The sequence below is a fragment of the Podarcis erhardii genome (genome assembly GCF_964252035.2).
Source record: "Podarcis erhardii genome assembly, chromosome: 4".
Taxonomy (NCBI): Eukaryota; Metazoa; Chordata; class Lepidosauria; order Squamata; family Lacertidae; genus Podarcis; species Podarcis erhardii.
The window spans coordinates 36,155,435-36,227,523 of NC_138508.1; the positions used below are offsets into that span (position 1 = coordinate 36,155,435).

Consider the following 72,089-nt stretch of genomic DNA (forward strand, 5'->3'; position numbering starts at 1 on the left):
TGGTTTGGAAAGGAAAAGCAAAATGCATTCAAAAGTGTGGAATAAATGAAAGATTAATGGGGACATATATGAACAGCCCACAAGCAAGTCAGCATGCTTGAGCATAATAAATGCTAATTGTTATACAACTTCCCAGAAGACATATCAGAATGAATAGTCAATCACAACCATATTCAATCAAACCTTGTGCAAGCATGTGATCAATGCTCAATAAACAGATCCCCTGGAAGAGCCCTTAACTGGTTTGGAACTGCCCAACTGGACACATTGTGTTCTGCTCTCAGAATTTGATTCACAGTCCCCCAACACATATTCTTCCCAGTCACTGTATTGATTAATACTCAATGGGTAGTCATTTTAGATCCTTCCTGGCTCATAAGAATGTCAGGAGATCCTGCTGATCAGGCCAATGGTCCGTCTAGTCCAGCATCCTGTTCTCACAGTGGCCAACCAGAAGCCGATGGAAAGCTCACAAGCAGGACATGAGCACAAGAGCCCTATCCTCTCCTGTGGTTTCTAGCAACTGGTATTCAGAAGCATTGATGCCTCTTACCATGGATCCAGTTACAGATAGGTAGCCGTGTTGGTCTGCCATAGTCAAAACAAAACAAATTCCTTCCAGTGATTATCACCCATTCCCACCACCCTTCTGAGTAATACCCCTCCCCACCTTCTCACTATATAGAAGGGTCTGGAAACTTCTGTTTCAGTGTATCTGAAGAAGTGTGCATGCACACGAAAGCTCATACCAAGAACTGACTTAGTTGGTCTTTAAGGTGCTACTGGAAGGAATTTGTTTTGTCTTACCATGGAGGCAGCCATCGTGGCAAATAGTCATTGATAGTCTTATCCTTCCTGAATTGGTCTAATCCCCCTTTAAAGCCATCCAAATTGGTGGCCATAGCAAACACACTTATTTCAGGATCTGCCTTTAACATGAGTAATGTACTCTTGTAGTCTAATCCTTTCTGTATTTCCTTTACTGAGCTCAAAGCATACTCCCACAATAACGTGTGCAGGATTGTCTTGAACATTTTAATCCTGTGTAGTGCAAGGCATCCCTAAGGCAGTTGACTTCAGTGGACAGGCACACCTAGCTGCATAGGACTGGACTGCAAATGATGAAATGTATCTACTCCTTGGAACAAGTAGCTTAAAGCGATTAAAGCCGGCGGTGTTGTGCATCGACACAATCCGATGATGTAATTATATACCATCTCTCGAGAGAACGGGAAGGCTTCACCCACTCAGCGTTTCCTGGCTACATGGAAAGTTTCAAAACGATCATCTTTGCGAAGGGGTAGCAGCAATCTTGGGCATCTTTCCGCTTACTCAGACAGGAGAGGGCAGAGGTTCACACACGCTTGCTTCATGCCCACAGTATCTGCTGTAGGCAGTGCTGAGGCAGGAGGCGGAGGGAAGTCCCGGGGAAGAGGCTCCACAATGAATTCATGCATCTGCCTCTGGCATCTGGCGTTGCCGCTCGTTCTGCAAAAACAGGCTCAGGAGATGTATGCAAGCCTGTGTAGATGCTAGTAGGCTGTAAAATTCTGTGGCTGCTTTCTCAAGCTGGTATGGTACACCCTGACATAAGTGTGATTATGCACACGTATACCCCAGTTGCCATGAGCATTTTATCCAGTATGCTTTGAAAACCATGTTGCTGGAAATCTTCATACTTTTAACTCTAGCTTTAATGTATACTGATTGAAGATTTCAGTCACTGGCAAGTGCTTGGTTGTGCGAGTCTAATATGCCAATCCTTTCCTCATCACTGACTACTGCTTAAACCCATCTTGAAACGACATAGGATGGATAAGGTGAGATATAAATATACCATACTTAATAAATAAAATTAAATGAGTGTACAGTGGTACCTCAGGTTGCATATGCTTCAGGTTACATACAGGTCAGGTTACAGACTCCGCTAACCCAGAAATAGTGCTTCAGGTTAAGAACTTTGCTTCAGGGTGAGAACAGAAATCGTGCTCCGGTGGCGCAGCGGCAGCAGGAGGCCCCATTAGCTAAAGTGGTGCTTCAGGTTAAGAAGAGTTTCAGGTTAAGAACAGACCTCCAGAACGAATTAAGTACTTAACCCGAGGTACCACTGTATCAATTTCCCCAGCTCTCAAGCACACACATCAGACATTTTCATCCATTCAAACCTACTGGCTCCAATCCAGCGCTCATGAATATCTTCCCAGAGGTACAGAACTGCTGATGGAAATGTAGGCAGACTTGGCCTCCCTGGGGCAGAACATCCTGCTTGGTAACTGCTCTGGAATCTAGAGAGCTAAGTTGGAGATAGATTTGCGATATCCACCAACTCAAAATGAGTCAGATCCCCTAAGCCATGCAGGTGCCTTCAACGGCTGAACTTTTAAGAAAGGGCTCATGTTTCTTGTGCGGTTTATCTGAGCCCTGTGACGTGGAATGCCTTTATGGTTGCCTGCATGTCACTGTCCGGTTGAGAGAAGGGAACAAAGCACCCCAGGACATCATTGCTGCCGTACTGAGATTGGGAATGACCGTCAGTCCTCTCAGTCAGCGGGCGACTAGGGCTGGGCCTGAGTCTTGTGGTACAGGAACTGGGCCCATCCACACCTGTCCCTCTTCCTGTTTTGGTGGTAACTTCAGAGTGCACTGGTCTTTCCCGCCATGCTCTGAGGGAACTGGTTCCATTATTTCTCCTGCCACATCCTCATCCCCAGTCCTGGCTGGCTATCTGTCAGCTTCTGTACAAGGCTTCTCAGTGTTATGAACCCTTAAAGGAGAGAGGGGGACTACTTAGATGAAAAGCCCAGTGGGTCGTAGAGATGTGCTGAATTTTATACAGAAGTGTAAAGTTATGAATGAGAGAGTACCATATATCGCAAAGTACTCCAAAGCAATACTTGACCACACTACACGTAGGTGGCTTTAGATCAGTGTTTCCCAACCTTGAGTCTCTAGCTGCTTTTGGACTACAGTTCTCATCATCCCTGACCACTGGTCTTGCTAGCTAGGCGTGATGGGAGTTGTGGTCCAAAAACAGCTGGAAACCCAAGGTTGGGAAACACTGCTTTAGATAGATAAGACAGCTAGATAGAGGCAATTGCCCTGAAGAAAATGATCATAACTTTCTTTTATCTCCTGTTGGGCCAGGTTTTGTCACTGCCAAGGTCAGAGTTACTTTATTTTAGTTTCAAAAATCAAACAGAATATTTACAGGATACCACTTCTTGCTCTGGAAGCATTTTCTCAAAACCAGTAAATGCACTCGCTTCTCCTTTTTTTTGCTCACTCTGACCAGCCTATTGACCATGTTGACAACCTTGGCTGGAGAGGAGAGACTAAACATTCCTAAAGACCCAGTGGATCCTTGCTGGCACACACACACACACACACACACACACACACGCCCGGCCTAGGAAAGTTACCATTCCCACAGAAAGCAAAAGTCCATCCAAAATGGAAAGCGAAAGGACTCCGGTTTTCATAAAGAACTTCGTGCAGGTCTCTAAAAACAAACAGATCTTTTGACTGCCCTTAACGAACGGTGTGCAGCGCTATTTGCATTGAGGACAACAACAAAAGCAGCCCTGGAGCCTTGACTACCAGTCCTCTCCGTCGTCAGGGCACCGGTCCGGGTTTTCCGGCAACTCAGCGGGGTGGGGAACGTCCCGGTGACCGGCTCGCCCAGCGAGGGAATTTCCTCCATGCCGAAAAAGTCCGAGCTGCAACTCTCGTCCCTCCACCCCGACTTCCTCTCTCACGTCACGACATTCCCCTTTCACCCCTCCCCCTTTTAACCATTGCAACACCAACCAGGCAACGCAGGACTGAATCACAGGCGATAATGATATCGGGGCGTGCGGGGGGTGGGGTGGGGGTGGGGGTGGGGGAGCAAAGAATCCCCGGAGACCTCCAGCTTCGTTGTGAAACTTTCCCTTTTGGCTGGAGAGGCAGCGCGTGGCGGTGACGGGTTTGGGGCGGGGGGAGCTTCTGCCGGCAGAAATTTTAAGCCTCCGAGGGAAATGTTCGCTTTGCCATAGAGACGGAGCGCATAAGCCGCTGAGGACCCGTTAAGCAGCCGGGAAAACCATCTAGCTCGTTCCCTGAAACCTAGCTTCACTCCCGAGACATGAAGGTATATAAATATATATGTTTCCTTATCCTTTAAAAAGGCGAAACCGTGTGCTTTTCACACAAAAGCCATTTCTATTGGGATGTGGGAGAGAGAGGAAGAGGCTTCCTTACAGCTGCATGGCAGACAGACTTGGCATGGAGGTTTTCACCAGCTGAATTTCTGTCTAAAACACTTTTATTGTCCATTCCGGGTCGCCCAACCACTATCATAGTGTCCTTTCTCTTGGCAGATCAAGATGAGCAGGTGACAGCAAAGGTTGCAAAGTTTTTAGCTGGGGCAATCAGAATAAGATCCACTATTTGTCTATTGATTCAGAACCCTAAAATGTATTTTATATAATTGACTTTTTATTTCTATTCTTTGTATATCGTATTGTTGTTTTTTTGCTATGGCCGATGGCTGACGCAAATAAAGATTCATTCATTTGTTCGTTCTGTTAAAAACACAGAGGTTCTGTCAACAAACAAACAGCAAGCCTGGTGTAAGTTTTGGAAACTTATTTCATGTTGTTATTGTTATTCCTGTTGGACCAGATGGCCCTCGGGGTCCCTTCCAACTCTGCAACTCCATTATTCTTTTATTTGCACGTGGGAAATCTGAGGTTTGTGGGGCAGGGAGGGGAAAGGGGGTTTGTTGCCTCTCTGGTTATTGAAAGCCAACTTTTAAGGAAACACACACACACACACAGAGAGAGAGAGAGACAGAGAGAGAGAGAGAGATGTGGCTGGCTGCACATGCACACCTGCTGGCTCCAAATAGAATTAGTTGTGCTTAACTGCCAGTAAAAATCATTAGATGAGTTGGTCCTGACTGACAAGTCGTCTTGAACTGACAGGAACTTCAGTGTCAGTCAATGGAGCCGGATTAGGGTGTCTAAGTATGAATGGGAATGATGGAGAGTTGAGATGGCAAGGTAGTGTGGACGAGCAGCTATTTCTGGCTTACAGCAAACCCAACATGGAGTGTGGTACTTTTAAAGCAAACATGTTTATTGTGGCACAAGCTTTTGTATTCTAGAGTCCATATTATCAGATCAGACTCAGGAAGTGTTATCCTAAACTGGCAGGTGTGTGTGTGTTTGAAATAAATCTCTATCTGTAAATAAACACACACACACACACACACACACACACACACAAAAGAAGTGAGGTCAGGAGGAAATGAATGCAACAAACAAGGCTCTGATAATCATGTGTAAAGCTTAAATGTATGTAAAATGTAAATGATTACAGTGACCACCCTAAATCTACGTTGATAACACAAACATCCATGTAATAACCCACCAGCTAATTTACAGGGCTCAGAAGACACTTTCTGTATGAACTTGTTTGCTACCTTGGAGCCTCTGTTTCAGAGAATTCTGGGAACTGTTCTGCTGGCTCTTCAGGAAGCTGGTACCCTCCAGATGTTTTGTACTGCAGCTTCCATCAGGCTAGCAAAGGCTGTGCCGCACCATAACTCTACTAGCACCCAAGGATAGCAACAGGGGAGAAAAGTCTATCTACTGCACATGGGCAAGCCCACCACTGGACCAGTTAATGGGTTGAGGGCCCGCTTCCATCTCTGGGTTCCTCTGAGCCATCCTTAATGGAGAGAGATACTGGAGCTTGGGGAAGTAGGTGCTATTTTCCTCCTGCATCCTAGTCCAGACAATGCTTAATGCTGAGAGGGTCCTGGAGAAAGATGACTTTGCTTCTGCTGACACCAACATAACCAACTTGCCATTCCTGTTTTGCTTGGAGAGAGACAAACCAGGAAGCTTGAGCTCATACTTGCTTCCCTGTAGTAAGAATCAGTATGGCGTGGGGTGGAGTGGCAAAATCAGAGAGTTCTGAGTTTTGTTGCAGCTGCAGAGCTGGCCTCGGCACCATGGGGTGAGTTATAGAGCTGATAGAAATTTGGACAGAATATAGATAGAGCTGATAGAAATTTGGTGGCCTCAGTTGCCATCAGCAAGTTGACATGCTTTGCTGTCTCTCTAAAGAAAGGGTCTGTTTTTCTGTGTGCTTTCTTTTATATATGTCTTATGAATATGAATGAGAGGGTTACTCTATGTCTTTCGCTTTCAATTTCTTTTTTGCTTCTCCTTCTTTTACCAAACCAATAAACATATTCAGAACACGAAAAATCCTCTTTACTGTACAAAGGGAGACAGCAGGCTTTCATTGAAATCAACTTAATATGTCAGAAGTTTTGAGAAATATTAACAAAGTTAAAATTTTCCAGTTTTGAAAACTACTTTGTGTTTAACTTTAGTTATTCCAGAAGAAAATAATTAACTGTTTATGGGCTTTTGTATTACCATTCTGACCAGCACTATATTCAACAAAGCATTATTGAATGTTTGAACACAGGTAAAATGCATAGTTGATTTTATTCTCAGCTTTATATTACTTCAGCAGAAATGATGTGCTGCATTTCCTGCTGAGATTCATTTCATTCCTCTGATCCTAGATTTTAAACTGAGTATTCCCACTGCATTTTTGTGGGGTTTAAAAAGAGCAGTGCATTAACTACAGTGTAGGTTTATCCAGGAACAAAGTCGAACAATGCAATCCTATACCTGCTTAGAAAAAAGCCCAACTGAGTTCAATGGGACTTACTCCCAGGTAAATGTATATAGGATTGCTACCTAACTTATTTTCTGCTGTTTGATGAGTTCAGTTCAGTTTTAAGAAATGAATTCAAGATAATAGTTCAGTTTCAAGAAATGAATTCCTGATTACATTTAATTCTCGAACTTCTTTGCCGCACGCTTTAGAATCAAGAAAAGTGAAAATCAGTATTGAAAATCATAATGTGCCTGCTTTATTTCATACACATTTTCTTGTCTTTAGCTAATTTTTTGAAATTGGAGATATCATATGTCATGTCACCAGCTAGTCAATGCTTTGTTTGGAAAAATGGCCAGCTAAACCTTTGGAAACCTTAGAAACTGAGGACACGTCAACAGTGTTTTTGTGTTGTTTTCCCCTCCATCATCTTGTACTGAGAGAAAGATTGCAGGGGAAAGGGTATATGTTATGTATGGTTTTGTTTTGTTTAATTTTTTACATTTATATCCAGTCTTTCTTCCAAAGAGCTCAAGGTCGTTGACATGGTGTCTCACTCCCCACCACACACCACTATACTGTACCACACTGGTTGTAGTAGGGAAGTAGGGAAAAAGTGAGTGATTATCTTATCCATTGTTTGTGTTTGTGTGGGTCCTTTGGTTGTACCAGCCCTATATTTGTGATTGACAATTGAGTTATTTGTTCCGCATGCTGGTTATGTCCTGCTTTTAGATTGTAGCAGAATTGTGGTGTTGGTTGTGTTGCACTATGTGGGGATGTGCCTGATATCAAGCATATTGTTATGAGGTTGTGGGGTTTTTTGGAGTGGGGTCAGACTCCCCTAAATCTCTGGATTCAGTAAAGCATTAGAATTTAAGCATACCTCTGAATTCTTGGTGTCAAAAATAACACAGACCAGCTTCTTCATGAGGTCATTACTTAGTAATGGCCAAGTTGCTGACCTAACAAATGGCAGGATGATGGGCCATTAAGCTAGATGGCTCTTGGGAGCAGCTCCTGCCTGAGCTCAGAGGGAGATAGTTGGCCGAGACAAGGAGAGTTTTGTTTTAGGACTGAAGTTTGCCTGATGTGGGCTGGAGGAAAATTGTTTTGGTCTGTTAAACACAGCAGGATGGAGAACTGGGAGGGGTGGGAATAGTCACAACACAATGTGGGCTGACAGTTCGACTCCAACATGGCAGCCATGCGACAAACAGGACCCACGCAGAGTGTAATGATAGGAACCTCTCTGTACTAGGCTCAGGTTATATATGTGTGTGTGTGTGTGTGTGTGTGTGTGTGTGTGTAAATAAACCCTATATCATAAAGATACCACAGTCTCCACTGTGCCTCATTTCCAAGGAAAGCATGAATCCTGGGTAAGTGCCTGGACCCCTGAAATCTTGCACCGCTTGGAGATTTGGATGGCATGTAACAATGCAATCCATGGACAGAATCATTTTCAAACAGAAACGAAGGGTTGCCATTAGTGGCTTAAAATGCAGCAAAGTGATCCCGTCCCCCTGCATTGCAGGTTACATTTGCATGGAGTCGTTTCACATCAGAGAGGGGACAGGGATTTCTCCACCTGATGCACAGGACATTTTTGTTTCCCCACCTCTGCAACCCCACAAACTTCTACTCATTAAACTGGACTCTGTGCCTGTGTGATGGCTGCTGGGTATGTTCACTTTGCTGCTTACACTGCAGCCAAGTTTTCTAATCAGAGTGAACCTGGTTTGAGGGGAACAACAGCAGTATTTGTCAAGAAACTGCAGGATCAGTATGGATTGTGGCTAACATTGTGTGAATGAGGCTTTAAGCATTAGCTGTAGGAGGGCACTGGATGTGGAGCCAGCAATAATTTGAAAGCCACTCATTTAAATTTAGGGGCAGGCAATCCAGACAACTGCCTAGGGTGCTGAGCAGACGGGGTGCTTGTCATGGGCCTATCCGCTCAATAGATGAAACAATAATACAGACAGTTCATGATCACTGTTATAAAGCTGACAACACAAACCTGCACGGTCATGATTTCATTACAACTCTTTTTTATTTCAATCCATGAGAAATGTGCATCTATGCCCATTAAAAAAAAAACCTGTGTGAGTCATCTGTGATCAGATCCTTTCCTGCAAATTTATTGTCAATGATAAATGATGTCTACAAATGGTGCATCAAATTTATTAAACAGGCAACAAATGCATTGAAAGAAGGTATTCAGAAAGGCACGCCAAATCTGTTTCTTTACCAGGGTACCTTTTAGTCTAGGACTGGCCCAGTCTGCGGATGGAATGGCTTGGTGGCAGTAAACTTGCAAAAACCACAAATACTAGCTCAAAAGGGTGCAAAGAACTTTTGCCCTTAAGCAGAATGAGGTGGTAGTGTTCACTAGATATGTCCTTTGAGTCTCAGGGTCTGAGCTGCAGATGACCTGGCAATCCTAAGGCATGAATGTTTTTCAGAAGAACTTAAGAACTCCTAATTAGCCTCCTTGGAGTGTAATTTAACAGCCACTAGTTTAAACTTCACTGTGTGATCTGCATGGGGATATTATTACAACTGAATTACATGGTGTACTTAGGGAGATTTTCCTCCCACTGTCACCTTCCTTGCACTGAGAGGAGAAGAAAGAGGAGGAAGTTTTGTTTTTTATCATTACATGTAAATGCGAGGTTTCATTTCATTGCAGTAGATGAATGAGCTGTGAGGTAATGATGTTACAGTGTATTGCACACAGACTAAAATAAACCCATAGTCTTAAAGGAAAACCTGGCATGGATTTTGAGAAGAGCTGGCATTTGACATGGCATGCTTGAGCAGTCTTGTCTATTACCACCCAGGAGATTAAATCAATGTCTTTTCCTGTTTTGTTTTGTTTTTTGCTTCTAATGAACATATGTTAGTTCATGCACATTAGGCTCTTGAGTAATTCTATGCACATGAAATAATAAAAAGTAAAGTATTGATTTCTTGTTGAATAAAATGTTATTTTGAATAGGATAAAATGGCCTGGCATTTTGATAGTTTTAAAAATGTGTGTCATGTGGATATGATAAGTCAAGATGGAGTTAAAAGATTTTAACTTAATTTGGTATGTAGGAGAAGGAAAAGCAACTTCATTTTTGGCAGAAAAGACACAGTGGGAAAAGGTGGTGGTGGTGTTTATTAAGATAATTTTGGTAGGGATTTTTTTTTTTTGGGGGGTAAATTTCTTGGAAACTAATGCTCTGATAGTCCCCATAGCTCAATGATGTGTCTCAAACACTTGGTAAGTTAGGGTCTTCCTCTGCATGCAAAGACAGGCTCCAGCAGGTTGAGCAGACGAGACCAATTGTGGGTCCAATGGTCAAGAAGGCGGTTTCTGCATGTGCTATACAGGGAAAGTGAGGGCAGATAGGGTTCTCCAACTTGGGAAAGTAGCCCATCTAAGAGAAGGAAAACTCTGATCCTAAACCTCTGCTGCCTTGTGGGATATCTTCAGGAGAAGAAAAGGCTAAGGAGTAAATCCTACACAAATCTGGACGGTTAGATGGAGACTTGTTTGCCTCCTTCTGGCAATTCCTGCAGCCAAGCTGGTGCCAGACATATTGCTCTGCTTTCCTTTGGACCACATCAGGGAGTCGTAGAGGGGGGACTTGTTGTCTGGGCAGCCCAGGACCTCCATAGACAACACCCAGGCTTGCACCCCCGGGAGGTCACTTTGGTGTTGCTAACACAGCTGTTTGACCTCACCCCTGGAGGCACACTCCATTGTCTCTTGAGACAGATGGATACCAATAATGCTCTGATTGAGGTGAAATATCATGCACAGTATGATGTGCCGTACAAAGCTCTGTAAAGATGAAATAAATCAACTGTTCTGCTATGGCGTTGTACTGTTTGCATCAAAATGCTGTAATTGACAAGGAAACTTCTTGATTTCCCAAAACAAGAAAGAGAAACAAAGATCCAGTCATTGCATTGTTTAGGGAAGTGTTGGTGTTGCCATGGGGAAACTAGCTTTTTAACTGGGAAATTATTTTAATTTCTTAAACGGTAAGCCTGGAGTATCATAAAAAGTTTTCCAAGCAAATATACAATAGTTCAATACATCACAAAATCTCCATTATAAATGCAGTTTTATCAACATAAACAACAGAGACTCTTGTGGCACCTAGAAGACTGATGACTAATGTTGTATGGCATAAGTTTTTGTGGACTACAGTCCATTTCTACAGTTGCACGAACCCCTGATGTTGTGGGTGATATTAGGTCCTGTAACAGTGTTGCCAGAATAGACATGGAGACAGAATTGGCCTGCTCTTCCTGATGAGTAGCCATTTTAGTTTGGAGGGCCAAGGGGGCTATCTGTAAATGTCTGCCAGTGCAATCCTATGTTTATTCAGAAGCAAGTCCCACTGAGTCCTGGGAGACTTAGTCCTTAGTGCATATTGTTATGCTCACTCTCTTTCACCAACAAGAAATTTCTGGGGTGCAGTACTCATCCAGGATTATTTTTTAGGGGGAGGAGCTCCCTGGAGGCTTATAGTGTTGTATAATATTTGAGTTTATTTTCAAATATACATATTGAGTAGATTAAATATTCCAGCGAACAGCCAAATCCACTGCCTCATATCAGATTTCTGGTGGAAGGTAGCCAGTACCCCAAAATGCTGCTGGCTTAAAGAGCCAGGAAAAAAAAAATCTGCTTTCTCTCTTAGTCTGTGTCACACTTGGAATCTGCAGAAAATTGGCCAGCTTTCCTCCTTGCCCTGATTAAAGGGAACAAGGATAAGTCATCTTCTTCAATATTTTCTTAGCCTTCTTAGGCCATTTATCAGTCAACAGTCAGTTCCCATAGAGACATACATCGCCTGTAATTTCCTGAACAAAAAATGTGCCTGACAACTTTCCCAGAACTTTTAAGGGAGTAGCCAGCAGTATCTTCTGCTCCATTAACTATATTCTGTACAAACTTCCAGTCTTACACCAATTCAATATATTTGTGTGACACGCCTTGAGGTCAACTCAGAAGGCTGGTAGATGGCACAAAGATGGGCCCGCCATTTTGTCTAGAACAGCACAGTAGGTCATTTTTTTGCCCATATTCCACAATCCCTTTATGCCCCAGAGGATGTCTTCTTCCATGCAGGTTAGATACCAGAACTTAAAGTTGAAGCTGTGTCATCAGGCCTAGACATTAGAGACTCACCATGGTTATTTAATGGTGAGGGAAATTCATCATGTCCCTGCCCAAAGGTCTTCTGTGTTGGTCCTACTTCACATCTTGCAGGATAGAAAGTGGCACCGGAAAAAGCCCCAGAGCCAAGCCATGGTTCAAATGAAACACTGCTGTCATGACAGAACAGTCCCTTAGTCCCTTCACAATCACTGCCCCCCCCCCCGGTGACACTTGTGCAAAATCACAGCCAGCTTTATGATGGCCTAATGCCATATGCCTCTGAATACCACAAGAAGAGCCCTGATGGATTAGGCTAAAAGCCATCTGCTCCACCATTCTGTTCTCACAGTGGCCAGCCAGATGTCTATGGGAAACCCACAAGCTGTATTTAAGTCCAGCAGCACTCACCCCTCTTGCACCGGTATTTGGAGACATACTCCCCCAGTACTGGAGGTAATTCACAGCCATCATGGCTAGTAGCCATAGACAGACTTATACTCCATGAATGTCTAAACCTTTTAAAAACCGTTTAGGTTTGTGGCTTATAATTTCCTGGGTTCCTTTTTTAAAAAATTGGTTTTACATTAGCCCCTTTCTAATTCTTAGGCATGGAGGACAACTGTAGGGATAAGTTCCATATCAGTCATTTCACATTAGAACACTTGGGTAGATGCCATGTAGACCCGGCAATGTTAGTTTATCATTGGTAGCACATTACACATAGGTGAATGCCCTCAAAGCCTCTCCATTCTTTCCCCAGACATGCTGTGAATCATGTGGGTGTTGATTTGTTGCTTATCATTTACTGATTCGATTCTCCTTCCTAGAAGGAAGCCTGCTGTTGGCATGAATCTGTTCCGGTTGTTGCAACAGTTTTGGCTGCCCTAGACAGGTGGCTTGAGGCAGATGTGACCATTAACATGTATTACAGTGTTTGCTAGGGCAACTGGTGGCTTCCCTCAAACTGAATTGGAATTCATTTTAAAAGCTGGTCTTCTTCCTCCACCACCACCACCACCTCCTCCTCCTCCTCCTCCCCCTCCTCCTCCTCCTCCTCCTCCTCCTCCTCTTCTTCTTCTTCTTCTTCTTCTTCTTCTTCTTCTTCTTCTTCTTCTTCTTCTTCAAATATAGCAATGGATTTGATGTGGGGTTACTTACTTGCTCCTACAGTAGGGATGAACTGAAGGAGATATGCTAGGTCTCCTTGGAGCCTCTTGCTTGCAACTGTTGCTGTGCTCTTCCCTTGGAAAGCATCCTTAAACTGTCCTCTAGAAATGCCACCTACAAAACTGCAGTTTGATATATGGCGCCATCATTGTAAAATCAAGCTGAACAGAAAAAGGATCACTATCATATTCATATTTCAAAGTTCCACAGAGTAGTAGTATTGATGACGACAAAAATCCCAAAAAGCATCTTGGGACACTATAAAGTCTAATAGTTTTATCGCCAACACACCTGAGAAGACTTGAGACAATAAAGATGAGTAACAGGTTACCGGTATATTTATTAAAATATAACAACGAAAGAATCTCCCAATCAGGACAATTAAACCAAAATTAACCAAAACTGATGAGGTCTGGGTGGTTAGGTGGACTGATGGGATGATTTCAACTATCCCATCTCCTAAGCCAACTGCCAGCCACACATGAGATTATGCAGCAAGGCTTGAAGAAACTCCTTCCTCTTCAATGTGTGCTGTTTGGGTATATGAACCTGACATGTACACTGTGGTTCCTTTGGCCAACATTAACCTCAATGAGAAGAGGGGAGAGGGTGGGGTGGAGTGGGCTTAAATAGCCTGTTCTCCCTGATATGGCAAAATGCCCCCATATTGTTGCCCATGTTACCTCTGTGGGAGAGTCCCATCTATTCTCCTCTTGCATTGGGTTTTGTAGCTCAAGTCCATGAGAACTTGTGACAGAACAAAAATTAGTATTTGATGTGCAAAAAGGGACTTTTTGCACTTCATACTGGCAATCTCACTAGCCAATGGATGCTAATTCCAATAAAGAAAGTATCCTCACTTTTTTGGAAGACAGATGAAAAGAGCACTAGGCCCTATAAGTTATAGAAGGTTCTATCCTCTTTCCCATGTTATTTGATATCTACATGAAACCTCTGGGAGGTGTCATTTGGTAATTTGAAGTGTGGCATTACCAGTATGTGTATTACGCTCAACTCTCTTGCGCCACACTGTCCGATTCAGGAGAGCCTGTGCAAGTCCTCAGCTGCTGTCTGGAGGCAGTGATTGGCAGGATCAAGGTCATTAAACAGAAGCTGAATCCTAATAAAGGTAGCAGCTTTGTGGGTTAGTGATTCCCAGGTCTTAGAATTTGATATATGACATATTAATAACAGGGAGGCAGTTTCCCTTGGAGAACAGGTGCATAGTCTAGGAATACTCCTAGATTTCAAATTGTCACAGGTAGTGCATGTGGCCTCAGTGGCAAGAAGTTTATATCCAGCTTCTGCTGGTTCATCTGCTAAAACCAGTCTTGGACTGGGATAACTTGGTTGCAGTAGTGTATGCTCTGATAACTTCCTGATTGGATTATTGCAATGCACTCTATGGGGAACTTTCTTTGAATACTGTCTGGAAGCAGCAGCAGTACAGAAAGCTGCTGCCCAATTTCTGAATAGGTCATCTAAATGGAATCCCAGAACACCAGTCCTGAAAGCAATGCACTGGCTGCCAGCGAGCTACCAGGCCCAATTCAAGATGTTGGTACTGATCTACAAGGCTGCAAATGGCTCAGGAGGACCCAATTACCTGAAGGAGTGCCTTCCCCAGTACCAACAAACTTGGATTTTAAGAAGTGTAGTTGACACCCGGTCAACACAGCATGGGAGCTGCTATACAAGGCAAGGCCTTCTTAATGGTGGCACCCTGACTTTGGAAATCCCTCCCTGTTGAGATCACGGACACGTTCCTCCACATAATTTTCACTCATGCAACACCTTAAGATTCATTTGTTCCAGCAAGCCTTTTGATCATAAAGGGAGAGTCAACATGCATAATTTAAAGTTGGCTCTTATATTTTACCTTATACTGTATGGTGTTTTGTGCTGTGGTTTCATGTGTGTGTGTGAATTTTTCATGTTAGCCGCCTTAAGTTCTCAAAGGAGGAAAGGCAAAGAACGGAAACAACAAAATCAACATCACTTTTATTATTGGTCGGCACTAATAAGTGATAAGGATAGGGCAGCTGCTTTTGTGTAAATTAACCTGGACTTCTACAGTGTTACTTTATTCTTGTTTGTGGAGCAGGGGAGAGCGGATTGACATCAGTGGCAATCACTTTGGTACAGCAAATATTTGTGTAGATAATGCAATGTTTGCTAATTATAAACTGTCTACTTTCAGAATATTCTTGCAACCAGCTTCCTGTATGGTGTCAATAAAAGAGTCTTATCAGTTAATTTATTTAACTGTTTTTCTGTTAGTTCAGTGATAAGTCATCTTCAAATATCTAAAAGGCTGTCACATGGAAGATGGAGCAAGTTTGTTTTCTCCTGCTTCAAAGGGTAGGACCCGAACCAATGGCTTCCAACCAAGCCAAAGAAACCAAGGGGCATTCTGACTAAACATCTGGAAGAACTTTCTGACACTAAGAGCTTTTCAACAGTGGAACAGACTTCTTTAGAAGGTGATGGATTCTTCTTCATTGGAATTTTTAAAGCAGAGGTTGGATGACCACCTGTCATGGATGCTTCAGTTGAAATTATTGCATTGCAGGGGGTTGGACTAGATGGCCCTTGGGGTCTCTTCCAAATCAGTTCTTTGATTCTATGACAACCTTCATTGAGGAGAGGAAATGTAGCACATGCTGTTCAAAGGGGCAGACTGAGTAAAGTTAACTTTTATACTTCTGCTGGGCCTCTTGGACACCAAGGTTGCAATCCGATGCAGCTACTTGTGTTGCAGCTAGATGTGATGTTAGTCACCTGGATGCAGTTAACGTACACATATTTTTGGGAGTCACATGAGCAACAACCTGAGCAATCTCCATAGTGAGTGGTAAGGAGAGGCAGTTGTTCCTCTATTTTTCTCTCTGCCAGGTTCTTGAGGAAAAACCCCCCTCTTCAAGGCTATCTGCATTTCAAATGAAGCCTCCACTGGCACCAATGGGAGCTTCCCTTGAAATGAAAACAATAACTGGGAACCCGACAAAGAGAGAAATAGTTGAACTTTGCCTCTCCACCCACATTCTTTGGGATCCTGCCATATCAGCATCTTCTTCTTCATCACCATCCATTCTATGTACATGACCAAGTCAGCGTAATAATCGCTGGAGACATGCTGGGAATGTGGGCTTGGACGATCACATCTTTGAGAGTGTCTTGATGCAGGACATACGGAAGGCATTGAGGTGTTGTTCCTGGCAGGTGTAAGTTGCCTCTGTCTCACTTCCATAAAGCAGCATGCTCAGCACGCAAGCTGAGCATCCTATCTTGTTGAGCAGTGTGAAGAGTCTATTTCTGCTGACGAGTTCAAGGTCTATGAAGGGGCATTTCTGCTCTCGACATTCCTTCTGCAGCAGGCACAGAGAGAAAATCCTGTTGACACCTGAGCTATAAACAGTCCCCATAGAAACATAAGTTTGTAGTTTTCTGGACTGAACATTATCATTCGCTGTTCAGCTAATGGCTGTTATCCAATGCATCTTTGCCCAAATTAGACTTATGTGCCAGTTACACCCATTCCTGAAAACTGCAGATTTGGCTGTGATGACACGCTTTAGTTACATCCTGTCTGGATGTAACCACACACAATTGTTTTATTAAATAAAAACAAATCCGATCAGGCTGCTCAGCTGCTTCTGCATGGACACTTTTCTAAGAACCTAAACCCTAGGGTCCACACAGCATTACTGTTTCACAGTTACTGGTCCCTTCCCCATTTACATATCAAACAATGGTTTAGCATGAACAGCATCACCTGCACAACTGTCTCAAGGTCTCTTTCTCTTCTGTGCTCTCCCACACACCTGGTCGAGCACTTAAGTGTACAGTGGTGAGCATGGGAACCTCCTATGCTGTACTGCTCACAGAATTGAAAAGGTACCGTTTTTTATTGGACAAATGTGTATTGCAAGCATGGCCATTTTTGTGATGCTCCCATTTCAGTAAGACTTAAAATTTGCAGGCAAATGTCCTTTTAAGTTATGGCCTTGATTAATCATTAATCATTTCCACAAACAACTGTCACCTTTGATTCCTTGCTGCGTTATGTACGGTGATCTATTAATGCCAAGTTTTTCCGCTCTGGAAATTTTCTCCTGGCCTTAGAGAATCTATAAAATGTTGATGGTCAAAAAATGTTTAATTGGCACTTTTAAAAGTTATTTTGTAATACAAGAAATGAATGGTTAACTTGGCTGGCACAGCTATAGTGATTTTAAGTTTCACTTTCTCTTGTGCAGATGATTTCTTTTCTTTACCAGTTTTTGTGGATATCTGCTTGTATCAATGGTGGTTTTGTGCTTTGTATGCATACGGGGCTGGGGACCTGGCTTTCATTTATCCTCCCCCATCCATTGCAACCCCCTGATGGTTGGGAGACCCTCCAAAACAGTATGTGCAGAAGGCTGTAGCAGGGGCTAGGATTGGTAAAAATGGGATGCTCCACCTTGCACAAGCGCAAGTACTTTCTGCTTCCAAAGCCACCACTGGATACAACCCTAAGCTACTCTTCCATTAAGAAGAGCCCTGCTGGATCACACCAAGTCCTCATCTACTCCAGTATCCTATTTTCAGAGTGGCTAACCAGATGTTTATGGGTTCCTGATAAGCAGGGCATGAAAGCAACAATACTCTCCCCATTCATGCTAATGGGCTGCATTTGTGATATGAGCAGCATAGTTACGACACTTTCATAGGACCCACAGGCACATAACTGCGCACAATATGACAGCCTTTGTTTTCTAGGTCTTAGTTGGTCATAGTTATTCCTTTTTAAACAAGAATGATTAGTGACTGCTCTATGTTTTCTGCCAGCCGCATTTATAGCTAGTGAAATGTGCAAAAAGCTCCGAGGACTGATGTGAACAAAAATCTGTTTATATTGTTTTCCTTTATTGAAGAAGTTTTGTGTGACATAAACATCATACCTCTGCCCTATTTGGCAGGTTGGGGCTGAAAGACAGGGACTGGCCTGTTGTCATCTGGGAACTTCCTTGCTAAGTATGGATTTAAACCCAGCAGTTCTCCCTGGGCAAAGCCCCACTGCTCTATCCACTACAACACTTTGGCTCAATGTGTGGCTTTAATTAATTCCTCTTTAGCAAACTAGCATATAGAGCTGGACTGATTATCAGCTAAGGTCTCACCAGGCATTCTGTTAATGCCTTAAGAGGGGTTTGTGGGTAGATGAGTGTGCTCCCTCTTCTTCACCATTTAAGCCACCCAGTTCATGGCGGGGGACCTACTGAAGTGTGGGGGGGTCCTCCTGTACTCACAGAGGCTTTCTGCACATGAGAACCACATCGGGGTTCTAAAATCAGAATCTGGGGGTGAGTGGAATAGTTATACTACTGTGCTTGTCCCTGTGGCTCCTCTCACATGATGACATGCTATTTGGCTGCCTGAAGAAGGCTTTGATTAAAAAACAACAGCAACAACCCTGGCCAGAGAGACCCCCCCACCACCACCTCATAACCAGCACATGCAATGCTGTTTGGATATTTTCAGGACACTCAATGAAATAATCTCACTCAGTTCCTTTAGATAACAATGTCTGGTATTTATACATAACTTTTTCTAGAAGCTACATGTGTTTCATATATATTATCTGAGTATTCCTCACAGCAACCTTGCTATAGTGGCCAGGATCATTAACTCATGTCCATAGTACAGATGGCAGAGGTAAAGGTAAAGGTAAGGTAAAGGTCTCCTGGATGGTTAAGTCCAGTCAAAGGTGACTATGGGGTTGCAGCGCTTGTCTCGCTTTCAGGCCAAGGGAGCCGGCGTTTGTCCAGACAGCTTTCCAGGTCATGCGGCCAGCATGACTAAACGGCTTCTGGCACAATAGAACACCACGACAGAAGCCATAGCACATGGAAACGCCATTTAACTTCCTGCCGCAGCGGTACCTATTTATCTACTTGTGCTATCTATTTATCTAGTTTCAAACTGCTAGGTTGGCAGGAGCTGGGACCGAGCAGCGGGAGCTCACCCCAGATTCGAACTGCCGACCTTCTGATCGGCAAGCCCAAGAAACTCAGTGGTTTAGACCACAGCGCCACCCGTTTACCTTGATGGCAAAATGAAGTGTTAAGGCTGGGAAACTGGTCTTTGGCTAGGCACCAATGAATGAGTACATGCTGTGATTTCAACTGGGGACTTCCAGCTCATGCTTCTAACTACTACAGTTCCATTCCTCTGCATGACTCAGTGGGAATAACTACATGTTACATAGGGATGGGAAAAACAGCAAAATTCCAGTTTATGATTATATCCATAACTAATTTTTTGTAATTAACCACACAAGCATTCACACACAGCAGGAATATATTTGCTTATGTGCCATCCACAATGAAAAAAAAGCCAGTATTTGAGAATCCAGTACATAACAACTTATTTGGTGCTAGCAGTGGCATTAGGAGAAAGACAGGAGGACATCCTGGAGAACTTTAAAATTTAGATGGTAGCTGAGATTTCTGGTAAAATAATCAGATAAAACAATCCTATTAGAGATCTGATGAAACACTGTAGGGCCACATTATTTTGGCAAACCACTTGGAGATGGGTCTCCACCTTTTCAATCTAAGGTTGAGTCACCTACTCTGAATTGCCCAGCCCTGTAATCCCTCCCACTCATCTCACATCATGTTAAGAACCTGATTTAAAAAATTCAGAAGTGCTTTGGAAACCTTGATAATGTCCACTAGGCCCAACTGTTGAAGAGGAAATAGGTTTTGTCCAAGGAGCAGGTGGCAGGGGGAACAACCTAGCTTCTCATCTCCTTAAACTGGAAAAAGAGAATTGGTTGATCCATTCCCAATGGGTGTTAAGGTTACCAGACTAAAACATCAAAATGAAAGGGGGAAAAAAGCATAAGGCTGGAATTATGATACTGATAGAATCACTTGGCTTGTCTTCACAGATGTGCACTTTGGTCTTGGGAGTAGATCTCTATCCTCCCATTGTTTTGATCTGTACTTCCTCTGATGTGACTCTGTTTTTAAGTAGAGATTAATTACATTTTACGTGAGGGTTTGGTTGCAAGAGTTACGCGTATAAGCAAAAATCATGTACAGTGGCAATAATAATAATAATAATAATAATAATAATATTTATATCTTGCCCATCTGGCTGGGTTTCCCCAGCCACTCTGGGCAGCCACTCTGGTACCTTGGTTCTAAAACTTAATCCGTTCTGGAAGTCTGTTCCAAAACCAAAGTGTTCCAAAACCAAGGTGCACTTTCCCATAGAAAGTAATACAAAATGGAATAATCCGTTCCAGACCTTTAAAAACGACCTCTAAAACAGCAATTTAATATGAATTTTACTATCTCACGAGACCATTGATCCATAAAATGAAAGCAGTAAACAATGTACTGCAGTCACACAATCAATCAATCAATCAATCAATCAATCAATCAGTAGCTGAACTGGGTTCCACAGAGTCACAAAAAAGAGCCACAAAAACAAAAATGCAAAAAAATTAGCAAAAACAGACAGACCTCACCTCAGCGTACCACTCAAAACGGAAGTGTGGCACTCAAATCGGAAGCGTAACACTCAAAATGGAACGCGTTCAACTTCCGGAAAAAGTTTGCAAAGCGGCACACTTACTTCCGGATTTGCAGTGTTTGGGTTCCAAGTTGTTTGAGTACCAAGGTGTTTGAGAACCAAGGCACCACTGTACTGTACAGCCAAAATGACACTTGAAGCCGCTCTGTGGCTAGCCAGCCCACCTTCTATAAGGCAGCTGATCAGAGGTTGGCGCCAGCGCTAATGGCGGCTCTCTCTCTGATCTCCGGAGAGAGGGCTGCTCCACGAGTTCGGGTCTGACCGCTACGGTGAAGCGGGGACCCCTAAAATCACAGGCGCGGAAGCCTGTGAACAAGGAGACTCGGTGGGCACCTTTTGCGCCCCCCCTTACTGCAAAAGAGCCTTTTTAAAGGCTCCGGAGGAGCATCGGGGGATCGCGCGGTGCTGAGAGTCGTTACCCAGCCCGTGGAGTGAAGCCGCGTCGCCATTGACGGAGAGCGCCGATTCCTTCCTGAAATTTGGACTGAAAAGTCCCATAAGTAGGATTGGAAACCTTACTGGGATTTTAAATTAAAGCTCTTGAAATTCGGCCGAAAGCGGGGACGGTAAATAAAGGAAGTCTGCCTCCCCCGGACTGCATGATTGCTAAAGCAACGGAACTAGGAAGCTGCAATTGATAATTTATGGCGAACTTTGGAGTGGTCTAACCCTAGCATTGAAGTTTAACTCCCCCCCTAGTAAGCAGGAACGGGGGGGGGGGGGGAAGAAGAAGAAAAGGTAACCTGCATGAGAAAATTCTTAAAGGACAATCTGCTGCAGCCTCTGATCCTGGGAATGGACTGCCTGGGTGAAACATTTTGACAGGGAATTGTCAGATTTGTTGCAAAGTGGGGACTTTATTGGATATAATTATTTGAGATTCTGCAGAAATAATATTATTGCAACTAAAAGACTGAAAGACATTCTTAGTAACTTTTTCCCTCGGAGGGTTTTTGGATTCTTTGTTTCCTTTGCTTATGGGACATTTGGCTCCCTCTAGAGGGTTGAAGGGAACAGTTGCAACATTGACTCTTAAAAGCAAAGTCACTGGATTTTTCCATTCAAGACCTGTTCCTGTGGGAACGACCTTGGGACATGAGTGGCCCTGCAGAAGAAATAGCAACAAGATCTAAGGCTAAAGCTGCACAAAAGAAAAGGGGCTCTTTATCAGGATTACCGCCAACAGGCCCAGCTGGACAGGATAAAGGAATAAGTGCATTCATGGAGTCAGTGACACAGGCACTATTGAAAATAAATGAATCTTTAGAAAAGTTGAATAAACAGAGTACAGAAAATACCAAGCAACTGGCAGATCTTACGGCAAAGTTAGATTTAAATACCAAAAGCGTTACATCTAATACAGAGACTATAAATAAATTGGTGCAAGAAAACGCCACAATTAGAAAAATTGCGGAAGAAGCTAAATCCACTGCGGAATCTACACAGGGAAATTTAGTACCGGTTTGTAGGAGGCTTGATCAACATGAGGCGACCCTGTCTTTGTGGGACATGCAACGGAAGGAGAAGAATCTGAGACTTAGGCTCGTTCCAGAAAGTGAAGGGGACAGCCTTGTGGACTTTCTCACAAAAGAACTGTCAGAATTCTGGCAGGTAAACCTAGAGGAAGAAGAATTTGAGATAACAACTGCCTTCAGATTGGGTAGAAGGCAAGGCAGAAAGATCCCAAGGGACTGCCTGATAACATTGAGATCTAAAGAGGAAAGAGACAAGATATTAAATCTGCATTATCAGAAGACTCTTCAGATCGAAAACGTCTCTGTGCAAATTTACAGGGATATCCCAAAATACATTTTGGAGGTTAGAACCTACTTTAAGAACCTGGTTGACCTGCTGAAGAAGAACAACATACCTTTTAGGTGGGAATATCCACAGGGCCTGTCCTTTAACTTTAGAGGAAAGAAAGTTAAAATAAGAACAGTACAAGATAAGGAACAATTTTTGGACAAATACGAGGAAGATTTGGTGAAAGGAGTGCTAAACTCAACATCAGACACAGACTTGGGGAACCTGACATTTGGACTTAAATCACCAACGGAAGAAGAACAGCCGCAGGGTGCGACTGGAGGAAACTAACCAACAATGTCTCTGCGGTTTTTAACCTGGAATTGTAACGGACTGAACCTTCCCAGAAAAAGGCGTGAGGTTTTTCATATTTTGAGAAGAGAACAATTGGATCTGATTTGTTTACAAGAAACCCACGTGACAAGGGCACATAGAAGATTACTTATAAATAAAAGATTGGGCCAAGAATTTATTTCATCAGACAAAGTTAAGAAAAGAGGTGTGGTGATCTATGTAAAAGAGAAATTGGCTCCAAAATTGATTTTTAAAGATGAACATGGAAGAATTTTGGGAATTGAGATACAAATTCAAGGAAATTTTTTTTTTATATTTGGAATCTATGCACCGAATGAAGGGAAGGCAGAATTTTATAAGAAACTGCATGAGACATTAATGGACTATCTGGATTACAAGGTGATTCTTTTAGGAGATATGAACGGCGTCGTCTCTACAAATATGGACAAAGCACAAAGACAGGTGATTTCCAAGGATGGGAGATTACCTAAGACTTTCTTTGAAATGACTGATAATATGGACTTGATTGATATTTGGAGAACAAGAAACCCTCTCGAGAGAGAGGGAACATTCTTTTCGGAATCACAGATGACTTGGACGAGAATAGATCAAATATGGATTACTAGTGGAATGGCTCCAAAGGTTAAAAAAGTGGAAATCTGCCCAAAGACATGCTCCGACCATAATGCGGTAAAGATGGAAATGAAAATAACAACAGCTGGTTCCTTCAGATGGAGAATGAATGACACCCTATTCAGAGACCCAGAGGTTTACCAAAAGGCCCCAAAAACTTTGAAGGATTATTTTGAGATAAATCTGAGGACAGAAGTGGAGAAAAGAGTGATCTGGGACGCAAGTAAGGCCGTGATGCGGGGTTTCCTGATACAACAGAACTCTTTAAAAAGGAGGAAACAAAATGAGAAGAAAGATAAGATTTTGGAAAAGATAAAAGAAAGTGAAAAGAAATTGAGATCGAAACCAAAGTCTCATGAGATTTTGAGAGAAATTAAACTTTATCAGAAGCAATATATGGAACTGATGAACCAGGAGATTGAATGGAAAATCAAGCAAATGAGACAAAGGACATTTGAATCGGCAGACAAATGTGGGAAACTTCTATCATGGCAATTGAAGAAGAGACAGAAACTGAATACAGTTACTAGCTTGGAGGTGGATGGAAAGAACATTTCTAGACCAAATGAGATCTGTAACTGCTTTCAGAGCTATTTCAGAAGATTATACACACAAGGGCCGGAAAACGAAGAAGAAATGGAAGAGTTTCTTAAGAAACATGGATTACAAAAAATTTCGCAACAAAGTATGTTGGTTTTGAATGAGAAAATAACTGAGCAAGAAATAGAGGGTGCCATTCAAAATATGCAATTGGGAAAATCCCCAGGACCAGATGGATTAACCTCCCGGTACTACAAAGCTTTGAAGGACTGGTTAATGCAGCCGCTTAAGGAGGTATGCAATGAAATATTAGAGGGGGAAAAGGCACCTGAATCGTGGAAAGAAGCTTTCATTACACTTATACCAAAGACTGAAGTTGATAAAAAACAAATTAAGAACTACCGCCCTATATCATTACTCAATGTGGATTACAAAATATTTGCAGACATTTTGGCAAAAAGATTGAAGAGGGTGTTATTGGAGGAGATTCATAAAGATCAGGCAGGCTTTCTCCCGGGTAGACATTTATCAACTAACGTAAGGAATATAATTGATTTCATAGAAATGCTGACAGTGAACAAGAACACAAAAGCAGTTTTAATTTTTGTAGACGCGGAGAAAGCCTTTGACAACATTTCTTGGAAATTTATGAAGAAGAATCTCCATGGGATGGGGGTAGGCCAAAAGTTTGAAAATGGTATAAGTGCAATTTATTCTGAACAAAAGGCAAAGTTAATTGTAAATAATGTGGTTACTGATGGATTACCTATTGAAAAAGGGACACGGCAGGGGTGCCCAATATCCCCATTACTATTTATATCGGTCCTGGAGGTTTTATTAAATATGATTAGGGGGGACCAGGTATTTTACTTTTTTGGCCACTTTTAACCCAGTTTCCTCTTGGAATCTCTCTCTTTCACCATTTGTTAGATTTTTTCCCCAGTACCTTAGTTTTTTGTTTATTCAGCTTAAATCCAGCGACCTGACCAAAGATTCGAATTAGCTCTAGGACTCTTTTTGTACTAGTGTCTGGCTCTTGCAAAGTCAATACTAAGTCATCTGCAAAAGCCTTCAATTTGGTACTAATGTCTGGCTGTTGTAAAGTCAAAACTAGGTCATCTGCAAATGCTCTTAGTTTATAATGTCTGGCTCCGACCTGAACTCCTTTCACCAGCTGGCCCAAAGATTAAGGCCTTCTGGGAAATGATTTATAATGAGATTAAGAAAGTACTTAGATGCACCTTTCATAAAAAACCAGAGGCCTTTCTCTTGGGTATGGTCGGCCAATTGGTGTCGAGGAAGGACAAGAACTTTTTTTTGTATGCTACTACGGCAGCAAGGATTCTTCTAGCAAAGTATTGGAAGACACAAGAGCTACCCACGCTGGAGGAGTGGCAGGCGAAAGTGATTGACTTTATGGGACTGGCAGAAATGACCGGCAGAATCCGCGACCAAGAGAAAGAGACTGTGGAGGAAGATTGGAAGAAGTTTAAAATATATCTTAAGAACTGCTATAAAATTGAAGAGTGCTAAAATGTTAAGGGAAAGGAAGAGGTATAATTGCAGCGGAAAAATCTCTTTTTATGATTTAGGGTGAAATTGAAAAGGAGAACAAATTTAAAATTAAATTGATTAAAAGGGTTGCTGAATAATTGTAAAACAAGGATGCAAAAAGGGGAAGGTATGGGGAAGTCTGAGAAAAGAGGCTTATGAAAATGAGGTTATGAAAATATGATTGTATGTGTTTGTTTGTTTGTTGTTGTTGTTTTGTTTTTTAAAGATGGAAAAATTTAATAAAATTTTTTTTATAAAAAAAAAAACAGAGGTAGGAGGAAGCTGAAAACCCAAAGTGGACCTCGCAAGAAGAGAGCTTTAAACCTCTCTGCCTTTCCTCCAGGCAAGTGCTGTGTGCTACTTCTGGGAGTGGTGGGGAAGTCAGATCGGCTCCCCCCCCCTCCACTGTGTAGTGTCAGAACGGGGAGATTGTTCTGTCTGGCAAGCTTGCACTGACAGAACAATCAAATTACCAAGACACCACATTCCATGATCCACATTTATATATACCTCAAAGTTAATGAGATTTAAAAGTTCTTTTAACTCTACCTTGAAAATCATGGAACTATCTTTGGCTGGACTGTGCTGCCTGTGTGTCTGCATGACCGAATCACCAGTACTATTTAATTAAGCTGGTGTTCCTTGTCAAAATGGGACAGCTGGATGATTTCCTTCAGAAAGCTGTCATTTTAGCTTGAAAAAATTTCCATATAGAGGCCCATAGATCTGGAATGTCAATGACAATACAATACCTAAAGTTTTGGTGTGTGTGTGTGGGATTCTCTGTTTAGTGCCATCAGTTTCAAAGCTCAAAAAGTTGTGCAATTAACTGACAAATCATGATGCAGATTAAAACCTTTAGAGCATGACTGTTTAGTTTCCTCACACTTGGAAAACACTTTCACTTTTAAAAACTCCTCCATTTTGTGTTTCAAGTTTATGAATTCATGGAATGAAAGGAAAACAGAAAAAGAGCAATCTATTTGACACAGTAAGCTATGTGAACAGATACTATGTGCAATTTCAGCTGATACTACTACTACTGATACTGGTACTACTACTACTGCAGTACTGCTTTTTATCCAGAGTATCTCGTGATCTACTGGTCGATCGCGAGACCCCCATCTCCCCCCCCCAAAAAAACTCAACAACTTTGGCTGATGGTCCCCCCCCAAAAGCTCAACGACTTTGGCTCATCCTCCCCCCTGCAAAAGCTCAACAACAGAAGTTTGGCCTCAGTGGATTCGAATTGTGAAGTAAATGTTGAGCATACTGGTGGGTTTCAGCTGGGGGCGTTTAGGACTGCAGGGTGGAAGAGCCTGTTTCTGTGATACACTGGTCTTCATTTGGTAGCACTTCAGTGGTATTTGAGTACTACTTATAGTTCTGCTGAAGATGTCCATGCCACACAGAATTTCTGTAGGTAACTGTAGCAAGAAATGGAGCATTGATTTCAGGATATTCCCTCCTACTCATTTTTTTTAGACTTCATTTATATTTTTTCTGTCCAGATGAAGAGTTTTACATTTTACAGGGGTTTCTGCATGTGACTGTAGGATATGTTAATTAGGTGATCACTTTAGGCTCGCCTGGAGGAGGGACTGTCTTGCCTCTTCATTCCTTTCAAATAAATTCTCAGCTGTAGGAGTCCGAGAGAGCAGTGCACAAGTAAAAGAAATCTTGGCTTGTGTATACCTTATGAAGGAATGTTAAACAATTCTTGTTCCTGGAAAGGCTACTAAAGGCCTTTCTATGACAGCAGCACATCAGAATGCACAAAGTAGAATCACTTCTTCAGAAACACATCCATGTTTAAAAATCCCCACAGTGGAGTAAGACGATTCCATCTTGCTCTTTCTCTGGTTTCCAGAAGACCACCTATGCTGCAACAACAGCCTATGATCAGCAATAATGTTGTGAAATCCCACAAGTTCAGGATACAACACAAGCTCTGCTGTTGCTTTCAGAAACTCCAAAGGGGAACAAGCACATAAGAATCTTATTGTGTTTGTATTGGTTGCTGCTTGGGTAGAAATATCAGTACGTATAAGGATTGGTTTCCCAAGGTCTCGCAGCTCCTGTTACTAGAGAAACTTATGGAACACCACAGTTTTAGCAGAGGACCTAGAGTGAAGGACAAATTCAGAGATTCTTGGGTGCTTTTCATAAAGTACATAAAGTACTCCAGAATCAATCCTGCTTTTGGTGCATGGGGAGACATAGAGCTGTAGATTTGGCAATGTTTTAATGTCTTGCAGCGGAAGTGCGAAATCAGAGAGGAAATTGGGTAATGTGGTAAGAATACTAGTACTCCAGTGTTTCTTAAAACTGTTGGTTTATTATTGTTGTAATGGAAAATAAAACACTTCTTTTAAAAAATGTAGTGAGCCAGCATAATGATGATTAAAAGTGCTAGAAGAGGGATCCCTCCCAGTGTTTAATGCGTCTGCCAGCCACTGATGGAAACAACAAACATACATGGGCCAACTCACAGAAGGATTCATCTAATAACATAGTAAGGCTCAGATACTGCATAAGGAGAGAGAGGACCAGGGCAATGCAAGGAATATTTGATGGTCCCAAGCACTCTATATTCCCCATATGGAAAAGGTGTTGCACACAGTATCCACTAGGTTGTCCCCTCCACAAATGTTCATGCAGTGGCAAAATTCTTGCTTCAAAATTTAAACTGCATGAACATAGTTTTATTTTAGTTGCTAAAATGAATAATGCACAACTGTGAAGTAGGAAGATCTTGCTAACCTTTAGAATGCTGCCCAGAACTTTAGCAAACCAATGAAAATGTGCCTTCTTCAACAACCTTGAATAATATATATATGCAGTTTGTTTGTTTTTAACAAAATTTAGGAAAATACATGCCTGTATAAAAGGGATAATGTATCAGTTTTCAGCATTTTAAAATTTGGTGTACCTTTGGCAATTTATATTTTATCAGTGAGGAACATTCATAACCCTCATTAGGTAGATCATGTACATCATGTTTCAATTTATTAGCTTAATAAATTGAATATTTATTTATAAGGTATAGTGTTTGGAAGCTTGTAATGGTGGAGGCTTTTTTTGTTACCTTCGCTAAAGGGGGAATCCTGTACCATTTTAATTATAGCATGTCAGGGATGGGGAGCCTGTGGCCCTCAAGACGTTCCTGGACTTCAACTCCCATCACCCATGACCTTTGGCCTTGATGCTTGGGATTGATGGGAGTTGTAGGCCAACAATACTGTATCTGGAGGCCACCAAGTTGGAGAAGCCTGGTTTATGCCAGAATATATTTGGAAACAGGCTGATAACAGATAACCAAGCTAAGGGTTGAAAGTGAGAGCTGCGATGGAGTTTCATCATCTGAATGGGATAGCTTGGGTTAATAGTGCTAATTTTTTATTTATTAATTATTATTATTAACAATAAATGCAGGTAGGAATTGCAGACAAGTGGAAGTAGTCACGCCTTCTATGAAGACAGATTAATTCCCAGCTCAGACCATACCAATGCAAATGGGATGGCTAATCTCATTGTCATCCATCTTGCGGAAATAAATTCCATAGTTCGAGGAGAGGTACATTCTTTGTCCTTAATTTCCCACTGTTCAGCTTCATAGGAACACTCCCAAATGTTAGCAGGGATCTACAGCAGTGGTGGCCAAACTTGGCCCTCCAGCTGTTTTGGGACTACAATTCCCATCATCCCTGACCGCTGGTCCTGTTAGCTAGGGATGATGGGAGTTGTAGTCCAAAACAACTGGAGGGCCAAGTTTGGCCGCCACTGATCTAGAGGGAGAAGCAGCCATGCTTAATTTTCATACGTCTCGGTCATATCTCTTGGTTTAGGAAAATGTTAATTGGAGCAACAGGGACACGGGTATCACCACCAACTTCATCGGACAGAGTTGCGTCCGCCTAGCCGCCTGGTCACGCACAGGGCATATGTGAAGAGACCACCCTAGCTGCCGAGGTCTTCCCCCGTGGCCCATCTCCTCAGCGGGACACGGCGCCGATGAACACGAAGCGGCGGCAAGCCGCCTCTCTCTGAGCGCCGGGGAAATTCTCCAAACCGTTCCCTTTCCATGCTCCCGCTGCAGCAGCCGCCGCCGCCAGGTGCCCAATGGCGCGCCACGGCGGGCGAGGCTCCCTCGGGTTGCTTGGAGGCAACTCCTGAGCCCAGCCCTCCTGCCAGGCACTCAGGCGGCGAGTCACGAGAGAGCCGGGAGGGCTGTTGACCGAGGCCGGCGACCTACTTACTGGAAGTGCCGCTTGCAGAGACGCAGCCGCGCCCCGCCCCGCCTCCTCCCCCGCCTCGTCGCCGGGGCGTGGAGGCGCTATAAGAGCCGGGGCAGCCGCCTCCGCCTCCCGAGCCCTTTCCCGTCCCCGTCCGCGCACCGGCTGAGCTCAAGCAGCCGCCTGCCTCTTCCTCGCCATCCGCGCGACTCCAGCCGTCATGATCGTGGACAGCAGCCGCGACGAGCTGCCGGACGGCGGCGGCGGCGGCGTCGACGGTTCCATCAGCAGCCCTTTTAACCTGGCCTTTTTTTACGGAGCTTCTCCCCACTCCAGCGAGGGGAGCTGCTCGCCCACGCACTCCTCGCCGGGGTCCCCGGGGTCCGACTCGGGCCATAGCAGCGGCGGAGGCGGAGGCGGAGGCGACTTCGGCGCGAGGCGCTATTCCCGGCGCGGCGCGCGCTCAGCCGCGGAAGGTATACAGATTTCATGCAGCCGTCGCGCGCGCAACCCCAAAAGCAAACCTTCGGGGCGGAGGGATTTCTACGCTGCTTCTTCTACGAAGCGGTCTGAGGCGGGGGGGGGGGGGCGTTCAGAGGGTGGTGTCGCCGGCCCGTCGCGTTTAGTCTTCCGCCGCTTTTCCTTTCTTTTTTATGTCGTGTATATATATAGTCTCCTTTGCGCCTTGGCAATCCCGCTCTGGGCGGTGAGAGCGCGCTCACGCTCCGCGGCACTTCGGTTGTTTGGATAGGTTTTGGGCAAGGAGAGGATAAGGGGGCTGCTTGGAAAGGGTGAATCCGGATTAAATGACGAGCGAGAGAAAGTGCGTGTGTTTGTGCGTATTCGTATGCATATGCATGCATATCCCACCAGGTCCCAATAAAACAAAGACTGTTGCAAAAACAAATAATACCATTCCACCCTCAAAACCGTATAGAAGTAGATGCCAATTGCGTTGCGTGGCCGCTTTGGAAAACTTGGAACAGTTGAGTTTCCAGCATTGCAGGGGGTTGGAATAGATGAGCCTCGGGTTCCAGGGTCATTCCAACTATACAGTTCTGTGATTCTATGAGCTCGGATCCTGCAATGCACGCCTGTCTGGAAACCCAGGATCATAGTCACCTTCAGGGGGCTAGTTTCTGAGTTCATTTCCCTGCCACCGTGTAGCTTTACTCTCAGCGCTGTTGAAAAAGATGGCTTCTTTGGTTAGGCACTAATTCGCCCTTCCGAACTGCATGGGTTCCTGTTTGTATGTTGCTGCAACATATGCCATAGCTGTCAACTTTCAGATTTGAAAATAAGGGATCAGCAGCCTCACCTGTCCTGGGGACAGTCTATGGGATATCTAACAATCCGGGAGAGCAGTGGGAAGCAGCGGGAAACAGCACTGGAACAAGGGAATTTCCAACAAAAAATGGGAAGGTTGACAGCTATGAACATATGCAGCTGCACAGCTCAAAGTGCCTCATTCCGATTTGCAAGTTAGTGCAGAGTTGCTTGTTATTGGTAGGCAAGGGGAGCGCTTTGCACGCGAGTGTGCACCCAGACACTCAAACAAAGAGAAAGCACACCAGTGGCTGAAAAGGTGAAATACACACAAGTATTTCAGTATGCCCAAGCATAACGTGGGAAGTGACCATTACTGTAAACCAGCCTAGGCTCCACCAAGTGCATTGAATGTATTCTCGGCTCCATAATGAAAAAGGTCTATGGATTTTTAGTACAGTATGGTAAACATATGTCCAAAGTCACTTTGAGTTTCCTATCTCAAGTTGCAATACACTTTGCACCTGCACATCTCCCAGTGCTGCTCTGTTGGTGAAAGGGTTTTATGAAGGTTGTGGAAGTTGCTTTGGGTGCTTATTGTGAGATCAGTCTCGCTCATACTTGAGTGCATGGGCATCAAAATGCAACTCCCCCCCCCCATTGGTCTAGATTCACCCTTTGCATGGAATATCCCAATAAATGAAAGAAACTTGTTGCCGTCAACCTGTTTGCAATATCTGAACGATGCAGTTGTAAAAGAAGCACTCTTTCCCTCTTTCCCCAAGTGCACAACACGGTAGGCTGCTGAAGTGCCAGCAGTTTGTATCCATTTCGTGAAGAAACTGAAAAATTGTAGTTAAGGCGTCTTATATCAGTTAGTTTGGAATTCACCAGTATTTTCAGGTATGAAATGTCCTTAAGCTTTTAGGTAGAATTAAGCTGCGTGTAAGCAGGATACTACAGTCATGCCAATTAATGTGGGTCTGAGGCGAGTTTATCCTACTGACCCTTTCCGGTGAGGTAGAATCTTCTGTCAATTATTTCTCGTGTGTGTTTGTGTTCAGGAAGTGCAAATTTGCAAAATTCTGGCTTGTATTGACTTTTCGTTATAGTTGTTTAAATCTCAATAGTATTTGCCGTATTGCTGAGGGAGAAATCAAATAATTTGTTAAGCACATTAGTGTGATTTGCAAATAAAGATCAATTAAAATTGAAGATACTGGAAAATAAAATAGATCAGTGTGGTTCCCCTAATTTAATTGGAAAAGAAAATGGCTAAGTCTGGTAACTTTTCTGAAATGACTCATATTCAAGCTTTTGAATCGTTTGAATCTTCATGAAAGTTGAAAGTTTTGTATTGATTTGCTAACACAATTCATTATCTAGAAAGATTTCACTTTTATTTTTTGTACAACATGTTGTGTGGAGTGAACAAGGACAAAGCTATCTATACCAAATATAAATAGGCAGAGAGGCACAATTTATTTAAACAATGTAATATTTTTTTATTTCCAAATAGTGCTTCTTATAGCTGAAATGGCTTTTGTTTCTTATGCACCTGTTGCAGTTGAAATGGTATACAGTTAAGAACCTCAGTTGTCTTTTTATATAATTTCATGGTGTTTTTAGTGCTGAAGTTGCTTCCACAAATTTTCTTTCATTCAGGAATTATCTTAAAAGGTAGCATAACAATATCGGTTGTGTGTATCTTCATAATATTAAAATAGTGTGATGATTTTATTTCTCTGGCCAGTTTGATCTTTTTCCATAAGAAAACTATTGTTGTACTATATTTTTTAATTTACATTGGTTTGTATTTTCTACAAGTAATAATCTGAAGTAGTTTATTAATTGAAATATTTTGTTTTGTTTTTGATTGCTTTCACAATATTTTCTCAAGTAGACACCAGTTCTGTCTTGAAGGATACAATATAAGGCAATTTAATGAAGGACAATTAATTGCTTTCAATAGGCATACCTGTAAAGAGGAAATCATTTGCCCATAAATTGGGTTGGGTTTTTTTTTTTCTAGACAGAAATTCCAGTTCTCCAGCAATTGGTTTTTCTGATGATTTAAATGTAGTGTAAACCGCAGTGCTTCTATATATAAAGTTGGAAGGGTTTGTACTTTTTAAAATGAAGTCACAACTTCTCTCTTGGATAGCATTACAGTACATTGTTGTTTCCTCTTTTCACTTCTGTTTTTTCCCCTTCAGAGTAGACTATGTTAAAAGGAATGATGGCATAAGAGAATGAATGTAATATTTGCAATTCATCTCTTTTGGTTGCACATTTTCTTGGACAAGTGGATTCATTATGGAGGTGACAGGCACAAGTAATTCTGAAAATTCATTCATGTAAAGCCATGTTAATGCTAAAATATCCTTTATATGGGACTGGTGTCTCCCTGCTTCTAACCTTCCTTTCGAATTGGGCTGGGGGGAAGAGAGAGAAGTTTCTTTTGTGTTTGTGACAACAAAGTTCACAAAATATCTTTTGTACATACTTTTAAGGTTTTGTGTAATTAATTTAGGATTAGCTATGTTTGTTTCTTGGCTAAAATTACGTACAAATCCACCCTCTCTTAAAAAACTCAATATTCTGTTTAATTGTTATCAGTGTTTTTATTTTATTTCCCATTGTTTGTGTCTCAACAGTTGAGCAACGTATGGGGGGAGGAAAGCAACAAAGAGGACCTTTTCAAGGTGTTCGTGTGAAAAATTCAGTGAAAGAGCTGTTGCTGCACCTCAGAAACAGCAAGCAGATGTCCTCAGACCATGGTGCAGATGAATTAAAGGTGCGGAACATTACTTTTCTTTTAAAATAATTTTATTCAGAATCATAAATGGCACAGTCTCTCATCTTTTAAAATATCAGGAGCGTACAACTGTATACAGGGCATAATTAGCACATGGAATTCATTCCTGTTAGGTAGGGTAATTCACGGCAGCTAGCTTGCCTGCCTTTGAAAAAAAGAAATTTGTTGCACCTCAATTTGTCGGTGAATATAAGATTTGATAGCTAAAAATGGAATGTTCATAATTTCAAAGAAGTATGGCAGATGCTGGAATCGTAAAACTAGCACTTTCTGCAGATGTATAGTCTGTTGGTGAGCAAACGTTCTGCTTGGTAGAGCTTTGGTCTGATCTAAAATGGCAATTCTTATTTTCATAATCAGCGATTCTGTGTTTTGTTTTCCCTCCCCCTTCTGCATGGTTAATCTTTAAATTTTATATCATTTGTTTTAGTCCTTTAAAATTGTAAATCAGCCTTGGCAGAAAGTCAGCATATAAATGCTTCTTGTTGTTGTTGTTGTTGTTGTTGTTGTTGTTGTTATGGCTTGTGCTGTTTTAGCTACAGAAGGGCCAGCAGTTGCACAGTAAATTTATTATTGATATGTAGGAAAAAAGCTTTAGAAAACAGCAATATAAAAATTTCATTATTTAGGGTCCTCTTGATACAGCAGTTCTGTGTACCAGTTTAAGCATGTATCTGCAGGTGTTACAGATTTTAGAATTAGCAAGTTCTACAAACTTATTCATACATTCCTTGAATTGTCTTGCAAATATATAACTGGATGATTAAGCTATAATGACAAAACAACATCATCTGGAAATATTTAAGATTCTGAAAATGCATATACTTTTGTGATATTACTGGCTCGTTCACAGAGGTAATGCTTTCCAAACAAAGTAAGAATCAGAGATCAGTTTGAATAACAATATTTTCAGAAATTACCTGCACACATGCAAATTTTTCAGTCAGCTACTCTTCACATTTATGAGTAATATGTTGAAATGCTTGGAAGATTAACTGTAAAAGCTATTTTCCCACCACATTTTGTTTTGTTAAAATTATCCTGACCCAACTGGAGTAGTAGATAACATAGCAGAATTGGAGTAGTAGATAACATAGCAGAAACTCTTAGTGAGTTTGCTTGGCTTTGTTTGGATGAAACAGAATACATTGTGAAAGCTGCAACTAATAATGGAGTTTTAGGACAGTGCAGTCCTATGCATATCTACTCAGAAGTAAAGCTCATTGAGTTCCATGGGTCTTATTTCCAGGTAAAGTTATAAGGATTGCAGTCTGAATCTGATGGGTTTCTTCTCAAAACATTGCTGAAAATATCTAGAGAGTACTGATTTTTCAGAACATTTTAATGTGATTTTAGAACTTAATTAATATAACATTAGAAAAAGTTAGCATGGTTCCTCTTGTCATTAGAGCTGCCTTAAGACTATATTATAAATAATTCCATTTTTTAATTTTAAAAAACAGGTACAAGGAGGATTACCAAATTATGACCCATACACAGGTACCGTGTTTTACTTATATCCTTTAAGTACTTTAGATGTGTTAGTATTTAGAAAAGCATACTTGGAAAGCAGGGTACAAACTGAAACTTAGCATTTTTTAATTTTTTTTTCATTAGAGTTGAAGAACATATTAACTAATGGTCGAAAAAGAAAAGCTCAGGACTCATTTTCAGATGTATCCTGTTATAAAAGAACAGCTCCTTTCCAACCTCACCTCCTGGTATGTATTTCTGTAGTCATTACTCACATTGAAACACATTTCTCACCTGCGCAGGATCATTCAAAATCTGCGTGCTCTTATTTTACAGACACCTCCACAGACACCAACATCAATGGATAGCAACATGGAGGACGCCCATATGAATGATCCCAAACAAGACAGCAGTTGTGATATGCTGCAGAACATTATGAATATTAAGAATGAATCCTGCCCAGTTTCTTTGAACACAGTGCAAGTGAGCTGGCTTCACACCATGACTAATCCTAACTCTCCAGGGGAACAGTATCAAGAGATGGTTGGAGCACAAGCTTTGTCACCTCCTCAAAGGTACCAAGCATTTCAAGCAAGCAGCCCCTCACAGATGATGGAGCTACCCCAGAGTTATCAGTTTTCTTCCACACAGACCCAGAACTTGTCTCAGCATTACAATCCCCTTATGGATTGCAGGCCGCACTCCACTAGCAGCCAGTCCTCTGACTATCAGCATGTTTTTGAAAGCCAAGAACTGCAGTATTGTCCTACTCAAAGCTTTGCTTCTCTCTTAAGCGATTCAGAAGGGTCGGACATCTCTGCCCCACTCCCTCAACCACTTCCTCAGCAAGCTGATGTCAGCAGCCACCCTCAGAATTTCAGTCAGCTACCCAGTAATTTCTGTGGTGCTCTTGAAGAACATGGTGTACCATTGGCTACTTCAAATATGTCTGTGCAACATCAGGGTATCGCCAGGAACACAACGCAGCTGGGCAAATCCTTCTTCCAGTGGCAAGTGGAACAGGAAGAAAGCAAACTGGCCAACATCTCTCAAGATCAAATTCTTGCCAAAGATGCTGATGGTGACACGTGAGTATTGTTCATGTTGTTAACCAGTACTAAAATGGAGATAATATGCTTGCAATAAGACACCTCTCTCATTAATTGTCAATTATTGCATTGTGCATTAAAAAAAAAAATGTCACACAGACTTCTATGGCTGCCCTTCAAAATGTGATTAAATTGAGGTGTGCATTCAACAGTGTAATGATATATTGTCTCCCTTGCAGTCTGCAAGTTCCATAAGTTGTTTGGCATTTAGGATATTTTTAAGGGAAGGGGTTTTCATAACACCTTAAACACATGTGCTTTTTCAATATTAAAAAGGAAACAAACACAGTATTTATTCCCCACAGGTTTCTCCACATTGCAGTTGCCCAGGGGCGCCGAGCAGTTTCCTATGTGTTGGCAAGAAAGATGGTATCCCTACACATGCTGGATATTAAAGAACACAATGGCCAGGTGAGGCTCTCAGCGTAACTGGCTCCCACTGTACGACTCCAAGACTTAATGCAAAACACCTTTGAACGCCTGTTAATATTAACTTCAAAGGTTAACATGGCGGCTAATTTATAACGGTGGCCTTAGAAGTACATTGGGCAAGCTGCACTCTGAAATGGTTGTAGCTTATTGGGAATATTTCATTATACTTCGGTGATTGCTATTTTCTGGTAGGATTTTGGTGAACATCTTGTTTTTCATTCTTATAGAGTGCCCTGCAGGTGGCTGTGGCTGCAAACCAGCACCTCATTGTACAGGACTTGGTTAGCCTTGGGGCGCAAGTGAATACAACAGATTGTTGGGGTAGGACGCCTTTGCATGTGTGCGCTGAAAAGGGGCATGCACAAGTCCTTCAGGTAAGCGGCCAGAGCTGAATCTTCCAACTATCTCCCTTTCTCCTGACATGTAGCAGTAAAGATCCAAAAAAGTAAAGATCCAAAAAACAGTAAAGATCAAAAACAGTAAAGATCAAAAAAAAAAAAAAATGCCTTTCCTTTGGTGCCTCAAGTACTTGTGAGTTATACTAATACTAATGCTTTGGAATCTTGTAAATGACTGCTAAGGAGCTAGTATTCCATTACGTGTTATGACCTGTGGAACATGCCACTCCCCAACTCACACAGCAGCAAAGTTCTCACCACATCCTGTTCTCCCCACAATAAGAGGAGTGTATCTGAACACAGAAAGGTAGTTTTTACCCCTAGAAGTGACTGTGTGTGGTAATACTACGTGGATCCTGTAGCACAGTTCTGTCCACACCCCAAAAGTAAGGAAATTGAGCAAAGAAAGAGCATTAAAGAAATTTAATTGGAGGTAGCTGTCTCTGCAGAATGCTAAGAAAGACTATAACTTCACTATAACTAATTCCGTTTACAAAAAGACTGAATATTTTTTAAAAATCGGTGAGCCTTAGATCTAATATTCTGCATGACTGGAACACCATCTCAGTAGATTTACTGAGTGAATAATATTGGTTAAAATAATCTAAATAAACTAGAATAATCTGTGGAGGTTTCAGTTACCGTTGTGCACAGTTGTACAGGATTAACGTATGCTCTCATTTTGCACTTACAGGCAATTGAGAAAGGAGCCATTGTAAGCAACCAATACGTAGATTGGGAGGCAACAAATTATGATGGTGAGTAGCCAAGAGTCCCTTTTCTGTGTTGTGTTAGGCAAAGAACCTAATAAAAACATGCTGAATTTGTTGTTGTTGCTTCTAAGGCCCTTGGATTTCATATGGAATATTTTACAGGAATATTTTATTATTGACATCCACTTCAAAGTAGAAAAATGCAAAGCAACATTTGGAGCAGGGGAAGGCGATCAGGGCCTCTACTAAATACTTTAAGCTGGTGAAATACTCATTCATATTTCATCCTACACTTGATGCTCTCCAGTTCATCGATATACAAATCAGAGCCTGCTCCACTGTGTTGGGAATGCAAGGCAGCTGGACATCATGATAGCAGGATGACTGCCCCATGTAACTTAAGTCAAAAAGTTGGTGTGCCACTGTCAGGAGAGGAATCAAAAATCATAACTACCCATTGAAACCTGTGGATATCTTTTATTCTTTTCTTATTTGGGACAGCGGTATCTGGTAAACCTGAACTATATTTTTGTTAAGGGTATCTACACATGGAAAGGCTTTTCAAAAATATGTATACTTAATTTTACATCTTCCAGTTGCCAAGCAACTTTACCTTAGTTCTTTCTCTAAAGCGATGTTGGAAACAGGTTAAAAATCCTTTAAGGGTTTGCATTGCAAACAAAGAAACAGCAGTTGAAACCTGGCTTACTGGTATTTGGGTTGACTAAAGTTTCTGAGTCAGTCATTGGAGAAGGGAGTCATTCAAAACAGTGTTGTTGTTGTTTTTAAAAATTGCTCACTTGTTGTGTTTCATTATTAGGTTTGACAGCATTGCACTGTGCAGTGATGGCCCATAATGCGGTGGTACATGACATAGAGAGCCAGCAGTCACCTCACACTCCTGAGGTCCAGGAATTAAGGTTGAAAGGCAAGAGGTTGGCAGACACCATCAAATTTCTCATTGAGATGCGGGCCTCTGTTGAAGCCAGAGTAAGTACGGCAAGAAAATCATGATAACAAGCCCAGATTTGTGTCAGTGAGTTGAGTCACATACTATTTTTTAGCGTCTGTTTCAGTGTTACATTTAACAGTTGATCTGCACCAGCTTCAGACAGTCTTCCTCAGCCTCCAGATGTTTTGGACTATTATCAGCCCTTGTCAGTAGACATGTGTAGGATAGGGGTATACATTCCACTAAATTTAATGGAACTAACATTGAACTGAGGCTGCAATTCTAAGCATACTTGGAAGTAAACCACATTGAAATCACTGGGGCTTATTTCTGAGTAAACATGCTTGAATTGTTTTGCGTCTCATTAATTTAATTGGGATTTCATCATGGGTGACTCTTGCTGGGTTGTGCAAACACTGATAAATCCAGCAGTAGACTGAAAGCTAGATTCTCTTGGGAGTCGAAGCTTGAATTACTTGGTCTTAATTATTCTAGAGTCATTGTGTCCCAATAGATACCACTGTTAGACTCGGACAGGAGGAAATAAAGGTTCCAAACTTCAAAGCCCACCCCAGCCTTGAATCGTTAGGTGCCCCTGTTATCCCCTAGATTCATCTTCTGTCTGTAAAATGGAAATATTAGTGGCGACCTCTGAAGTTGTAGGGACAAATAAAAGAAACTATGTAGAGCAGTTTATGTTTTCATGCAATTTATTATTATTATTAGCATTTTGTAAGTGGTTCAGTGCTTATTGTGCAAAATTAATTGGGCTTCTCCCCACCCCCTTGGACAGGATCGTAAAAGTGGCCGTTCTGCCCTTCACTTAGCAGCGGAAGAAGCAAATGTGGAACTCCTTCGTTTGTTTTTGGAGCTGCCTACTTGCCTTTCCTTTATCAATGCCAAGGTATGTTACTGTTGAGCCAGCACTAGAGATTAGCATAAAGCACTATGTCTAATTCAGCATGTAGCTGCTTGAAGGAACAAAGCATCCTGCATATACATTTTTTTAAAGAATAATGGTGTTTCTTTCATACCTCATCCAGGCTTATAATGGTAATACCGCACTCCATGTAGCTGCCAGCTTGCAGCATCGGGTGAGTCAGCTGGATGCAGTTCGCTTGTTGATGCGGAAGGGAGCTGATCCCAGTGCCAGGAACTTGGAAAATGAGCAGCCGGTTCACCTAGTACCTGATGGCCCTGTAGGAGTTGAGGTAAAAGATGCAACTAGCTGGAGCTCTTTTGAAGTGTAGTGGGTGGTAATCAGGATGGACAGCTCTGTCAGTTTTGGCATCTTTCAGTTTCTCTTTTTTCCCCCAGTCTTAAGTTCAGTCTTCACATTTCCATATCTGTTTGCCTTACAAAAATAAAAATCTGCATCAAAGCTCATCACCATTTTAGTGCAAATTTCTCCTAATATGAACATTTGTGCAATGAATTTTTCCTGGTATATATATATATAACCAATGCATGCATTTTATGAATTTCAAAGGATAACTGTGTTTCAATTTGCACACTGCAAATTAGGTGGGTTCACATTAAAATCCAGACTGAGCTGAATTCCTCCCTAATTCCTAGATAGAATGTTCATACTTTATTTTTAAGAAGAGACTCTTGGTTTGAGAGATGTTGAGCAACTAAAAATAAAAATATGTGTGGTATCAACATAATTATGCACATAGAATCATAGAATTGTGTAGTTGGAAGGGACTCTGAGGGTCATCTAGTCCAACCCCCTGTAGTGCAGGAATCTTTTGTCCAGTGTGGGGCTCGAACCCGTGACTTAGATTAAGAGTCTCATGCTCTACTGACTGAGCTATTCCAGTCTGTAAAGCTACGGATGTAAACATCAGTCTTTTGAGCTTGGGTTGATTATTTACCTTAATAATCCTTTACCTGAATAATCCTTGATGCCCTATACGTTTCTTAGAAACTGCGTCATGGGCAGGTCAGTAAACAGCTAAACTATCGCAATCCTGTTGACTTGACTGACTGTACAGCTGTGGTGATGAAATCTGGCTTTTATACTATCAGAATTTATCTGGAAACCTAGTTGGATAGATAGCTTTGTTCATTTCAGTTGATGTGTAACTGTCAGCCTGGTACAGTCATACCTTGGGGTGAATACGCTTCAGCTTAAATATTTTCGGGTTGCGCTCCGCGGTGACCTGGAAGTAACAGAGCGCGTTACTTCCGGGTTTTGCTGCTTGCACATGCGCAGACGCTAAAAATGATGTCATGTGCAGAAGCGACGAGACGCGCAGTCGTGTGTTACGTTCGCTTCAAGATGTGAACAGGGCTCTGGAACAGATCCCGTTCGCATCCAGAGGTACCACTGTACTAGGCATGTTTTCCTTGGAAGTTAAGTCTCCTCACGTTCAATGAGAGTTAGGTGTTAGTAGATGTATTTGGAACTGTAATGTATTTTTCCATAATGTCAGAATCGGTGAACGTTGATAACCCGTTGCTTCTCTTTCATTCTCCAGATAAGACGGGTCTTGAAAGGAAAAACGACTCAGCAGAGATCACCAGTCTATTAAGCTCCATGAGTGAACGATGACCTACGCTCGCTGTCAGTTAGGCAGCCGATGTTACTGTAAATAGACCATTTGTCCAGTGGAGGCAAATGTTAGTTGTTTCTATGAAACAAAAATATCTTGTTTACTATTATATAGTGGGTTAATGGCAACACTTCTGAACCAGATGGGAATGTTTCATACCCAGGTAGTTTGGATCAGTCTGAGCTGGTCCATTTAACTGACTTTACAACAGTAGTGTAACAAATATCAGGCAAGAATAATTGTTACTTTTCAAAAAGAAACTTAAACACTCTAGAGCTGTTGTTCATTACATGAAACATAAGCTTTTTAAGAATACTAACATAACATTTTGCAAGTAAACATTTATATCATACATGTTTTATTTTATGCAGTACCATCTATAGGATGCTTTGTGATTTTCGAATTGTAATAATTTGTTGCAGTTTGATACAGGACAAAACAATTTTTTAACTTTTAAAATTGAGAATTCTGTGTAGAATTCAGTAAAGTTTTTATAAGCATTTAATGGCTTTTATAGGTATGTTTTTGTTGAGGGAGTTGATACCTGTGTAGTCACCTTGCAGACTAATTTATGAAGGGAACATTTATCATCTCTAGTTTTCCAGCAACAGTTTATGAAAACTAAAAAAGGAAAAGAAAAAATTTTGGACTGGGTTTTTTTTTTTTCATTTTTAAGTTATTCTCTTTACATTTAATTGGAATAACATTCGGTTTTCACACCATTATATATTTTCCACTTCTTATTTCAGAGTTATTTCAGAGCTTCTAACTTAATAAGAAGCATTCATAGAGAGGTTAAAGTTGGTTCTTCATCTGTGCATTTCAGATAAGGGATTAAGCATGTTCTTGAGTATATTAGGAACTGGATTTGCAAATGACACCAAATTAGTTTGAATAAAGAGCTCCAAATAGGCAAGAAAATGACAAATGAGATTCAGTGTAATTGTCAAGTGATTTACACTTGGGCAAAAAGATCCCATTTCACATATACCCTGATGGGATCTAAATTTGCTGACTTCAGAGTAAATTGTAAAGGAAGTCTTGGCATTGTGATGGATAGCTCAATAAAAATGTTCCATCAGCCTTTGGAGACACCATGTCCAGTGGTCAGGGATGATGGGAGGTGGAAACTTCATCTTCAGAATGTCAGTTGCCTAGAAAGAAACAGGGGTGTGGGTATCATTGCTTCATGCCCTGCATATGACTTTCCCAGAGGTATATGTCTGACGATGGTTAGAAATAGGGTGCTGGACTACATGAACCCTTGGGAAGATCCATCAGGGTTTGTCTTATGTTCATATGCTGAATTTGTCTCTCTGTTTTTGAATTGAGAAAAGTATTTCTCAGGGCTTTGCAGAAATTTAATTCTATTGTATTGTTTTTACCTCATAGGTATCGTAGACAGTCAAGTATTAATGTTTTAAGAATGGTAGTAACTGTTTTTGTTGTTGTTGACAATTTTCAAATTAGTATTTCAGATAATGTAGATAAAACATATTAAATACATTTATATAGTTATTTGCTTATACAATTATGCAGCATGCTTTTAAGTCTACTCCCTCTGTACATTTACTATTTCCTGAGTGACTATTCTGCATTGCATATCTTTTCCATAGTTATTCTGATCATATTGTTTGACCAAGTATGTCTTGTAGACAAATAATTGGAGCAATGTTATCTCCAAAGCAGAGCTTATTCTTGTAATATCCGATACACATTTTGGAATAAAGTTGTTTAATCAATAGCATTGGTGTCTCATGATTTGGCTGACTGTTTTGCTGATATCCAGGCCTTCTTAAGGGTACAAGTTCAATAATCTGGGCTTTTTGACATAACATTGAACAAATAACTTTTCCTTTTCCAAGTGATAACAAAGGTTGTCTAAAATCTGGTAGATGAACAGAGCATTTAGGAATTGGTACAGAACAGCACCTTGAGAGTCTCAGTGTCCCCCCACCTTCCCCTTCTTAAATTCCAAAATTGTAGTCCTTGAGGATGTATCTTGAAAATATGTAGTCAATGCTTCACAAAATCTTAAAAACCCATGGTTGGCAAGCATGATTCCTGCTGGCTAGTCGGCAGAGTTATTGTATATATGCAGACATTTGTCTCTTTGCATGATAAACAGGATGAATTATGCAAAATCAGTAAGTACATGTACATTTGTTCAGTTTGATGAACGTATTTCAATCATATCAATTTACAACAGCTTTGCACTGTTTCAATAACTAGAGAAGCTCCTTTAGTGCCATTTAACTGGCAGTGCGACAACTGTTTTATACTATTGCACAGGTCCATTGTTTTGATCTCAGGCTGGAGACTTTGGTCCCTCTTCCACCAAAGAGGCACCTTCCTACCAACCAGCTACTCTTACAATGCAGCATTTTTCTCATCATACACAGGAAGTTATCTTTAAGCATCGTCAGATCCAATCCCTCACCCGGAAAAAATATTTACCACACCAATACCGGAATATGTATCCAGCTGACCTTTCTGGGAAAACCTTCCCATGAAGAAAATGCTACAATGTCCCTTTGTTCCATTGTCTAAGGATAAAATAGGATTTAAAAGTTTCCCTAATGTCTAACATAAAGATACTTTCCTATAATAAAAACCTCTTACCCTATTCTTTGTGGCAACAGAGCACAAAACATTTCATCTGGAAAGCAACTGTTTAAATATTTACACTCTTATTATGCCTCCCTTTAATCTTTATTTCTGTAGGCTTAATTCACTTCTGACCTATGTCCCAGTTAAACTAAAATACTTGAACAAAAGAACCTAAGAAGAGCCTTCTGGATCATGCTAATGGTCCATCTTGTTTAGTGTTCTATTTTCACAATGGCCAATCAGATGTCCGTGGGAAACCTGCAAGCAGTTTTCCTTGCAGAACTACAATTCCCAGCATTCTTAACAAACTAGAGTTCCCAGGATTCCATGCCTGGGGGCCCTGGGATAAGTGCTTTAAACGTATGATGTGGATGTGAAAGCACAATTTGAATAGTTTTTCACAGCAGAGCCTTGTTAGAGATTTCTATCTACCTGTTCCATACCTTGTTCATAATATTATTCTGGTAAATTAATTGTTTCAGATTCTGATGTCTTCAGGTGTGGCAGAGCAGGCCGAGCACTATAAGGAAACAGCAGCTTTTGATCTTATTTATTAGATTTCTTGCCTGTCCTCTGGGTGGGTAAGAAATGTAATAAATAATAATATGACAATTTCCCAAATTATGAGCATCAGGACATGGCCTGAAGAAAAATTGTGCAGATGGATGTCAGTGACCAAATGGCAGACCACCTGGAAATTCCACAGGCACTGCTGTGTATTCCATTGTGTAGTAATAAATGTGAACAAATATATATATATATATATATATATATGCAGGTTTTGGTGTCCTCGGGTGTCTTCCCGTGTAAAAGTTGGGGTGTCTAGGCGACGTTTCGACGAGGTCTCACTCGTCATCTTCAGGCTGGTGCTTTCGGCTTCTTGTTACTGGAACAGAGCAGGATCTCAGTGTTTGAGTTCCTATAAATACTGTAGAGGGGGTGTGGTGTATAGCCTCCAATGTTCTGGGCAGAGAGGAAGTTCCCAGGCTAGTGTGCCTTTTCTTCTTTTGTTCCTTAATTACTTGAGAGATATCTTGAGTGATTTCTTGAGTGATATCCTGAGTACCACTTAGGTGGGTCATTAGGTGTGGATTAGTTGTTAAAGTCTTTGTGTCTTGACCTCTTGAACTTTGTGAAGAGTTTTCCTGAGAAGATGGCTGTACTGTACTTAGTTGTGCTCTGGCTTGGCTTCGTGTATAGGGGCGAGCTGTGGTTTTGTGGCTTGTGTCAGCCAGATCTGTGTAGGGATTGCAGGGGGGTGCAGCATCCGGAGGTGCCACCATGGATTGGCTACTGGATGGTGTCTGTAATTCATCTGTGGAGAGGGTCTGGGTTTGGGTCTGGTGTGGTTGATTGGTGTTGGCGTTCTGTGTGCCTCTGGATCTGGTGTCAGTTTTTGTGGGGTGTCAGTTTTTGTGGACCTCTTCACAAAGTTCAAGAGGTCAAGACACAAAGACTTTAACAACTAATCCACACCTAATGACCCACCTAAGTGGTACTCAGGATATCACTCAAGAAATCACTCAAGATATCTCTCAAGTAATTAAGGAACAAAAGAAGAAAAGGCACACTAGCCTGGGAACTTCCTCTCTGCCCAGAACATTGGAGGCTATACACCACACCCCCTCTACAGTATTTATAGGAACTCAAACACTGAGATCCTGCTCTGTTCCAGTAACAAGAAGCCGAAAGCACCAGCCTGAAGATGACGAGTGAGACCTCGTCGAAACGTCGCCTAGACACCCCAACTTTTACACGGGAAGACACCCGAGGACACCAAAACCTGCATTCCTGTACCCGTGAAAATCTACGAAAGCATATATATATATATATATATATATATATATTGCAAAATAAAGCATTTCTCCCCTTTTTCCTTCCCCCCCCTCACATACAGTTCCATTTAATGTATAAAATCCGTATCTGCAATCCCGTGCCCTCTTTCCTCACTTTCACATACATAAATTGAACTAACATTCCAGGGAAGGCTGCTGAATTATAAATGTAAAGAAAAAAAACCTTGTATAGAGAAACAGTAGGCTCCTCCCTCCCCACGTCTTTTACAATGAATTAAGTCTTCTCTCAAATTCAAACCTTAACAACCTTGCAGTTGGATCCATTCCGCAGTTTGTGATCTCATTTTTTCTAGCACATGCCTGTACATTAGTCCAAATTAAGCTCTAATTAACAGGAGTACCTCTGCTTCTTAGTGGCGGCATAGGATGGTTATCAGTAGGCGAAGTGCTTTTGCACTCAGCGCCTCCCTGCCTCCCACATTTCATGCTGGAGCGAGAACCAGGTATCGAGATGAACTGTGAGTGAAGCCCGTTCCCCCCTGTCCGGGGGCGGGGGAGAGAGACTAGCAAGGATAATGACCCTCAATCATCCTTTTTTTTTCTTCGCCAACAATCTGCTATCGTGGGAGCTGCTTCCATTAAGGCAGACCGGAACCGGAAAGCCAAAGGCAGGCCCATTTTCATCAGTGGTAGAAAATACTGTCAGGATTGAATTCCCCAAACTGAAAATCGTAGTGTTTTGGAGGACCAGAAGGTAGGGTGAATTATGGGCCAGGAACAGACTCCAGGTGAACTCCAGCAGAGGCAGAACTATTATGTGTTCCTAAGCTCATGGCAGGAGAAAATACATGGGTGGACCCAGTGCTTGTCTTCCCTCATAGAGGGCCAAAGAGCTCCACAGAGACACGGCAATTCTCACAGGTATTCCCACCACCAACACCACAGAATTTCCACATCACCTGCCTTGCCCAACAAAGCTTGTGTGGGACAAGTATGGAGGAAGCACCTTTCTGCACACACACCATATCTGCGCCATACATCTAAAGCACACTTATGTGAGTTTGAACAGTCAAGGCTTCCCCCAAAGAATCCTGGGAACAATAGTTAAGGGTGCTTACAATTCTTAGGACACCCCTATCCCCCTCATAGTGGGACGCGGGTGGCACTGTGGGTAAAACCTCAGTGCCTAGGACTTGCCGATCGCATGGTCGGTGGTTCAAATCCCCGCGGCGGGGTGAGCTCCCGTCTTTCGGTCCCAGCTCCTACCCGCCTAGCAGTTCAAAAGCACTCTTAAGTGCAAGTAGATAAATAGGTACTGCTGTATAGCGGGAAGGTAAACGGCGTTTCCATGTGCTGCGCTGGTGCTGGCTTGCCACAGCAGCTTCGTCACGCTGGCCACGTGACCCGGAAGTGTCTTTGGACAGTGCTGGCCCCTGGCCTCTTAAGTGAGATGGGCGCACAACCCCAGAGTCGGTCACAACTGGCCCGTACGGGCAGGGGTACCTTTACCTTTATCCCCCTCACAGAGCTATGAGTCTCAGAATTCCCTGGAAAGAGGGATTGGTTGTTAAGCTCTTTTCAGTGCTTTTTTTCTTAAAAAATGTTTAGGGGCACTCTCATTTTTCTACTCATATTGAAATTCTGCCCTTAATGAGGCCAAACCTAAATTCATATAATGTTTAGGGGGATAAGTACCCCTGTCGTCCAGCCCACCAAAAAAGGACTGGTTAAGCTACTCTGAGAACTGTAGCTGTATGTGGGGAATAGGGGTCTCCTAACAACTCTCAACAAGCTACAGTCCCCAAGATTCTTTGAGGGAAGCAATGAATGTTTAAAGTGGTACAAGAGTGCTTTAACTGTATGGTGTAAATGTGGCCTCTGCCCCTATTGCATCAGCACGTGAAATGGCACACTGAGGCAAAATTTGGGAACATGTAAGTGTGCACTTTGAGTTAAGATGCTGCTGGCACAAGTTAAAATTCTGGCAACCAGTCCTACATTCTGTCTCATACTCAAAGCATTTTGGGAACTGACTGAAAAGTCAGAAAATTAACAGTTCTTTTCTGGTAATTGGCATATCTAGAGGGACTAGAAATAAGCAGACTTTATGGTTTTAGTTCTAGGGTGCTAATGTAATAGGAAGTTTAGAAAGGAAGTATTAAGGATGACATTTCCTTCTAACAACGAGTGAGAAGATGTTTAATAAAATTGTAAGTTAATTTTATTTGTCTTACAATTATTATTTTAAACACTTCAACATTGATTGGCTAAAATGGAAATGATTAATCATAATTCCTTTTAATAGGCTGATAGCTATAAAATTCACGATTGTTTTGATTTTGAATCATGAAATCACTTTTGCACTATAATTTCACAATCTGGGAATATTACTTCAAGTCCTTCCCATATTTTTACATCTCACATGGAAAAGATTAATGTGAGAGCCGCAGGCTTTAATTGGAAGTTCAATCACCCCTAAAGCTTAAACTAAAGTTTTAGGAGTGATATCCAAATGGTAGTCATATTCGTGGTAAACCCACCTGTCCTCAGGGACTTAAGTAACTTATCTACTGATTTCAAAACATCCACTTGGATACTACCCTAGTTTGAGTCTATTCAATTTGCGAGAGCCAATGTATTTGGTAAAGCATAAAGAAAAATACATTTATGTATATGCCAAGGGTACTTTGAGTGTACCCTTAATAATCTACTCTAATGGGAAATCAATTCTCATTAGAAATCAATTCCTATGTCTAAAGCACCACAGGAAAATAATTAATGTCCATTGCTAAAGATGTGGCTATGCTAAAGATCCATGAACATGTAAAATTGATGGCATCTGTTTTGGTTGATTCAATGTTCTTGTTGATGTCATATTTCATTTAAAGGGCCCCCAGGCTCTTTGCTAGTTATGGCCTAGTTTACTGCCAGCAAATTACCTCTCCCCTTCTTGTCATCCTTAATTATAGCCACTTACAGCTCTTTAATTAACTGGCAGTTTTCCTAGCGCTTGCCACCCCAGTCAATTTCTTCTCCCACTCTTCTCTTTAGATTTGTCAATTCCTCTGTTGGAACAGTCATTATCTGCTATTATCTTCTCTCGTGATTATTCTTTATATGGCCCATCAGAGTATGGTACAGCTGATCTTATCCAAGTATTTGTAGTTAGCATCTATAACACTCAATAAATCCCTGTGTTACACCCTATCACTTAATAAGGTTACTCTGAAGTCCCATTGATTTTCCATTGATTTCAGTGTCTTAACTTTCAAATAAGCAAGTATGCTAAGGATTGCAGCTAAAGAACATGGCACATGAGCTATGATCAAACGAAGTGATAGCTTAATTAACTTAGAAAGCAAGAGGAACCAACACCCACTGATGCTATTGCTTCAGCAGTACCTAAAAGGCAAAACTTAAATGCAGTTGGATTAGTTTATGGCTCCTCCAGATGACCTATTTATTGAGTGTTCAACCTGATTTGTTTGCACGCAACTTACATGGAGGTTATATTATATACAATATTTGTTGAGCATTTGTTCTGATTAGTTTGTGGGGAGATTAACATTCATCCTAATTTGCTTATGGGGTGTTTCAATGTATTCCCTTTAATCATTTGTTCATTCATTCCGCACTTCGCAATACAGTTCCCCATTACTTTCCTAACTGCAAAAAGTCAAGTTTCTTTTTAAAAGTGTTGAGAGTTGCAACAGGCATGGCTCAGTTCAGGGCCCATGTGGATTGTAGACAAGGGTCTTGGAGTTATGCTCCATTGATCATCAGTGTCTGGATCCTCAGGAGAAACAATATCTTCTACAACTTGTACTCTTGCAGAATGTCTCCTCCCTTTGATTCTAATCTCCACATCATAGTTCAGTGCTTGTCCAGCTGTTTAGAAGATGAAGCCTTTATGTCAGGAATGGGAACCTATGACATTCCAAATGTTGTTGGGTTACATCTCTCATCATCACTGACCATTGGCCATGTGGGTGGGGCTGATGGGAGTGGACTCCAGCAACATCTGGCATGCCACAAGTTACCCATTTTTGCTGCTTTATGATGTGGTTCATGGTTTTGTTGCATACACCACAATTTAAATCTTCCCTCAAAATAGCAATTTAAATCTTCCCTCAAAATAGCACGTCTCCAACTTTTACATAAGCTCTGTTATTTGAAGAAGACCAACATTAACTACGTCACAGTTGGCTAATTTGCTGCCTTCCAGTGGTTTTTGGAATCCAGCTCCTAACAGTCCCAGCCAGCACGACAGATGGTCAATAACGATGGGACTTGAAGTCCAGCAGCACGTTGAGGAGCAGAGGTTCACCAGCCCAGGTCTACATATTCAACAAGAAATACACAAAGTAGAATTCAAAGTATCCCTGTGATTGAATTTGTCAAAATCAAGAGACTTGGCATGAATTACATATTTACATATTTAGCCATCACCTAAGCCTATGGATTTTACAATCTCTTCAAAGCCTTCTCTGAAGACCATTTGGAAATCTTTGGCAAGGTGATACAGTAATGGCACTCATATTAACACTGATTTATTCAGTATGGCTTAAAAGTTGTCTTTTGTAACAGCTACCCATGTAGTAGTACATCTTTAAATGAGTGAAAGAAAACAGACCATTTCCGACATAATCGTTGAAACGTATTTATTTGCAGGAGTAGATAACGGCTACAAATGTTGCCCTGAATGACAAACATCACACAATCTCTTTGAATGTGTGGTGGCCTCATTTCAGTTTTCTAAACAGTTGACATCATCTTTGGCGAAGAGCTCAAAGGCTGACTATGAACAAAACCGTTTCCTCTTAAGATGCTTCCTCAAGGCTAAGGCAATGATCAGAACTCTGGTAGGCTTATTCTCTAAGTAAATACAATTCCATTGCCTGCAGCATTTTATGTTCTTCCAGAATCAAATTTTGAAAGAGATAATGTTGCATGCCACCACAATCTCTGAGTGGTGCAAGCTTCCAAGGGATCCAGGTGCCTACCAAGGGTTCAATTTCCTTGGAAGGAAGGAAAGCAGAGACTGTGGTGTCTTTTATATATGGTTTATTTACACATATATACAACCTGAGCCTATGCTGTAGCGGCTCACACCATTAACACTCCAAGAGGGTCTTGCTTTTCCCATAGCCACAGCCTTACTTTCCAAAAGAAATCAGGAATGGCTCTGTCTCCCAGCTGCTCAGCCTTCTTCCAGCGTCTAGCTTCTAGCTCACACATCTTAACTCTGGCTTTTGTCTTTCTAACTACCAGAGAGTTGAGGTAGGCCCACCCATTTGTCTTCTGCACACAGCCACTTCCTTTGTTACCTTAATCATTGGCTCCTATTTCCTATCACAAAACTTGCTTGGCTAGTCCAACACTTGAATCCTTGTTGGATTCGGAAATTAGAAGGGACTCAGGAATACAGCCTACCCCACTGGAAAAATAAAAGCCCTCACTACACTAACTTGTGTGCCTTAGTCCCCAACTACAATACTGATTTATTTCTTTGTTAGAGTTCTTGTAAGGTTTACCAAGATAATGTATCATGGGAAGTGCCTTGAATGTTCTAAAACCCATCATTACCACCAGTACGTTAATGAGCACAATGAGAGTTCTTACTCAACAAATGCATAAATTGTGCCCCCATGCACTATACGCCTGGTATATTTCAATCACGTTCTCCATTTGGTGGCCCATCAGATCAAAACCCAAAGACTCTTCATGTATGCCAAAACTCCTATGAATCACATGCGGAGGTGGAAGAAAGCAGGTTGTGAAGCAGCATAGACTGGCACAGTGAGTCACTAAGGTGGAGTGCTGGCCAGAGAACAGAGGAGATGGGTGAAGTATGCAAAGCTTGGATGTAGCCCAATGCCTTTCTCTGCCTTGGCATGTTGTGCGTGCGATGAGGAAAGGGCTGAGGGAAGTTTTTCTTCGCTTTGGATCTGTTTCTCCACCGCCGTGGGATCGCTTTGGTGGAGTTCACTTTGCCAGCAGTGCCATGAGGAAAGCAACCTAAACGCCAAAAGTTCTCTGCAACGAGGCTCAGCTTGTTCTGCCCTCCGAGGTGTGCTTTGTGTATCCCTCCATTTTGCCTTGCTCTCACGCAAGGTGATCATTACAAATAAAAGCAATCGTTTTAGTACCTGAACTTTATTGCCGTTCTTATCTCATTCATACTTACAAAGTCTGAGCGAGGCTAATCTTCCGGGTTCTCATTTTATACACGGAGAACTGAGGTTGAAAGGTAGCGAAGTCCCCAGGGGCAGGGAAGCTTGCTAAAATGGAGTTACAACCATAACTTCCTGCTTCTAGTCTAATTCTCAAGCTGCCAGATTTCTACAGTTCTTAGCATGGCATTATGTCCACACAGACATATGTTAAATTCTTCTGCTGAGACCCTCCATCATTAAGTGTGAAGTCACACATATCTCTGACAGAGCTACAATTCCTAACACCCTCAACAAACTACAGTTCCCAGGATTCTTTGGGAGAAGTCATGTGCTTTAAATATATGGTGCGGAGATGGTGAAGTGATGCCTGCTAGGGAGTGTGCCTTTTCTGTGATTGGACTTCATCTATGGAATTGCCTCCCCTGGCACATTTGTCAGGCTTCCACTCTCTTTATCTTAGATGCCCTGTTCAAAATGTTTTTGTTTTGCCCATTTCCAGTTGATTGGCCAAGTGATTTATACAGTGGCATCAGGTTCATTGCCTGTAGTTGAACTCTTATTTATATTCAAAACAAAACAAATTCCTTCCAGTAGCACCTTAAAGACCAACTAAGTCAGTTCTTGGTATGAGCTTTCGTGTGCATGCACACTTCTTCAGATACCATCTTATTTATATTAATTTCCTGAGTCCAAAGTGAAAACACCATGTTTGAAATAACACCCTGTATTATCCTTGATCAAGTAATTGCCTCCTATTAATCTAACACTTCAAGCAGAAATCCTGACAGCACCCAATACAGACACAAAGCTCTAGACTTACAATCTCTAGGATGCAATCAATCATTTCTTTCAGGAGCTGTGTGACACTGATAGCTCTGAGAGCTCATATTGCAGTGACATTGCAATGGAGTTTGGCCTTCTACCCTTTGTCCTCTCCTTTCTTCCTCTTGTCTCATACATGCTCGGAATATGCAAGGCTCTGAGCAATTCCACATGATCTATTTATTGAACATTTGCTCTGATTTATTTGCAGGAAGATTAGACAACAGTTGGCTACTTAATGAGTATTTATTCTGATTTGTTTGCAGAGAAGATAGGTGACATTGCAAGTGGTATCCCGCACTTTCCTTATCTCAAAAAGTCCAATCATTTGGGGAATCATATTTGTTACACAATACCGCTCAATTATAATTGTGCATTCTGAATTTGCTGATACATGTTTCAATCCAGCTCAAAAAATAGTGACAATCTGGAAGCTCTCTAGATATGGGACTGTTTACTTAATTGCTGTAGCAAGAGGATGAGGAAAGGGAAATTTACTCTCCACTGATTCCTCCCCTGGGTGCATTTAATAAAAAAGAACCCCTTGGTGATTGTCAGGTAAGGTTATTAGAGGCCCATCCTATCAGCCTATCCTGTAAGAGTTTTATAGAAAATTGTTTTATAGAAAACAGCTTGTGTATGGCTATGCAGATCCCAAAGTAAATCATAAGTAGAGGCTTCATTTAATATTGAAAAAGAAAGAGGGCACCACTAGCATCAGCTGCTGTCACAGAAATCCCCTGCTTGGGTGAAAATTTTCAAACTATTTCTGATGCCCCCCATCACCTCCAGGTTTCAGGGCTTAAATGAACACCACCAACCTGTAATTACCAAAAGTTTTCACCTCTCACACAGGTTTATCATCAAGGCCCCAGTTCTTCTGTTCTATTTCAGTTCCCTCTCTACCTCCTGACCACATCCTCTGTTTCTTTAACATGCAGCTAAAGGATTTACAGAACTGTAGTTCACTGTGGTCAATCATGCAAGGTTCTCGTACTCACTATGATGTAATAGCAGCAGGAGAGCTTCCTCCTTTTGATCCTTGATTTGAGTCAAGGTGTGGCATAGTCTCCCCTCTCCCGCCCCAAAGAACACATAGATGATCTGACTACACTGTTCAAGGGCAGATTTCATTAGAAGCATGCCCTCCAACATTTCTCTGATGAAAAATAGGGACATCCCATTCCATCACGATAATTTTACTATTTATACCCCACACATTCTGATCTCAGCCACTCAAGGCAGCTTCCAGCATATAAAAAACATAACAGAACATTAAACATTAAAAAAACCCTTCACTATACAGGATTGTCTTCAGATGACTTACGGGTCAGATAACTCCATCCCCTCCAATATTTCTCCCATGAAAACAGGGACATCCTACCATACCCTCCAACATCTCTCCAATGAAACTAGGGACATCCTAAGGAAAAGCAGGACATTCTGGGATGAAATCAGAAACCAGGATGGCTTCTCTAAATCAGGAACATCCCTGGAAAACAGGGACACTTGGAGGGTCTGCAGATGGCAAAGGAGAAATCTAGGCTATGCTGCTACTGGCTTGTGAATATTCCATGTTTGAAAAGCATCTGTCAAGCTCCTCTACTCAGGGGACCTTACACAAAAACATTGTATGTCACGGAGCCATGTAGGTGTGTTTCAGAATGTGAAAGCTACAGCCTACTTGTGGCCCATGACACACCGATCACATGTAACAGAATATCAAAACTGATCAATATTATTCTGCATAAACTCTGTGTGGCTGCCCTTGAGGAAACCAGAATGTGACTACTTGGGTGGCATATTTCAGTTCCACACTCTGCCATTTGTATCCCTACCATAATTTGTAATTTGCATTCCCCCAGAAGTGACCTCCTCAAGAGTTCTTAAACTCAGTGCTATTTTTCTAGAAAAAGAGGCGCCGGACCTCACCATGAACACCTCCCTTGTTCTCTTTTGATGGCAATGGTGCCCACCTGAGAGGTGCCGGAACTGAGTTCCATCTGGTTCTGGCTGAAAAAAAGCTTTGCTCCATGGAACATAGGGAGCTGCCTTATACTGAGAGAGGAAGCAGCTCCTGGTTAAAGTCAGGAGGAGGAAGAGGAGGCTGAACATGGAGCCAAGAGTGGTACAGTGCAGCTTCAGTGGCCAGCAGCTCCTCCTCTCCCCCTTGCTGTGTAAGGGAAAGATGGGAAAAGCAGCCCCCACCTGGTGGGGGTGACAGGAAGAGGAAGTCGAGCGAGAGAGAGGAGGAGCCACCAGCCATTGAGGCCATGCTGCTGCTGCATTTGGCTCCAGCCCCTGGCTCCTTCTTATGTGTCTTGTGCTACATCCCGATGTCACACATGCACAATCAGCCCCCTCAGACCTCTGCACAAGTTGCCACCTCTACCCCAATGGATGGGCTGAAGAGCTGGGCACATTAGCCATACTCTTCTATCCCTGCTTTGAGCAGGAAGGTTTGAAGTTGGATGGTAAGTGTGTTAGGAGAGGTGGGTTAGAAATCTGTTAAATAAATGCACAAATAATGATGCACGCCTGACTCAGCCCTTTGTTCTCATTAATTCTACAGCTACATGGGTTGGTTAGAGACAGACAGACTCTCACACATACTCAATTGTTCTCTATTGACCTTCTCCCTCTGGGTAAATCTGAAAAAGATTGCGTGTGCATCTGGGAAAAGTATGGAGCAATGGCTCCAGATAACTCTTATCTGACATGCTAATAAACTTAAACGTCTGTCATGTGCCATAATTTTTAATACATGCATGTTTATCTTTCAGATATTGTTAGCACTTGTTACTGCAAATATTGCCTTTCCATGTAAAGACAATATTGTGTATTATGCCAAAGCACATTATGACTGTCCTAAATTAATGATTGTCTATAATTTTGTAAATAAAAGCTGGAGAAGTTATGTTAGGCTTTTATTTTTATTAATTTCAGTGGGTGTACTCTGAATAAAAGCTAGTTGAATACAAACTGTGGATGGATTTTAGGAAAGTGAAATAACATGTTTTAAGATTAATTAAAGTCTCATGAACTAAAAAGTGAAAAGTTGCATACATTCTGGGACATGAGTCTGTCATGGATCCCAGTAAAAGGAAGTTCAATGTGGTCATAAACAAATCACACTTCTGTTTTGTGTAGATCTGCACTGTTGCTGAAGCTTTGTGCTAAAATAACTTCATCTTGATCTCCTTATGAGCTGTTAGATGGGATCATTCTTGGTCTGGAAGAGTAACAGATGCGCACAGGATCTCTCCAATCAAAAGCAAAGTCTGGGGACAAACAGGCAACAACTTTCCTTTCACATTTCATTCATATTTTTTGGACATGCATGGGTCTCATTTTTAAATCCATCCACTGCAACATTTAAAGAAACTATTCGCACAATAAAACTTCATTATTTATTCAGCCATAATAGTGTTCAGTCAACTGAAAAGGGAGATAGCCAATATGTATATAGCAGATTGGGATTGCATCCACTGGTCTCACCCCTGACTGCCACTCAGTGAAATGGCAGTTCTGGAAGATTGAAGCCAGTACATTTCTATTCCCGTGCTGTAGGTGCTTGATTTGTACCAAAACATGGAAGTTAGAATAATATAATTGTAGAGTTGGAAGGTTCCCTGAGAGTCATCAAGTTCAATCAACCCTTTGCACTGCAGGAATCTCAACTTGTGGTTCCCAATCCAATTTGAAACCATACCAGACCCTGCTTAGCTTTGCAAATGTGCTAGCAGTTTTCTTGCTGCACTACTTGGGACTGAAAATGGTGCATAGAAGCATCTGCTTCCCAGTATTCAATGTCTGTATATGCATGTTCATCATTTGACAGTTGCAACTTCAAGTGATGACCTGTGAATGTCAAACAGCTTAGTGGTTCCAGGTACATATTTTTCTTTGAAAGGAATGCTTTAGTTAAATTCCCAAAAGTTGCTTTTCAGGGTGCATTTAGGTTTTATAATCTGTGGGTGGAGTTTGGCACATTACTGAACTGCATGTTTCTTGTTTAAATTTATACACACAAACACATACTCCACTTTTCTCTATAAATCTTCTCTTCATGCTTTAGCACACATGAACTCTTTAACCTTACCATCTTGCAATTTGCATGAGCAATTAATTGCCATGCCTAGATTTACTGTAGCCGCCTCTTCAGGTGAGTCACATGAACATTACATGCTTTCCAAACCCTCTCTCTGTTTATTAAGGCCATGAGGTAGTTTCGATTGACAGGCCCATAAAGGAAATATGCAAAAGGAAACAGAGCCAGGGGATGTTTCATAGTCACATAATATAGTGTGATATAGGTAAATCAGAAAATGGGTTTGAATCTACTTACTATGGTTTGCATTAAAAAAATGTAAAAAAGGAAACCTTGGAAAGTTTGCTTGTTACAGTATCTGTTAAGGAAAATGTAAGAAAGGATCTGGTGTGAGGGCATTTGTACCTATCCACTTTTCAATTGTAAGCTACTTTGAGTTTGCTTTTTGTTAAAACAAAACAAAACAAAACAAAACAAAACAAAACAAAACAAAACAAAACAAAACAAAACAAAACAAAACAAGACAAGACTAATGGCAGTGATAATAATGCCATTCTGTTGCAGAATCAGTGCAGCCAAACACCCAATTGCTGTAGAGCTACAGTTGCACTGATCAATGTATTGGCATGAGTTGTCTATGGAAAGAAAGGGGCTGTAAAGGAGCAGGAAGATGTAGTGTCCTAAGAGAATGGCAGTGTCAGTCCAAGACATTTTGCAGAGCAAAATGGAGTCCAAATGGTGCTCGCTCCCTGCTAGGGTCAGCACTTTTAAAAGTCTGCTGCAACATTCAGACATCAGTTCCTGCTTTCATCTCTCTCACCCACCCACCCCCATTTAAAGTTCTGCCTAAAGCAAATTGCTTCACGCCGCTGCATGGTAGGACTGGCCCTGGATAATGGTGGAAATGCAGCACTTCCCAACATTGTTGATTGTCAGTGATGGGAAGTGCTGCATGGAAGGCTTTGCGAGCACCACTGATCAGCCGATCAGTTGTGTTGCAACGCCCCATTTGTCCAAGCCCTGTTTTTACCCGATCCACATTGAATGTCCAGTGTAAGGAAGATAATGTATATGTAGCTCATAGAATAGAATCATAGAATCATAGAGTTGGAAGAGACCACAAGGGCCATCGAGTCCAACCCCCTGCCAAGCAGGAAACACCATCAGAGCACTCCTGACATATGGTTGTCAAGCCTCTGCTTAAAGACCTCCAAAGAAGGAGACTCCACCACACTCCTTGGCAGCAAATTCCACTGTCGAACAGCTCTTACTGTCAGGAAGTTCTTCCTAATGTTTAGGTGGAATCTTCTTTCTTGTAGTTTGGAGCCATTGCTCCGTGTCCGCTTCTCTGGAGCAGCAGAAAACAACCTTTCTCCCTCCTCTATGTGACATCCTTTTATATATTTGAACATAGCTATCATATCACCCCTTAACCTCCTCTTCTCCAGGCTAAACATGCCCAGCTCCCTTAGCCGTTCCTCATAAGGCATCGTTTCCAGGCCTTTGACCATTTTGGTTGCCCTCCTCTGGACACATTCCAGTTTGTCAGTGTCCTTCTTGAACTGTGGTCACTTTCACAAGAGAAGAAGAGATGGCTGATGTCTCATTTATTGCTGCTTCCCAGTCTGTCTTCTAGTATAAGTTATCTGCTAGGGTAGTTTCTGAACCATGCTGAAAGCAAGAATGAAAGGAATTAATATAATTGACTTTTTCCAGGAAAGCATTGAGGTGGATTGCTACCATGCACCTTAACACCTCACCCAAGAGTGGAATAGCAAACAATATTTGCTAAAATACCACCCCCCCCAAAAAAGATCCCTTCTTTAGTATAAATAGACTATGGCCATCTTGCAGGGAGGCACCAACAACTTCTACCATATATTTGGATAGCAACATGTAATTTTTTAATTAGAGAAGAATGCCAGGAGTTGCAGGTGCATGTGGTCAGTCTTGTTCCTCCAGAGCTCCGGTGTCCACATCCTAAGGCTGAACAAACTGAAAGGCATCCATAACAACCTGATAAGATGGAGCAGTAGATGCCTCCACAGTAACCTCAGACAACCAGTCCAACTTGGAGAAGATACAAGCAATTTAATCTACAAAATGCTTTGCAAACTAGTCACAGTCCCTCCCAGGGACTAGGTTGTGAACGTCCCCATGTAACTTGGAACAGCTGTGTTGGAGATATTGAGAATATGAAATGGCGGTGGAATTCAGTGGTGTGCAGTGAATTTTTGTGTGTGTAGGGGACCAGTTAGGGTCAGAGGAGCCAGCTTGCAAGGGCTATGGGCGGGGGCAACATCCCATGCGTGATGTTCTGCCATCCTGCCATGAGCATTGCACCTCCTTCCCGAAGCCAGGCAAAAGCTTTGAGAACGAGGCAGCAGGCTTTAATACTTTAATATGCTAATTTACCAAAAACATTTAGGAGACTGGCCTAGTCCCCCTACTGACTACACGCCACTGGTGGAAGTCTAATTGTCTCCCTGCCACCATCATCATAAAGTAGTCACTAAAATGGGTTTTGGTTCACGAGTCTTACATTAAAAGGCAACACTGAAACCATTAACACTGTAGAAAAAGGCAGAGTATGTTGTGTGAGCACATCTCCTTGTGTTTTAAATACACTCCCTGCTGATTCACCCATGCTTAGTTAGTTAAAGTGGGTTCTTTCTAGTTTGATAATCATACTACATTAGGAAGATCATCTATGCCAAACTATTGTCCTCAGTGACACTTACGAAGCATAGGCTTTCCATAAGTGTTAGTGTAAGGAGCTCTGTTGAAGCCAATTAGATACGGATTCATAATTTTCTTTTTTACTTAGCTTAGGTGTCTGCTAGGACAACTTAGGACATACCCTCCAACATGGTGAAGCAAAAAACCAGGCCACTGTCTTACGGGGCTGCATTCCCGTGTGAGTGACTCACATGAAATTGCGGCCTCGAAAGACATGCTTTTTTAAGGCCTGCCACCCCAAAATGCACGTTTTGGGGTGCCACATGGAATCCTTTTTGCAGGATGAGATGGTGGTGTGAGATTGTGGCTTCCAAAATGGCCACCATGCTCTCGCACAAAAACACAAGGTGTCCTAGTTTTCTTGGGACAGTTGAGAGGCATGCTACTGAAATTTAAGACCCCAAGGTCCACCACTGAGCTAGTATGGCACTCTTGCCACTGCATTTACCCAGTGCTGACCTCCCTGCTGTGTTCTTTCCCACTCTTCCTTTCAGTAAGTGACAGTGAGGTAAATGCTTCTTCCCTATCCCGGCATATGCTATTGCCTCAGGTCCTGGAGCTGGCTCTGCTCATTTAGGTAAGTTGTTAGATGGTCCTGTTGAGGAAGCAGTACACAGGATCTTCAAGTGTCAGTTAAGCAACACGTTCTTTCAATATTATTCAATATTCAATAATGACATCGCAGTTCCCTTTTTAAAAATGACCTAATGGATTCCCTTTGTGTAAGCAGTATTTGAAACGATGTTTCCAGGCTAGTTGGTTCTTCACTTGCGTGGGTGGGGATGTCTTTGCTAGAGCCCCTGACATTTCCCTCTTATTCTCCCACATGTGTGCATTTTGGTCAAATTTCTGCCCGACAGTTTCTCTTCTCTAATACAAGTAACACATGAAGGGGCTCATCTTTTTCTTTTTGTGGTGCCTACAAAGCTTCCCTTGCACACTTGGGCCACTTAGTGCCCTGCCCAGAGACTTACTTGTTTTATCGATTTGCAATTTCAGCATATTCTTATGCATGGATACTTAGAAGTAAGTCCCACTGAGTTCATGCTTCTTTATTTTGTGTGTGTGTGTGTGTGTGTGTGTGTGTGTGTGTGTAGAGAGAGAGAGAGAGAGAGAATATCAAGAAAAAAAGTGGTGCACCTTTGAAGGTGACCTGGAAACTACTACTAATCCAGAATGTGGCAGCTAGACTGGTGACTGAGAGTGGCCACCGAGACCACATAACACGGGTCCTGAAAGACCTACATTGGCTCCCAGTACATTTCTGAGCACAATTCAAAGTGTTGGAGCTGACCTTTAAAGCCCTAAACGGCCTCGGCCCAGTTTACCTGAAGGAGCGTCTCCACCCCCATCCTTCAGCACTGAGGTCCAGCACTGAGGGCCTTTAGGTGGTTCCCTCACTGCAAGAAGTGAGGTTACAGGGAACCAGGCAGAGGATCTTCTCAGTAGTGGTGCCCACCATGTGGAACACCCTCCCATCAGATGTCAAAGAAATAAACAACTCTCTGACTTTTAGAAGACATCTGAAGGCAGTTTTTAATGTTTGATATTTTGTCGCTTTTGGGGAAAACTTCTATTTACTGAAGAAAGTTCCATACAAAGAAGGAAAACTTATTAATGGATGATGGGTGGGGTATAAATAAGGATAAGAATAAGAATAAGAATAAGAATAAGAATAAGAATACATAATAAAAGCAGCATAAATACAGTCATTTGCTAATCCCATTCTAATCACAGCAAAAAGGGCCAGTCAATTGCTTTTTCTGTGAATGGACGTTTGCCCCTAGTCAGCATTAAATGGTGGGGTTTTCCCAGGAAAAGCAGCTGGGCAAATGAAAAACCACTTGGACTGTTCCTAAAGTGCAAGGGTGGAAACCTCTCATACCTGTCCTTGCTAGACACAAAACAAGCGGAAGTGTGGATAAACCCTTATTTCCATTATTTGTTAAATACACGGTATTTGTATTTTCAAAAAACAAACATAGAGACTGTTCAGGTATTAAGCAGTAAATGAATATAATATAATAACAAATGAAGCCATTAGAAGTGGACATTATGGAATTTGGAGCACAATGTCATCAGTATGCTGCATTTTTCCATAACATCTGAATCAAGTGTAGCTATGAAGACCTGGACTGTTGTCTCCATCCCACAGAGTGCTATATGGAGGTGAGGGCCAATAAACTGAACTTGAATCTTGGCCAGATACAGGTGCCATAGTGATTCCTGTGCCCAGGGCTGCATTCCCTCTGAATAGGCCTCCCCATCCCAAACCCTGGAGCCAGCCCTTTTGCTGTTGTCAATAAGACAAATGTGATGCATTTTTCTGTGCAGGAAATTGCATCATTAAAGGTATGTTTTCAGCCAAGAGTTGAAATCCTTCTAATGCTCCCCTAATCTCTAGGCAGCTCTGCTATTTACTTTATCTGCTGTTATTTCTTCATCAGCTGTACTGTGGTATCTTGCAAGCTTCTTTAAGAATTCAGGGGAAGGCTTGAGTTCTGACACCCATTGTACGACAAATCCTTTCATTTGACGTAGTTCCCCCCAGCCCCATCAGATAAACTATATGAAGCTGTTAATCATGGTCAAATGATGCAAATGCTTCAGTCCAGTTTCTTTCTGTCTCACTACCTTGCGTGGAAGAACTACAGCTCTTCAAATGCTTTTTAAAAAATTCAGTGGAGCAGAACAAATCGATATTTTCCAAAGCTGTATAATGCTATGCTGTATAGTAGATGCAGGACTTTTTGAAAAAAATTATACTTGCCAAATAACAGCTGTAGCAAACTTCATCCATTCATAGATTTTTCTTCTTTGTGTGGAACTTTCTTCAGAAAATGGAAGTCTTCCCCAAAAGAGGAAAGATAAACTTGAGCACACACACACCAGGCCCGTGCAGAACTTGTCTGAGGCCTGGGGTGGGAGTCCCCGGTCAGCTAGGAGGTATGGGACATTTGGGGCATGACAATGTGAGTCCAGCAGACACCTGGAAGTCTTAGCCCTCTGAGGTCTGCGGCAAGTTCACCCAACTGCCCCCCTGGCACGGGCATGATGGACACACATACAGTGCACAAACAGGCAATAAGGATGCATAAAACAACAACAAAAATATCCAGGAAATTCATGTAAGGGTAGCTCAGTGCAGAAAAAAATGAAAATGAAAATGAAAATGAATTTACAGGAAGTAGGAAGGAGACTTTAGGGCAGGAGTAAGTATGATTTGTGTGTGCGTGTGTGGTGAGGGGCACTACAGCTGTGAACCTTGAGTTACAAATGTACAAGCATTACTAGGTAAAGGTAAAGGGACTCCTGACCGTTAGGTCCAGTCACAGAAGACTCTGGGGTTGTGGCGCTCATCTCGCTTTATTGGTCGGGGGAGCCGGCATACAGCTTCCGGGTTACTAGCTTTCTTCAAAGAAATATTGATGTGTACGCATTGTACTGGTTCTAACTAAACCGTTTCAGTTTAGATACAATCTGCATACAATACTATTTACTCTGACTCCAGTGTGCTCTCACTGTTGATGTTGGAAGCAGAGTACACATGGTGATAAAGGGTTCCCTGTTTCCTTCTACATCACCACGATCCATATCTATCCTGTAGTTTTTCAAGAAACTCAACTGTTTGATATGTTTCCCCTCAAAGTGGCTTCCATCCAATTTGAATACGTAAGCTGTGGTTATGTATACATTTTAGAGAGCCTTTGCATGTGCACAGTTGACAGCGCATGTGCAGGTCACAGCTTCATTTAATAGGAGTTCAGGAGGCATGGGGATTGCAGGCATGGGGAAACAGATCTGGTAATGTGCATCTTGTAAAGCTATCCCCACCCTTTCTCTGGTATGTACAGCCATGTGAAAATGTGACTCTAAACACTTCAAGGAAAAACCACCTTGCTCTGTCCCAAGCTGCTAGTATGCACATAGCCACAGATTCTAGTTTAGATTTCGACTGCGATGCTACAACAGCAAAGATATTTTGAAAGCAGAATGATAATTTTTACTTTGGATATGGAGTGGGTCACTCACATTGTAAAAGGAAGACGTCATGTTGAAATACACCATCTTGCTAAACACTACGAACACCAGTTAAAATGGGGATTTGAGGACTGGTGTTAAGCCCGTATACTGGACGTCACAAAATGACAAAGACTGACATTTGAGATAAAGACTTTGACATAAAGAAGCAGGTGTGGTTGGGACAGGCCAGAATGAACATACCTTTGAATGTCAGAAAATCCTTTATCTGGTATGGACATCAGCTATCTCATGGGAACCTATGTAAGCAAGTATTTGTCCACAGGGCTAGCAAAATATGTGGCATAGCATGCTATCAGAAAAACAATAAAAGGCTACAGTTGTGAGACAATGCTGTTTAGGCATGCCTAGAGCACATCCTAAGCTTTCTGTGCAGTGAGCTGCTCTTGGCATTGTGAATCAAGGTGTCCGCAGCCAACTTGGCACTGCTAATGAACAGGACAAGACACGATCTGGAATCTGGCATTTCTCTTGGCGATGTTAAATGGATAGAATTTACCCTTGAAAGGGATGTTGCATCAATTTAATGAAATTTGGGCAAGTTGTCCTGTTTGTTTATTGACACAACTTGCTTGTTGCGTTTTTTGTTGTTGCAGTGAATAAATTAAAACTAGCACCACTACCAATAAACAGAAATAAATATTAATATAATATAATATAATATAATATAATATAATATAATATGATATGATAATAGCAATCTTTGTAACCAGCCCTTTCTCTATGCACAGCATTCTTGGAGTTGCAATATATACACTTACCTTGGAGTAAATCCCAGTGAACTCAGTAGGAATTGGTAGACCAGGATTGTGCTTTAAATGATGTGTCTACTTGAACATCTGCTATTTTTAATCTACCCTCTAATACTTAATCTGGATGGTCTCTCATGGACTGCTCTATAATTGGGGGACCATTCCCCAAGCATCACCCCCTGGAACTTTGCTGTTACTGGTACCCACCTTGTGGGTGATTTTATCGCAGAAAGGTGGATTGTATAAATAAATGAAACAATGGAGTATCTCAACAATCTGTCTACTATTCGTGACAAGTAGGCTGGTATCCACAGCCCCAATTGCAGAGAGGGACTGAGGCTGCTGCTGCTGGTGGTGGTGGTTAATGGCTTGCCAAAGGCAACTTAGTGAGTTCATGGTTGAGATTACGGCACTTCTGGTTTGCAGTTGTTCATAGAGTTTAGCTTGTCTTTGTGCCTTGCTTTCACTAGGCAATCACTGTTAAAGCAGAGGATGAAATGGAACAGGGTAAATGTGCATTGCAGTACTGTACCATAGGGAGGCACAGGGGTGGTTGCCCTGGGCACAAAACTGTTAAGGGTGCAAAATTTCAACACCCGGTGCTTCCTCAATATAGCTGCGTGCTTCCATTGGTGGACTCTGTTGATAACGGCTTCTCCATTCACACCCGAAAGTGACCTCTTCAGACACGGAATGACTCTTCTTTTCTTATCTCTGCAGCTGCGATCTCCTGGGTGATGTGGATGCCATTAGGCAGTTGAATGCACATGTGTACTCTGTCCATTTCCTCTCCCTCCCACTCACCTACCCATCTGCATGGCACCGGGCACTGACAAACCACGCTACACCACTGGTGCATAGGCTTGTAGACTAAAGGTAGGAACGGATGATACAGTCCTGATTATTCCCCTCCCCATAGTGGGGAATGGTAATGAGGATTGTGCCGTACCTTTCCATCCAACCGATGCACCTGCCCTACCTCTGATGCCACTGGCCATTCATATAGGGGTGTATAGCAATGGAAGTTTGTAGCACTGTAACTTTCAGGACTACCTGTGGAGGGTCCTCAGAGGCATTGCAAAAGGGCTACACTGCCCACTGGCGTATTGATTTTTTAAAAAACTGAAATGCAGCCCAAGGGGGTTGTTATTTTGTCTAGAGCAGCTGGAGGTGGGGAAACATTTGCACTGCTATTTGCCCCTTGGGGAGAAAGTACAGTTACCTATTTTTAACACATTCCCCTGTGCTATTCCCCCCCCCCAGTCAAAATTGGCCCCCAAGCTGTTATTTTATACTGATTACAGGTATCTTTTTTCATGTTTTGTTTCCACCCCCACTTCAGATCAGAGTGGGGGTGGAAACAAATTTCCACAACAAACAAAATTTCTCCCTGCTTCTGACTTTTCTTGGAAGAGATTAGTGTTGTTCATACCTTCCAACACATGTTTCAATGTAGTGGTCAACACAGACAGTTCCTGGTAGACTGTTTACATATAGCTGATTTAATGCCTCTTAAGCCTAGTTAGATAACATTAATGACACTGCAATGGTGATTCAGCAACCTTGATCAAGCTGTTTTTTTAAAGAACGTATGAACTTAAGAACTGCTTTGCTGGAACAAGCCAAAAAGTACATCCAGTACAGCACTCAGTCTTCAACAGGAACAGTTCAGGCATACCAGGAAAACAGGAAGAACAAAGGTGGTCTAGTTATTCACAGTAATTTTCTCTTCACGCTTAGTGTGGCCACTTATTCATTTCACATCTTTGCTTTATATATCCTGTGAAATACAGTGTTTTTATGCATTTCCCCCAAAACCAACTTCACTGTGAATTGAGAACAAGAATGACCTGACTACATTTTGAACCAGGGATGTTTATGCAGCTATAATACAGTCAGCATGTAAGCTTTGAGAAAGGAAACAAATGCTGAATATACAGATTGTTGGAAAGAGCCCTGAGATTCAAAGGCCCACTCAGCCATGAAGTTCAAATCTGCACTAGGCAATATGCAGTAAAATGAAGCCTGAGCCTCAATTAATCATTTTATTTACCATACTTTTCCATGCATAAGACTAGTTTTTTTAAAACTAAAAAATAATGTTAAAAAAGGGGGGGGATAGTCTTATACATGGGGGCAATCTCCACCCCCCATTTTCTTAATTTTGAGTCCCCCAAAATAGGGGGCGTCTTATATACGGAGGTGTGTTATACAGGGAAAAATACGGTATATGCCACCTGTCCAAAGTTAAAAGCATGCTCAAGGTGGCTTACAGCATAAAAAAAAATTACAGAACTACAAACATAGCAAAAGTAGTAATAAACAATAAACAAAACACCAAAACATATACAACCAAATGGAACAAATTTCACCTAAGCACATAAGCAGAAGGATGAATCAATTTTATTTCCCCATTCAGAATGAAGAGAGGGATTCTCTTTATTGGGTTTGGTACTATGTTGGTTGCTGAACTGGGTCAACTTTTATGTTTCCTTGAGAGGAATGTAACTTCGACATTACATGTAAAGATATGTCAAAAATATTGACTCTAAAGTTGGCTATGACTCTAGCAAAGTTATGTTGAAAACGCAGCAGACACAAGGGCGTTCTGCAGGGCTAGATCAAAATTGCAGATAAAGAGCGAGAGAGATGGTGGTTTGCCTTTTGCAAAAACAAGAAGTCGGAACCTTTAACCTTGAGAGCATCAGTGTAAGATCAGCTTCTGTCAGCTTTTTTGTCTGTTCCGTGTTATGCTGCAATAGTCAAGCCCAGTGCTTTTTTTTTTCCTGGGGGGGGGATGCAGAGGTACACATACCCCTAAACATTTTGTGAATCTAAGTTTGGCCTCATTGAGAGGCAGTATTTCAATATGAGAAGGAAAATGAGAGTACCCCTAAACATTTTTTTTTAAGGAAAAAAGCACATATCGGCTTATTTTCTCCAGGGCTATTCCAGAATAAGAAGAAGAGTCTAATGACCATTGTGATTCTTTTTCCATTCCTTTTGAAAATGTGTGATTCTGTGTCTTTGATCATCTTTCTTGCCTGACTGGGAAGTGGTGTGTGTGTTGAAATAAACCTACTGTACAACGGTAAAATGAACATTTGTTGTCCCACACACTTTTGCTTCTGGCATTGCTCACCACTGTCATTTGGCCTTCAGAAGGTTGCTTTGAAAGAAATGCAGGCTTCGGGTTGAAAAGGATTCCCCTCTCCAGTTTTATTGTATGACTTTATCAGGCCATATACTGCTTTGAATTTAAGCGGTCTATAAGCGGTTTGGTTTTTTAAAATAAAATAAAATAATGAAAAAAGGAAAGCCCACCAGATCTCCCCAAGAGGGGTGTCCTACAGTTGTGGCATTACTACCAAAACAACTCCGTCTTCACCACATCTCCACTGTATATCTAGCGGAAAGTAGTATCTCTTGAGACCAGTGTTTATTGACTAAAAGTCCAACACTGAAAAGTCCAACACCAGCCCATTACTGTGCTGGAGTGGTAGAACAGGGGAGCACGCCAACCTCTAAAGGTGTTAAACATAAAAATAAGTGCGAACTCAGTGGGCAGGAGTTATGTTGCTCATATTTAGTCACCACGACACTTGCAATACCACATTCCATGCAGCACCAATGGAAGTGTGTGCTGGAAGAAAATAAGCATGTTCCCTCACTGGGAAAGACTGTGATTTGCATGCTGGGAAAATGCAGTATCTCTGCAACAGAAGTTCTACACAGAGAGAGCGAGAGAGCATGCCTGGGTCTTCTGCAACAGAAATGAGTCATGGTACATTTATTGTATAAAGAATACGCTGTGTGGAAAAGCCCTTAAAAAAGCACTAGAGGAAGAAAAAAAATACTGAGGAGAAGTTCAGATGCAGATGTTCATATCACATGAGGAAATGGCAACCAGATTTGTAATAGAATTTATTCTAAAGCTAGTGGAATTGTGGTGTTCTGCCTGGCTGATCAACATGTCTCAGTGAGCTATTATTACAGACGGGGAAGACCATCTTTTTTTCCACCCTGCTTGGGATAGAATAGCTGTTGGGTGCTGGAAGTTCCTGATCTTTAGGCAGTGGTAGGGTTGGTTGCAAGAGGAATCTCTTGAGTTTAGCCTGAGTCATTACATAGATGTGCCTGACAGTACATGAGAGATTCCCTTACGCATCATTTGTGGGGTTCCAGTGAGTTGCTCACTAGGTTAACTGTGTTGGCCTCAGGTACACTACACCCTCCAAGTGCCCCTGTTTTCCAGGGACGTCCCTGATTTAGGGAAGCCATCCCAGTTTCTTATTTGATCCCAGAATGCCTCACTTTCCCTTAGGATGTCCCTATTTTCATTGGAGAAATGTTGGAGGGTATGGAGATATCTGAGCCCCGAGTCATCTGAAGGCAATCCTGTATAGGGAAGTTTTTTTAAAAAATGTTTAATGTCTTATTATATTTTTACACTGTGTATGTTGGAAGCTGCCCAGAGTGGCAGGGGCAACCCAGTAAGATGTGTGGGGCATAAATAGTAAAATTATCATTATGGAATGGGAAATCCATATTTTCATTGGAGAAATGTTGAATGGTATGAGGTACACTACTGCCAGAGTTACAAAAGTCTGAGAAGCATTGACTGAGTATGTCTACAAATGCTAAACAACTCCTGCATTATTAATTTAATTCTGATATTTGCACACTGCCCAACAGTAAAACATTAAAGTTCAGTAACTGTCAATCGGCAATCATTAAAACAATAAAAGCAACATTACTGCTGAAATTGCCTGGGCTACTGAGAGGAATGATATCACATTTCAGAGCCTAGTCATACAGGAAAGAAACATGGTTCAGTCCTCACAAATCTGTACCACTTGGGAATGTTAGTGGGAGGTTGCATGTTGGAACACTTCCCCCCACGTGAAAAAGCTTCTGCATGTGGAGAGCTATCATTATTTCATTTATCACATACATTTATATCTCACTGTCCTTCCATGAAGGAACTCCATCACAGAACTCTGTGGAGCTTTCAAGTGACCTTTCGCCCAGGTAGCAGAAGCACTGCATGAAGAACGGGGGGGGGGGGGGGGCAGAATGGCAGTGCTGGGCTCCCCAGGATGGATAAAGTGGAGGTGTTGTGGCGGCACCACAAGTGCACACACACCTGCATTTCCACTACCACCAATCCAGAGTTGTGGGAGAGCATCAACCCACACCGAGTGGATTTGTATCCAGTTTTAGTGCTTGTACCTAAGTAAAAAAATGTGGAAAGTCACCCTCAGATGAGCAAAGGATTGTGGAGCAGCCATTAATACAGCCTTTACCAAAGGTGCCATGGGCTTTGAAGACACTCGAACTCAGAATGCAAGGGAGAAACGTGCTAATAGGAAGGCACGCTTGGCAAATCCACACCGTGATCAACTCCTGCCCGGAAACCAATGTCCCCACTGTGGAAGGATGTGTGGCTCCAGAATTGGCCTTCACAGTCACTTATGCACTCATTATTAAAACCGTGTTTATGGAAGACAATCTTACTTGGCTACAAGTGATCGCCGAAGAAGAAGAAGAAGAAGAAGAAGAAGAAGAAGAAGAAGAAGAGTAGGAGGAGGAGTTAGGAATTCAATCAGGATTAATTACATTAAGCAATTACCTCCATCCCCAGAAGTTTTGTTGAGCCAGACCACCATCCAGTTAAAACACACAGGCCTCACACACTCCATACATTTATCCCCCTTTCCCATATGGGAAACTGTAGTTTACCTCAGACAAAGCTACAATTCCAGACCACAGTTTCCAATATTCTTGGGATGTGTTTGTGCTTTAAATGAGTCTGCTCAGACTTCGCAGAAGGATTAGACACTGTCACTGGCAGTTTTAAATTGTTATGCTTTTGTATATCGCTTTAGGTGATTTCACATTGGTGTAAGACTGGAGCCTTGATAAGCTCTGTTTGTGGAAGGTTTCCATGCAAGGAGCTCACAATCACCGGATCTGACCCACATTAATTCATCTCCACATTAATTCATCTCCACACATTATATGCACATAGGCTTTCTCCAGGTTTACATGTGGCGGCTGGGGGCAGAACCAGTGGCCCAGTCCTATTCTCTCTTTCACATATTTGTACCCAGGGCTTCCCCCCCAGCCAGAACTCACTGGAACTCAGTTCTGGCCCCGCTCAGGTGGGCACCACTGCCATTATAAGGGAACAAGGGAAGTGTCCATGGTGAATTCTGGCACCTCTTTTTCTAGAAACAAGCAATCTTTGTACCCATGATTCAAACAAAACTGTACTGCCTTGTATTCTTTTCCAGTCATAACATTATTTCAAATTTTTATGGACTCGTGGATTCTTAAGGAGGTCTATGACTCATGAAGCGAATGCTGGTGGCTTGCACAAGCTTGTCTTAACACCAACCCTCTTCTACAGGTAAAGTTTGGCTTGGAAGTTATATCTTACATGCCAGAAGGTCTTGTGGCAGAACTGTAGCTTTTGGCTAAAAAGCCTCTTTCATAGTAGAAAGTAAATTTACTCTTTGTAGATGGGTCCATTCTATTTTTCCTTTTTAAATATAGGCACTGTCTAAACAAAAACAAAGGCTGCAGAAGAAACTCTACTGAGGAAGTGAAAGGGGCTAAGAGGAAGCTTGTAAAAAACAGAATAAATAGGTCAGCATTTATGGACATCTTTCATGTCTAAAGTTACTGTCCAAACTGCTGACGACACTTAATGTAATATTAGAAAAGGGATGCATTCTGCTAGCATCATAATACAAAATGGAATGGTGTGTTCAAAGGAGGCTATTTTTACTGTAAACCACCAACAGAGGAATTTCTTAGGAGAAGTGGTATATTTAAAATAGAGAAATGTTTAATCTAGCTCCTATGGCTAAATGCCTTCTTAACAAAATTTCAGAAACATGTCACTGTATACATAGGCTTATTCCACATAAATATGTTGCAAAAACCACACCAATGACTGTGATGAATTTGGAGGGCATTCCACATACTATGGACACAATTTCTATTTCTTGTGTTTCCCCTGGGTTAGATGCCATCTTTCTCCTCTTTAAACTAGAAGTCCAGTCTGCACTTATTTCCACTGGATTCCTGTTTCAAAACACAAGAACTGCCATAAAGGATTACACCAAGGTCCATCTTTCTTAGCATTCCTTTCTGACAGAGTCCAGCAAGATACCTTTGGAAAGTTCACAGGGAAGGCACAATGCTGACAATTACTGTTAGTTTTTTTGCTCAGCATCTGATAAATATACAAGCTTCCTCTGAACACAGAGGTCCTATTTAACTATAAATCCTAAGTTCAGAAGTGAGTGTAGATCCTTATGTAGCCAAAATTGCTGCATCCATGCACAAGAGGGACGTATCAGGTTGGGGGGGGGGTAACCAAAACCTTTCCAGAAGTACACACAAACACGTATAGCTTTAGGAAGAAAACCCTGAGAGTGGACCTCAAAAAAGCCAGGGGAGGCCTGAATGTGCTCAGTGGCTGATTCATTGTTGGTTTGGGAGGGGGTGGAAAACCAAGTCAGAGGAAGAATGGAATGGAGTATCCTAACAGAGGGCATGGCTGACAGAATGGAACCATGAACTCTGCACTGCAGTGGTTTGTTGCAGAGCTCACTTGTCATAGGAAATCTTCATTAATCATGTTTACCTCCAATGAATTATTTGTAGCAACTGATTGACTGATATTTTAGAATATGTTCTGTATTTTAC

At 41.9% G+C, this 72,089-nt stretch overlaps 1 protein-coding gene across 2 annotated transcripts; it reads left to right on the plus strand.

The window, feature by feature from the left end:
• Positions 1-3,980: 3,980 nt before the first annotated feature.
• On the plus strand, positions 3,981-43,130 carry NFKBIZ (NFKB inhibitor zeta). 2 transcript variants are annotated; one of them, XM_081859709.1, is made up of 12 exons: positions 3,981-4,129; positions 33,588-33,727; positions 35,212-35,248; positions 35,366-35,469; positions 35,558-36,309; positions 36,636-36,741; positions 36,990-37,136; positions 37,855-37,918; positions 38,694-38,863; positions 39,619-39,729; positions 39,869-40,036; positions 41,309-43,130. In XM_081859709.1, exons 2-12 carry the CDS (start codon positions 33,599-33,601, stop codon positions 41,360-41,362), a joined length of 1,842 nt encoding a protein of 613 aa, XP_081715835.1. In that variant the 5' UTR covers positions 3,981-4,129; positions 33,588-33,598; the 3' UTR covers positions 41,363-43,130. The 2 variants fall into 2 exon arrangements, with proteins under 2 accessions (XP_081715835.1, XP_081715834.1); XM_081859708.1 differs by lacking the exon at positions 3,981-4,129 and adding an exon at positions 29,788-30,140.
• The last annotated feature ends 28,959 nt before the right edge of the window (positions 43,131-72,089 follow it).

What these genes read in the sequence shown, in the direction of transcription:
- NFKBIZ (XM_081859708.1), top strand. Translation starts at nt 29,885, where the DNA reads ATGATCGTGGACAGCAGCCGCGACGAGCTGCCGGACGGCGGCGGCGGC. An exon ending in CTTTCCAACCTCACCTCCTG is followed by an intron (nt 35,470 to 35,557) that starts GTATGTATTTCT and finishes CTTATTTTACAG; the next exon opens with ACACCTCCACAGACACCAAC. An exon ending in TTTCCTTTATCAATGCCAAG is followed by an intron (nt 39,730 to 39,868) that starts GTATGTTACTGT and finishes TACCTCATCCAG; the next exon opens with GCTTATAATGGTAATACCGC.